A 72,089-nucleotide genomic window follows, 5' to 3' on the forward strand; every position below is an offset into this window, starting at 1 on the left:
CTCGTGCCCCTGCCAGCGCAAGTTGACCACGTGGTATCATCTCCAGAAAATGGCCTGACCGAACACTTTAAGAGGACACTCACCGAAATGCTGTCCACCTACGTCTCATCTGACCACAAAGACCGGGTCGCAGCGACTCCCTAAGTAACATTCGCTTGCAATTCTTAACGGTATAACACCAGCGGTCATTCTTCTTGATACTTTTTGAAAGGCCGGGAACCACCTATGGCCGTGGACACTCTACTTCCTGCTGCAGCTTCCTCGCCGACAGCGTACTAGCATGACGCCATCACGCGGGCTCCGCCAGCACGTGATATTGTTCGCGAGCTCCTCTGTGATTTCTAGGCGACCCAAAAGACCCTTTGTCACGATAACCACCGCACGGTGTCTTTTCTGCCTGGCTCTCTCATCCCCTTGTGGAGGCTTGTTCGTCGTGTTGGTCATAACTCAAAGTTGATGCTTCGTTACGCAGGACATTATTATGTGCACTCCGTCAGACGGCAGATGCCACATACGAAGTTTCTTCTCTACTGTCCCCACCAACTCAGGCGTCTCCTTCACCGGAGATCGTCCACGTGTCTAGCCTCAAGGCCTACTGAACGCCTGCCGAGAGAACCTCTTAGTCATCATTGGGGCCGTCGTGTCTCCGCCAGAAGTTGATATTACTTCACGCTTCCAGGTGCACGGGCAGACAACGAAGGCGCAGCATAACGGGACGCTGCTCAGACGCTAGTTCGAACGAGAAGAGGAAGACAGTGATCTGCGGGACTGGAATGGTCCGTCTATGTGCCCCGTGACAATATTCTTGGGGTCGTTGGCCCTTGCAAATTTTGTGACGCTCGCCCTCACAATCAATCAGAAAATCTAGTTGCACGCAACAAAGCCGGAATTTCTGGATGACGACAAGCCCAGGACCATAAGATGTCCTTTTATAATAAGATGACCGCATTACGCTGTTATGTTGTTTCTAACGTAACATTTACATCTCGCACTGCATTTGGCAAACAGTTTCCTAATGCGCAATTTGTATTCACCCCAGGGTTTTCGAAACTGTATTTATTTCAGGTAAGACTGCATAAACCAACTAAACTGAAAGAAAAAGCAATAGACAGGTTTGATGCAAAGGAAGTGCTCAACGTTAATAAATACCTTCTCCCCTTTGTGCTACCGAGCTGCAGCCTTGCAGTACCAGCGACTACTCAGCTGCTATCTTTACTGGAACCCAATCGCTGTAACCTGTCCCTGAAGTGTCATTTGCAATTACTATCACCGGTGTTTCTCTATAGTAATTAAGTTATTCTAGTCGTTCTTTTTTTTCTTCTAGCCCGTCTGTTAGCAGGTGAAATGTGGCTGAAATTCTGGACTTGACAAGTGGAGGTCAACGCCGACGCCAGACAGTTTTCGGCTTCTAGCACTACTAATCCTCCCGCGTTGAAGGCAAAACAGCTTTGAAGCAATAGGTACGTGAAAATTGTACCAGAGCAACCAGTTTTCTTTTCAATGCGAACGCATTACTTGCCTCATTGAGCGAAAATACGTGCTTGCGCGCGTGCGTGCATGCGTGCGTGTGTGCGTGTGTGTGCGTGTGTGCGTGTGCGTGTGCGTGCGTGCATGCGTGTGTGTGTGCGTGTGTACGTGTGTACGTGTGTGTGCGTGTGTGAGTGTGCATGCGGGCGTGCGTGCGGGCGCGTGCGCGTGGGCGCCTCGCGCGCGCGCTTGTTTGTGGGTGTGTGTGGGCGTGTGGGTTCGTGAGTGCGAGTGCGCGTGCGTGCGTGTATGTGTGTGTGCGCGTGTGTGTGTGCCTGTTCATGTGCATGCGTGCATGCGCTTGTGTGTGTGTGTTTGTGTGTGTGCGTGCGTGCTTGCGTGTGTGTGTGTACGTGTGTGTGTGCGTGCGTGTGCGTGTGCGCGTGTGTGTGTGCGTGTGTGTGCGAGCGCGTGTGTACGTGTGTGTGCGTGTATGTGCGTGTGCGCGTGCGTGTGTGAGTGTGTGCGCGTGTGTGTGCGTGTGCGTGTGCGGGCGTGTGTGTGTGGGGGGGGTTGGGTGTGTGTGTGCGTGTGCGTGTGCATGTGTGCGTGTGTGTGCGTATGTGTGTACGTTCGTGCGTGCGCATCAAGCCGGTCTCACATGCTCGGTGCACAAATCCGAACTCTTATACCTACACCCTCGGCGAACAAGATTCCCCGACAAACACATCTATATAACCATTATATTCACCCCACACCGCATGTAACTAACTATATGCATCTTAAGCATAATGATCCAAGCAAGTAGAATCAACCCTCGCACAACATGCGTGTCGAAATCATACTCTACAGACCATCGGCCTCATCAAACGAATAGCAAACACAAACCACGGAATATCAGAAATGGAACGCCTCAGACTTGTGCAAAGCTTCAAGATAAGCCTTTTTGGCTACCATCCACCTTACGCGAATCTACCGAAAGCCAACAAAAACGACTAGGACGCGCTACTCCGCAAAGTCTACAGAGCCGCACTGCTACTGCCCCCTCGCCCAGACTGCAAGATAACTCACCCTGGTTATCAATAACACCGTAGACGTAGGCCCGAACAACAGCTCAGATAAACACTGAAACAATTCCTCCCAGCACGAACGATCATCCAAAGAATGGAACTGAAATCAACAGTTCCCCTCGACCCACCTCAGGTCATTCCAAACGACCTACGTCAACTTCTCCGATCAGGCCAATTCCTCGAAACATGCATCCAACCGTTCTTTCGGCCAGACTACAAGCTAGGGGGAGACATGACAACACACACTACCCATCCTCGGAGCACATGCTGTACGTGTACGCAGCACAGTGCCATTCCAAGGAAGCGTTCACTGCAGTAGTGTTTACCTTACTCGCGGATGCACCAACCAATTGCTTAACTATCCTCCTTAACTACGATATGACAGCGGAGGAATCGTGAGTGGCCCTCACCTTGAGAGAAACCCCCACTCCCGTGAAACTTCTAACCGATTCCCAACAAGCACTTCGCAACTTTGGCAAGGGCACTATCTCTAACGTAGCAGTGCAAATCTTGCGGAAGAAACCCCGACCCAACCCTTGTTGCTGCTTTCCCACACCGGCATAGGCGGTAATGAGGCGGCCCACCATCAAGCTCGAGCCCTGACCACCCGAGCAGGTTTCCAACTAACAAGGGTGCCCCAACGGTTTCTCGGTATCCACTTTAACATATCGAGAAGCCGCCCAGCCCTACCGACTCCTCCGCAGGCACTATTCCCCACCGTACCCATTGCTAAAGCATGCTACCGCAAATATAGGGCGCATACTACAACCTTAGTGCTTCCCCCCTACAGAATCATGCTCACACACACGCACCCATACAAGATTCTGACACCACATTGCCGTCATTGCGGCCACCGTGATATTCAATTTAATTTTCTCTGTGAGCGTCCACACTACCCATTTCGTTCCTACCCCACACCCCAACAGGCCTTAGGGAGCTCGTACCTGGCGGTTTACGAAACTCTAACCGCTAGGGTCCTTGTGGTCGCTGAATCCATATGTCCCACGGCCATCCCTCCGCCCTAAATTCCAGTTGTAAAATAAAGTGGTTCTCTCTCTATCTCTCTCCTAGATGGCGCCACCATACTGCGCAAGGCAACTGTCGCCTTTGCTTTATTTCTGACCGTGTCTGCACGGCTTGTTCTTGCTACGGCAGGTAGTACTCGTTTCATAAAACATGGGGTAGGCTCGACAAACAGGGTCACGTAAGAAAATGTCGCCTTGGCTAATGGGCATGTGTCGTGTGAGACAACCCGAAAGCGACAGAACGCTGAGCAGCTATAAAAAAGCATAGTTCGCGCAGTACCAACAGCACGCACTGGTACTTCTATGTTTACGTGTGCTTTCGAAACTTGCATTGAGTACCATACCATTCTTACTGCTGTGAAATAAAGATGCATTACATGTAGGCGAAAATACCTCGTTCCTAAAGCTTATCAGGCCTGTCTAGCTTGCGTTTGCTTTTGCCGGCCTCAGCCAATCGCACAGCTGTCCATATTACCTTTTGATTACGGTTTGATTGCGGGAATTGAGTTTGTGCGTCACATTTTCATTCCGTTTTTCCTTCTTGAATATCTTATTTGAACGAAGTTTACATTAACAGTGGTGTCATTATAATTTTAACAAGACCTTCTTTCGAATGAGCGAAACGTTTTTTGTCTGAATGAGCTCTTTAAGTGTACCTGCGAACATTTTATTTCGCATCAGTTAGTGTTGTAATCGCTGGCCTCCCATGGAAACCTTTTCTAATTAAATTTAGAGTAAAGTTGCCCAAGTGAACATTTACAGAAAACCTACATAATGAATTTGCTGCTACAACAACGTGACAGACAACTGAAGAAACAAAACGCCTCCCTAATGACGGAAGCCAAAAAAACACTCCTCCTTTATTTCTCCACCCGTTTGAACAGTTCGCATCAGAATGGAATGGTGCTCTAGAACCAAACCCGGAACCCAAACCTAAGGTCTTGAACACGAACCTGAGCCGAACCCGACAACGTTCCGCATGGACATGCTGCTTACAACCAACATTACTTAAACACTGGGATACTAGGTGCTCGTACCACACAGTAACCACAGGAACGTTCTCCCTCTAGGCCTTCAGAAATGACACGTGGGTGCTCTTCCTTTCCTTTATAAGGATCTCCACCACAGAAGCCACAATTTCTAGTAGGTAGACCGCCGTTTACAATCTTTCAGCTTCCTGCACCAGGCTTGCCTGCGCAGTGTAGGACCTGGTGAGCGCCACCACCATAGCATTATTCGTTATGCCTCGCTTCACGAGATTGGAATGTGGCCTACTGGTAGGATAGGATGCCCTTTTGCTGCGAAGGGCATACTGTCAACTCCTTTGACGACCACCAAGAAGCAGGCGGATGCCTAGAAAGTGCAAAGCACCCAAATCCGGCACCTCGTTTGTGAACTTAAGGCCCTTTGCCCACTCTGTCAGAATGTGCAGCACATCCGCGACAATCTCGTCTCGGTCACGTTACATGACCTTTTCTATGACAACACGAAAATCATCCATAAGTCTGCAGACCTTGACAACACCGCTGCCGTTAAAGCGCACATATATTCTGTGGGTCCGGGTTTTATAAGAATAGGTCGCTCAGAACATTACGTCCAATAAATTAGTCCCTCAGGGCATTTTGCAAGAAAACATGTCGCTCCTAATGCTCTTACGGCAGTGCTAATTAGGTGTTTCCCACACCAAATGCAGACAAGCTTGCTGTGGCAATCTAAAAGCTTGCTGTTGAAATCTAAAAGATTGAAAATGGTGGGCTATCCACCAGATATGGTGGCTTGCGTCTTCAAGAGCCTTATCGAGGAGGTTAAGAGCACGCACGTGTGAGCTTTGGATGCCTAAAGAGGAAAGCTGCTGTGCTGGCTGCGTCACACGTGCAACAGGTGTCCCATCAGTGGAAAAGGTTGGTGATACGTGTGGAGTGCAGTTGGTATTCTGGGCTCCTGAGAAGCTTTCGAAAATGATTCGAGAGGTCAATGAATCATGCTGAGCCCTTGAGCCCTGCTACGTCCCCAAACATGCAGAAACGGTTGTGGACTGTGCAGCAGTTACAGTGTCCAGGATCTCTCTGGCTTGCAAACGGTGCCACGTTGGGTAAACTGGTAGGTCCATCAATGATAGATTGAGAAGACATCGCACAGCTGTGAGTGTGCCGATGGGGCTGCCGACCTCTCTGATTATTGCCGCAGGTGTAGGTGCACTGCCAAATTCCTGCAGACACGCATCCTCTATACATCATTTTCTCAAATGGACAGGGTGGCCTTCGAGGCCCTCGTCCCAAAAGGGAGGACGAAAACTGCTTCAGTTAAACGTCTTTGGCGCTTTCAGCCAAATGAATAAACGTTTTAAAGAGAGGTGCTGTCTCATGAGCATGGGCGATAACTCACCTGTGTGTACACGTGTAAACAACAGGCATGTTCTGTAAGACGGGCAGACACTGTGCGTGTGCTTCAGTGACGAAATTCTGCTAATAGCAGGTGTGAATATTTGGGGGTCTTGTTTACACAAACGGATGTTTCTGTTTATCTTTTCTCATTTCGTTTACATATATGAATGTTTCCTTGTTCCTTGTCGCAAAAACTTAGTTGCAGTCAAACGTGTCTTTCGTCCCCTCTGCCTTTGCCCAACGTTACGTTGCCAACAGCATGATTTCTTTCGTTAGAAACCAATTGGCTTAACTCTCCGTTTTCATCATTCTCCACGCACTCAATACTTTGTTATGACATCCACACCAGATTCGTGCTCATTGATTTACCTAGCTCACACTACAGAGCATGGGCGATAATTGCGCTGAGTGCTACGCTCTGAAAATTGAAGATGCAATATAGGTGTAATGAACAGGGCACTGCAAAACATGTTCAAGCCACAAGCGCTGCGCATGTTCCTGGCAAGATAGAATAGTAGCCTTGCTGCTGCAAACGACTACAACTTAGAAGTTTTTCAGCCCACCTCGCAGACAAAACCGTGTTTCATAGGACGAATGTTGATGTCCCTGAGCCCAATGCACACCTGGTGGAAATGGCGCAGGCAGCGCGAGCAGACTAACTGCGGCAGCTGCCCTCGTGCCTGTGGACACTCTACTGTGCAGTGCGGGCGTGGGGTCTCGGAACAGGTCCTGCACCAGGGAAATGCAAAACGGTAGAAATCATGAGGGGGCAGGTATTCGAACTACAACTTTAGTGCCCTGCAATATCACACTCACCTCTTGGTGGCCAGTGAATGGTACAGTTTGGGCCAGATTTCTGTGCTTTGTCAGCAATACAAACACATGGAATGCTTCCAAATTGCAAAAACAAGTAGCCCAGCTTCACTTAGGCAACGTCGTTAACGTTGCTCGTAACAGCGAAGCTGTCTGGCGCTCTCTAATCGCAATACTAAGCTTCGTAAACTTCTCAGACGCAGCAGATCGAATGCTGTTTCCGCAAAATTCATTTTTGCTTTCTTTCACTGATCGCGCCATCACCCGGAAACTTGTGTTACTGTTGAACATGGAACACAGCGACGGGGGCCTCAGGAGTGTTTTTTTTTTTTTTTGCTCAGCGTGTTTTTATAGCTGATCGCAAAAAACACGCAGCTAATATTTGCAATAAAAAAATTCTGCAGAAATTCAGACAATTATCTACTTACGCGTAGCATTCTTATGCCGCTTGTTTTGAGTGTGAGTTTTTACAGTCGAAATTTTTGGTTTTTTAAACCGTGCCTGAGCAATTATCTCTATTTACGCTATTATAACGATTACGCTATTATAACGCTAATATAACCTTATTGTGGAAATGGATGGCGTTATACGGATTGCCATTTTCTGTTATTGCTTGACATGTTTCTTATTTTTTTTATTTCAAAATTTCGTTCCACTAATTATGTACCTCTACGCTGTTATAACGACTACATTTGGAACTTTCGGGAAATCGGCAATATTGTGGAAATACAAGGCTTTGTACGGTTGTCCCTTTCCATACATTTACTTTCTTATTTTTTTGGTGTTTCAAAATTTCTTTGTACCAGTTATCTTAACTACGCTAATATAAATATTATAGCTGGAACTTCGGCAAAATCTGCATTATTATTCAAATGCAGGTCGTTATACTGTTTGCATTTTCCGTATTTTTTCGTAGTTTTATTTATTATTGTTTCAAAACTTCGTTCGGCCGATTATCTGCATTTACGCTATTATAACAACTTCAGGTGGAACTTTCTCCAATCTGAAATATCGCGAAAATGCGGGTCGCTACACGGGTCTCCATTTTCTGGAATTATTTTATATTGTTCCTAATTTTTTTTTCAAAATTTCGTTCGACCAATATTTTCTACTTACCTTATTATAAAGATTACAGGGGAAACTTTCTCAAAATCAGCATTATTGTGGAAATGCGTTATCCGTCTTGCTATTTCTCGTAATTTTTCAATATTTTTCTTGTTTTTTAGTTTCCTAAAATTTCGTCCGCCCAATCATCCGCATTTACATGATTGTAACGACAACGTTTGGAACTTCCCCTAAATCTGCATAATTGTGGAAATACGGAGCCAGTTTACGTAGTTGTGTTATATTTTTCTACTTTTAGTTTTTCAAAATTTTGTTCGACCAATAAAAGTCGAACACGGATGTATCGAACTCCATGGGGATCGCGAAATCGTTCGATATATCGATAATTTTAAATATAAAATATGCCTCTCTTAGGATTACCTCATAACTCAGCACGTCACGGAAAGCATTCCTAGATTGGGACAAGCAGTAGCTTACGGATTTATTCGTCACAGCGCGGAAAATCAGAGCCACCGCGCGACGACCACAAACTAACATAAAAAGAGCCCGTGAAAACGCTTGCTTCTTGTTCGGCGTCATAAAGTTCACGACACTGCCTTCAAGCTCAGGAACTCCGTCAAATGAGAAAATACGGCGTTTTACGCTGTGACACAATAGTGGCGAATCTGAACACTGATGCAAGCTAGGCTGCAGCAGGAGGTTAGGAACTTTGTCCGCTTCTTCGGAAGCAGTGATGTGCGCCACAGTCTGCACATCGTCATCGGCACTCACGAACTCGTGTCGTGTGCGTTGTGTGATTCGGAATGACGCGTGGGAATACTGCCAGCTCTCTAAATTCAGTCTCAAGCACTCAGCGCCGTCGACTTCGGTACCCGAACACCTCTCGTCTGTATCCGCGCAACAAAACCCCTTTGACACGGCACGCCCCGGGTCGTCAGGGTCATGGTCATGCTGCCTTCGCATTTGCATAAGGTTTGATGCGCAGTATCGTGCTCCAAAATGGCGCGAGAAATTGCGAATACTTGTGCAGCCGACATCTTTCCATCGGCCTGCACCCGCCGAATAATGTACGCTTTCGTCGCTAAATCTTAATTCTTCCGATTTTTTTTTTGTTTTTTGACCATGGCTCCTAAACGCGTGCAGCAGACAAAAACACGTACCACGCCACATCGGTTCCCCTCCGTGAACTATCACTGTTAACAGTTAAAGCACGCAAAAAGACCGCCACAATCCCAGCGTTTCCGGTCGGTTTCGTCTTTTCCTTTATTGCCATTTGCACCCAATCACTCCTGGCGTTCTGACTGCCATGCGCTTGAAACCCCTTGCTTGCGTGCGAGCAGCAGGTATTGAAGGCCATTGAAGCGACATGACAACACCTCCTGAGCGAGCGCGGCTGCGCCCGCAAGAAGTCATCATCATCGCATCGTTCCTGTCAGGGGAAGCGCACTTGCAGCGCAGCGTTCGATATATCGAATGTGCCTGTGATCGGGAGCTCGATACACGGCTACAACAGTGCTCTACTTTTGCATGGGATTTCCATAGGGGATGTTCAGACTGTTCGATATAGAAAATAATTCGATGTATCCATGTTCGCTATATCCGCGTTCAACTGCATCTCCATTTACTCTATTAAAACGATTACAGGTGCAATTTCTGCGATATATGCATTACTGCGAAGGAAAGTTTGACATCCACCTGAATGCAGCCATACGGCTACAAAGGAAAGCTATACAGCTTCCTCAGAAACTTCAAAGTTGAAGAAAAATTCGTCCTGGGCCAGGACGGTCTAACAACTTCCAGGCATGGCGCCGCCACTACGGTCATGCAGGCATGGAAACTCTCCTTGCATGGCTTCCACTTTAGGTATACAAGACTTGAGCTTACCGGCAATTGTGCACGCATGCTCACCACTCCCTCTTCTTTACTACACTTAGAATATCCGCTTGCCAGTGTGTTGCACCTGCACCTATGCCTCCTCCAATCACGTGATCAAAGGGCTATGAGAGGGCCATAGCTCGAACGATGTACCGGGAATTTGCAGTTATACCTTACACCCTATACAAAATGTTCAGAGTGAGTGTCATACTTGGTGTTAGCCGACGGCCCTATTATTTAATGCTACAAAATCGGGCATTCACAGGCTAAGAGTGCAGGGAAGCGGGCCTTTGACTCTGTTACTGGATCGTATGCATACAGTTCTGTTGTTTACGGCAAGCTCCTGACTGATCGTGACAGTAGAAATCATAAGATGTCACTCCTGATAACGAGAAGCATACCCTGCAGAGAAGGCACTAACCAGCTACTATTACGTTGACACCTAAGGGGAACGTGACAGCGCGTGGCTGTCGCTACTAGCAGGGCATCATAATCCCGTGCGGAAAAAACATACGGGACATTTACACTCATCATGCGCATCCCGTCATCCGGACGGCCGCGCATGGTCTGCTCCTTGCCTACTCGTGGCGTTGAGAAGCAGTCAAGCTTTGAGCTGAAACAAGTAGCGTTCGCACAGACTCCCGGGACCCAGCTCAGTCTCCGCCGCGGGAAGAAAATAAGCTGCGTGTTTGGAGAACAATATTATGGTATGTGCCCCCGGGTAACTTTTTATTTTCCTCTTTATTAGTAGGCCACTGGCCCCTCAATGAAGGAATTCTAATTCCGAAGCTTCTAGAGCGCGTTAATCTCCTGACGTGAATTTAAAAGCCAACTCAGAAAGCACGAACGCATTCGCGTTTGCACGTACTCCCGCGACCCAGTTTAGGATCCGCCGCGGGGAGAAAATATGCTGCGTGTTTAGGGAACAATGTTAGGGTATATGCCCCCGGGCAACTTTTGATTTTCCGCTGCACCGCCGTGTGGTGCAGCGGTGGCGTAGAGGTAGAGAGTAGAGGTATAGTATCCGCCTCGCGTGTAGAAAGACCGTGGTGCGACTCCCGGTGCGTACAATTCCCACCAAAAAAAACGCCCGATTATGGAATTGCAGTTGGGGCTTGGGGTGCGGCCTGACTCCGGCGACCATTGCCGGTAACGCATTCCCTCACCAGAGCAGGATTGGCCACCCTGGTGTAGTAACGGCCACACGCTCCCATCAATTCGCCAATTAACCCACGGCCCTTAGTCTCCAGTGGCTGCGAAGCAACTGACCACAGCGGCGGTCAGACCTGTGACGCAGCAGAGGGTGCTAAGGATACCTGGACCCGGACAGGCCGCCATTGGAATCTCAACCTGGCAACGTTTAACACAAGAACCTTATCTACTAAAGCGAGTCTAGAGGTGTTTTTCGAGGACTTAAAGGCGATCAAATAGGATGTCATTGGGCTTAGTGCGGTTAGGAGAACAGGTGAAGCCTTTGCGGTGCTGAAAAATGGACATGTTCTATGTTATCGTGGTCTAGAGGACAAAAGAGAACAGGGCGTGGAATTTCTAGTCAATAAAAGCATAGCTGGCAACATAGAAGAATACTATAGCATTAACGAAAGGGCAGCAGGTCTTGTAATTAGGCTCAATAGGAGGTACAAGCTCAAGTTGGTACAGGGCTATGCCCCCACAACCACCCATGACGACCGGGTACTGGAACACTTCTATGAAGATGAGGAATCGGCAATGGCCAAATTAAAAACACAGTATACCGTAGGAGATTTTAATGCTAAAGTAGTCAAGAATCAGGCTGGAGACAAGGCAGTTGGGAACTATGGTCTGGGGTGTAGAAATAGCAGCGGGGACGTACTAGTAACCTACGCATAATGAATACCTTCTTCTGTAAACGCGATAGCCGGAAGTGGACGTAGAGGAGCCCGAATGGGGACCATAAAAATGAAATAGACTTCATATTATGCGATAACCCTGGCGTCGTGAAGGATGTGGAAGTGCTCGGAAGGGTAAAGTGTAGTGACCACCGTATGCTAAGATCTCGAATTAGGGTAGATTTGAGGAGGGACCGTAACAAGCTAGTACGAAAGAAGCTGACTTATGAGCTAACAGTAAGGCGTAAAATAGAAGATTTCCGGATAGCGCTGCAGAACTGATATTCAGCTCTTACCGAGGAAGCGGAGCGTACGACACAGAAAGCCAGCGACAACCTTACACGCTATATCACGAAGTGTGCAGTAGACATCGGGGGCATGATGGCTAGACAGAATACCGGTAAGCTTTCCCAGGAGACGAAAGATCTAATCAGGAAACAGGAAACCATAACAATCTCCACCCCAGCTGACAGAATAGAACTAGCGGAGCTTTCGAAGTTACAAAATAGACGTAAGACAGCTGACCTACGGAAGTATAATATGGAGAGGAAAAAAAACGCTGTAATGAACTCAGGTAGCCTGAAAGCAGTGAAGAGGCGTCTTGGCGTGGGGAAAAATCAGATGTATGCACTTAAACATAGGCAAGGCAATGTCATCACAAATAAGGATAAAATAGTCACAGTGGCCGAGGAGCTCTATAGGGATCTGTACAGTAGGCGGGACATTCAGGATAATGCCGAACCAGAAAGTAGTTCAGAGGAGATAGACATCCCACCGGTAACGACCGAAGAAGTAAGGAAGGGTTTGGAAAAAATAAAAGGGGGCAAAGCACCTGGTGAAAATCAGATAACAGCAGACCTCTTGAAGGATGGCGGAGAAATTGTACATGAAAAACTGGCAAACCTGTATACGCAATGCCTAATTACCGCACGCGTACCGGAATCTTGGAAGAACGCGAACATCATCCTGATCCATAAGAAAGGTGACATGAAGGACCTGAAAAATTACAGGCCGATCAGCTTACTGTCAGTCGTCTACAAGGTACTTACCAAGGCAATGGCTAACAGAATTTCATCAACCTTATATTTCAGTCAATTTAAAGAACAAGCAGGGTTCCGTAAAGGTTATTCAACAATGGACCCCATTCACACGATCAATCAGGTGATAGAGAAGTGCGCTGAGTATACTGAACCCCTATATATAGCCTTCATAGATTATGAGAAAGCATTTGACTCGGTCGAAACCCTAGCAGTTATTCAGGCATTACGGAACCAGGGAGTAGATGAGCATTATGTAAAATACTAGAGAATACCTACAATGGGTCTACAGCTACCATCATCCTCCATAGGGAGAGCAGTAAAATACCTATAAGGAAGGGCGTACAAGAAGACACAATCTCTCCAAAGTTATGCACACCAGGTTTACAAGAAGTATTCAGAACTTTTGATTGGGAACAGGTGGGAGTAAGGGTTAATGGAGAATACCTCAGTAACATCAGATTTGCTGATGGCGTGGCCTTGCTAAGTAACTCGGGGGACGAATTGCAAAGCATGGTTTCCGCACTAGACGAACGGAGTAGAACCGTGGGGCTGAAAATTAATATGCAGAAAACTAAAGTAATGATCAATAACCTCGGGACAGCACAGCAGTTTGGGATAGGGGCGAGGTAGTGGAAGTGGTAAAAGAATATATCTACTTAGGCCAAGTTGTGACCCCGGATCCCAACCATGAGGCTGAGATAATTAGAAGGATCAGAATGGGGTGGAGCGGTGTACGGCAGACATTCTCAGATAATGAATAGCAGCCTACCATTGTCCCTGAAGAAGAAAGTGTATGACAGCTGCATCTTACCGGTACTCACATACGGGGCAGAAACTTGGAGGCTAAGAGGGTTCAACTTAAATTGAGAACGACTCAGCGGGCAATGGAGCGGAAAATGATGTGTAACATTAAGGGAGAAGAAGAGAGCGGAGTGGGTCAGGGAACAAACACGTGTTAAGGACATATTAGTAGAGATTAAGAAGAAGAAGAAATGAACGTGGGCAGGGCATGTAATGCGAAGGCAAGATAACCGTTGGTCATTAAGGGTAACAGAGTGGATCCCTGGAAAAGGCAAGCGTAGCAGGGGCGGCAGAAAGTTAGATGGGCGGATGAGATGAAGAATTTTGCAGGGATAAATTAGTCACAGTTGGCACAGGACCGGGGTAATTGTAGAATAATGGGAGAGCCCTTTGCCCTGCAATGGGCGTAGATAGGCTGGTGATGATGATCATGATGGTGATGGTGATGATGATGATGAAATAGTGTGCTTGTTTTTCAAGCTTCATTCACATACCAGGCCCTGCAACCGTAAGAGGCACCAAGGAACACTTTTAAAGCTAAGCTTTCTAGCTCTAGCAGCCAACGGTTCTTTCGTGGTGTGCGAAAGAACCGTTGTACTACCCCCCCCCCCCCACTGTAATGCCTCAGGCGCTGTGGGTACTGTGTAAATAAATAAATAAATAAACAAACCCCCAACGCAGCGGAAGCGGTGGCGTGAGGGGGAGAGAACGGAGGGTTTCATTCACGGAACTCGCTTTAGATGGCGCGGCGAATTTACCCACCGTTGCCAGTGGGGAAGTGCGTGCTCGCCGGCGGCGGCGCCGACTTATGGCACTGTCGTCGACTTTATTGACGGTTCTTTAGGGCCTGTTTTGCGCAGCTTCGCGTCCATTGTGCGCTGCCTCCGCACTGCTTGATTAACCTGTTCGACATCACCTCCAGGGTAACCCGCACCCGATGGAATTAAGTGGTCGTATGGCACACACATACGTTACGGATCGCTTTGCAGGGTGGGAAAAGAAATTGTAGAAACTACATGCAGACATCTGGCCGCTAGGGAAACCCTACCTTTCCTGCATTGCTTGCCACGAATAGGACTGCATTTTCTAAACTCGTGAATATCAGTTAAGTTGTGTTTTTAGGGGTAGCAACTGGCCCTGATAGATAGCGATTATAAAAGTTGCTTCAGCTATCTCGCAATTCTCAAACTTACTAATTTAACTAGTTTAAATCGGCATAAATGATAATCACTAAGCTCACATGCCGAATTGTTTCGGTGTCTGCACTTGTGTCACGCGGTGGTGTAGCCCCGAGCTAGCACATCAGGACGGCTAGGTTCCGCTGTCTCCCCTTTCAAAAGGCGCTCATCTCCGTTTTATTTCTCCGGACTCATAGCCGCGCTACAGCACCGGCTTCCGCCACTCTAGCCCGGACGTGGCCGACGCTGGTGCTGCGTCCTGGACGCCGCTCCCGCGAATTCCATGTAACGGCTGGCAGAATGTCTGGTTTCACTTTTTGTAGAACCACGTGTGTGAGTTTATGGCTTAGGGACCCCGGATGGCTTAGGTGCACCGAACTACAATTTGCTCTAGAAATCCCGCAAAGTTTACAAATTACTTCAGTGTCCCTTTAATCAGGAGCCCTCCGGTGCGTCGCTCCTCGAGCCCGGATGTAGAATTTCGCCCATAAAATCCCATAATGTGAATCTGATCCATTCTGATTTAGAGACAGTGTGGCTTGGCCTAATCTCCAACACTGAATAAATTATATGTATTGTTTTAAGGCGTCTATATATTGTTATGACCTCTGCATGCAAGTGCCAATGTCTTCATCCCTAAGAAATGTAAATGATTAGAAGAGCTTCTTTTCCCATGAGTCGTTAGGATTACTAACTGATGATACTAGTCATTATGAGACACAGCACAGTCACGTGCATTTTACAAGCCGCTGATGTCAAACTCTGCCGAAGTGGTCACTGAAGACCGAAGCCTTTTTTCAGGCTTCAAAAAGCACGCAAAGGAATATACAGCGCAGTGAACATAGAGCAACACATTCATTCTCTGAGCACGGGTAGGCTATCCCTAACCTTAAAAAGTATGCTTAGTACGCTACGTCCTTCTCTTACACAGTAAAATTCATTCCTATGTGTACATTTTAATGTATTTCGTATGTACATTGCGTTGAAAGTCAAACGTAAGAAAATTATATAAAAATGCGGATCCTGCAAACGCCGATGGTGCTTCTAGTGCTCTTGTCCTCCTATGCTAAGCATTCGAAGGAACAAATGGAAAGTATGAAATTACGCCGATCATGTCGGTGCCAACAATGATGCATAAGCATTTACCACAATAAAATTTGAAGTGAGAAGTACACGCAACCTAAAAGAAACCTCATACGATAATGGCGATGGTAATGGCACTTTGAGGAGTAACAAGGGAGCAGGGGTAAGCATACTCAGCGGGAGCTGTGCCCCATTTCCCTCCGAGGAACTCCAGAGGGGGCAAGTAGCCGAGCCCCCCCCCCCCCCCCCCCCTGTAGGTAGAGCCTATGTCTGCAGCCACGGGCTCCCACATTCCTTCTATGTGTGAACCCCGTGGTGCAAATGAGCAATGTCTCAACTGCGTACATACAATATATTATCATATGCAAGTGCAAGAAAGATGTCTTGACAAACTGTCTCTCCATTAGGCGTTTTTTGAGAAAGGATACCAAATCGTTCAAGATCCTCAGTCAAACTTATTCAACTAACGCAGCTAAAATTGTGTGTGCTTTTAGGGCTACATACGAGTTCTAAATTGTCACGTTTGTCTGCTAATCCAAAAGACTGGCATCTTAAATAAGCGGCGATGCGTTATTGTAAGCTTACAGACGATGGACGTTCGAGCAATCACATCAAGAACAAAATACACGCACGCCTTTACCCCGGACACTCAAATTCGCGCGGGTTGTGAAGGCTCGGGCCAACCAGTGTTCGTCATCGAAAGAAGTAGTGTATAGCAGCTCTTATTTTTAGGTCCGAAGTGCCACGGTGACCACGTTTGTTTGCCAACAACATGACATTGTTAGAAAAAACAGAGAGAGGTAAACACAAAGAGAGGGAAGAAAGACAACTCGAAGCGCTTCATGGTTACCATGGCGCGGAAACAAGCAAGGACAGAGAAAAAACCCCACGGCCGAGCGCACTCGTAGTTCCCTCCCATAGTTCCTCTACATCGCTGTGTTTTCGCGCTCTAATTTTTAAAACACGTGTGCCCAAACTTGTCCAAAAATGTGTTTTACTGAAGATTTCTATTCTTAAAAAAACGCTTGATAAAGGTCCTTTAAATTTCGCATTTTGAAGTGCACAACGGCCACCGTTTGCTTTTCTCATTTTTGTTCGTGAAGAGGAAAGAAAGAAAATCGATCTGGGCAAGAAAAATAGGTTTTTGTAATTTTCTTGCGGCTTGCTCGTCACATGCTCGCCGCAAGAGAGGTGTCAGGGTCAGAAAAACGTTTCGATTCATCTTTTTGCCTGTCAGGTAATGATATCAAGCCCAGAACACAGTTTTTGTGGTAACCCTTAAACCATTGCCGGGAAATGAGCCATTGCTACGAGCAGCAGCTTTGGTACAACCAAACAGTTGCGCAAGTGAAGACTTACAGGTTTGGTTCAGCTGTCACGGAAGGCCACCTCCCTGGGATCCTTCCGTGCACGCCAGAGTCGCTAGAGGGACTCTGCTGTTGTTGGCCGTCGCTCTCCACTTCTGCTGCCACTGGCAGGGGCTCCAAAATTGATGCACTCTCAGCAGCAGTGCTGGGACCTTCACATAAATCGATCACATGTTCATCTTCCTTATCTACGTCGGTAGAGTCCCGAGTGAGACTTTGCTTGTGTTGGGCGTCGCTTCCCACTTCCGCATCAGCTGACAGGACACTTGGCATGGATATACTCGCCTGAACAATTGCGTGACCTTCACATAGATCCATCGTACACCCATCTTTTGCATCTTTATTAGCAGGTTCGCAAGTGGGACTGTGTTCTTGCTGCGGGTCATTCCGCCCATCCATTTCAACTGAAAAGGAACCCAGCCGCGACATGCTCTCATCAGCAATGGTGGCACCCTCCATCCCAACTCCACCTTCTTCGTTTTCGTTGGCAAATTTGCCAGCGAAACTGTCGTCTCGCTGTGTGTCGGTCTCCACACCAGCTTCAGCTGACTGCGTCCACGCTGTTAACATGCTTTCCGCATGTATGGTTAGAGAATCCCACACATCGCTTGCAAGCCCATTTCTCTCATCTTCATTGCCTGTTTCCGCCCTTCCCAGCAGCCAAGGTGCCTCCAAAATTGTATCTGGCTGCACCGGTAAAGAGTCGCCCTCGTCATCCATTGAAGTAATAGAATTTTTCTGCAAACTGAAGTTGAAAAGCTTGCAACCCTCCCAGGCTACTGTACCCTGCCAAGGCTGCGAATGGTCTGGGAGCACTGCGGGGGCCGGGGGAACAGAGTTTCGCTCTAGCGATTCCTCCACCCTGCTGTCATTCCTCTCGAACAGACTCTCCAACGCCACACCTGCCCTGAAGACATCTTGCAGGAACACAAGGGCACGTTTTGGTGTCATATCTTGGGCATTGTCTCTACCCTCCAAGGTCAGAAACTCTTCCGCATTGTCCTCTGGCATATCCCGAATATCGTCGCGGGAATTTCTGGGCAAAGGAGACGAGGACATAGATCCCTGTTCTGATTCACTCACAACTGCTTCATCCAGTTCCCCACCGGGTTCAGCCAGCGTTTGACAATGGTCATTCATTACCAGAGGTGATAGACGATCCCTGGAATGCAAACCCTTTCGGTGTAACCTTCCTGTACACCGCAAAGTAGGTGGCGTGTCAGCGAGGGAACCCAAATTGTTTCGTGTCCCAATCTTGGCTTTAACAATTTTGGGGTCGTCTGGAAGGTCTGGGTCCTGGTCTGCAGAATCCACAGATCCTGCAGAAAATAAATGATACTGAACCCACTTTCATCGGTCAAGGTAGCTCGTGAATCCGCTAGTGAAACAAACTTTCGGGACGCGAAACATGCATCTCATACAAGCAGATTTATGCAACGAAAATGAAACTGCTTTGAAAGCGATAAATTTGCATATGTTCCTCACCATCAAGGCGCACTCAAACAGGAACACAAGCACAAGCAGCAGAGTCAATAATTTATAACCCTCACCACTGAGAACAAGTGATAAACGAAAGGGAACTCTTATAATATATATAAAGAGTCCATCGCCCTGTAAGTGATTAGGTATGTATGTTACGACGACAGTCACAACCGTTGTCTAGAACCAAAGTCAAGCCCACTGCTATCTTGGTTACTCACAAAACAAACAATATCTAACGTCACTGCAACCCTCCACGTTATTCATAATAATTTACCAAAAACTCACGGAATGCTAGTTGCTCACGCAAGCACCAACTGTGCTTCAACATCAAGCCTTTTCAGCATTTAAGAGTGGTCGTTCTCTCATGTGTGGCTCCCCGCCTCCTCCCGGTATAAATGGCTACATCTATCAACTAAACTCGTTTAAAATCTATAAACTTACACTGTAAAAATTAAAACCGGATACTATATACTCCAGCATTGTTATTGTTACAGAACTGCATAGACACTGAGTGAGTACTTTCATCTCTTTTGCTAACGCACTTGTATAATAGGGGGTTAGACGCCTGCGTTCAAAGCCAAAACACCCGAGTTTCAATTTCAGCGCCCACAAACATTTTACCAGCCGAGCTGTTTAATCTCTGGATTTAGCCGTCACTTAATAAAACAAATATTTAGAAAACGCCGATCGCATGTGGGCATGCGTCTCGTGACGTTGCTTGTAACATGTCACGCACCTATGTGACCGATTGGCTAGGAATCGGGCGTACTGAGGGCTACTCCGCCCACTAAACAAAACTGTAAATTCGAACTTAAGCATTTGAATGAAGAAAAAAAACATAATCACCAGCGAGGATCGGCTGCGCCTTCAATTACCAGAAACGCGCACCACCCGTCGTCTCCTCCTGACGTCACATGCCACACTAATTATGCTAAGTCTTCGCTAGTTGGTACCGCCGAAAAGCGCTTCTCTGTATTTAAAACGAGAATGGTTTGACCTTCTTATCTGTGTCGGCTCCTGATTGTTCCTTCTAGCTCCTCTACTTGCAGCTTCGCTTTTCATGACACTCCTTCAAGAGGAAAACGCCTTTTTCTTGTGACGTTTGGCGGTGACAGAACTCTGTCCGACGCTGTACCGGCACATAGGAAATAGGGCGACCAAAGAAGATCCGGACTTCCGCGAAAATGTGGCGGGCAGCGCGCCACTCTGTAAGGCGAGACTGTAATCGGTAACGACGAGCCGAGGACCCTGAACAGCCGCTTGCAAGTGTGCGTTTGAGAAAACACCATCGCCGACAAAACAACCCCGCCTACTGAGGACTACTGCGACAACTACTACTACGAGAACTACTACGGAGAACTACTAGGATCACGTCCGTAGATACCTGGCAGGTGTGAACGGAACCTTTCAGCAAGAATTCCTCGACATAGAGTTCTGGCACAGCTGCCGCGTCTGCGACTGGCTTTGGTTCGACGTGAATTTGTCTGCCATGAGCTCCGTGCGCTACACTGGGAAGAACGAGGCGGTCATGCAAGTTTCAAGCAAAGCCATCCCGTCCGTTGAGAATCACGGAGAGATGAAGATTTGCAAAACGTTCCGGGACTCTCTGCACGAGGTAAGCTGTACTGTTGTGTTAGACTGGGGGCTACGGCTCAGTGGGGGCCGCGTTGCTGTGGAACGATTGCTGTTTGCACGGCCGTTTGGTCACGAAACTTCTTTAAAACCGAGCGATACCGTCGATCTATGACCAAAAAGCTTGCATCCCTTTCGAAAACGAACAGGTACAATAGTGGGTTATTCGCCGATGACTGTGTTGTGTTATGGCAAACAACTTGTGACGATGACATAACCGCCTTGCCATCCGATCTTAACGCTATTTTTTTCTTGGTGCAACACGCGGCTTATAGAACTAAACCCTAACAAATGTAAACATTTATGGCCAACAGAAAAGCTCCTCAGTTACGTACCTACATTACGGACAACTCCGGTTTAGATCATGTGTCCTCTTATAAATACCTTGGTTTTCACATTTCAGCCGACCTCACATGGACCACTCGCACTGAGAACGTAATTGCGAATGCTCACTGCGCGTTAGGATACCTCGGACGCAACTTTTCAAAAACCCTTCACACACATAGTTTACAAACGTCATCATCATCAGCAGCAGCAGCAGCAGATGCCTACCTACGCCCACTGCAGGGCAAATGCCTCTCATATATCTCCAATTATCCCGGTCCCAAATTAACTGCCACCACTTTATCCGCGCAAACTTCTTGATCTCATCTGCCCACCTAACTATCTGCCTCCACCTGCCACGCTCGCCTTCCCTAGGTATCCGCTCTGTTACCCTAAATGGCCAACGGTTATCTTGACTTCCCATTGCATGCCCTGCCCATACCCATTTCTCGTTGTAAATATCCAATAATCTGTCCTTAACAAGCGCTTGTTCACTGACCCATTCCGCTCTCTGCTTCTCCCTTAATCTTACACCTACCATCCCCCGTTCCAATGATCGCTAAGTCGTCCTCAACTTAAGTTGAACACTTTCAGTAAGCCTCCAAGTTCCTGCACAGCAGTTATTCATTTACAAATTTACAAATCTACAAGACAGTAATTCGTTCTATGCTCGAGTATGCGGCATCAGAGTTGGACCCATCTCACAACACTATAAGTCATTCACTAGAAATGGTACAAAATAACTAAGTTCGAATCACTCTTTGTAACTTTATTCGCACTGCTAGCATTACTTCGATTAAATGTAGCCCTCATATACCTCCATTAACTTGTCTCCGAAAATTGTGCCCTCTCTGTCGGTTCCATAGAATATTTTTTCACCCAACACTACGTCGCAAGCTGATTTCGGTCCTCCCTTTTTCTCGAAGAGCTTGGATCATGCAAATAACGTTGTAATACCGTTGTCAAAAAAACTGCATTTTTCTAGTCTTTTCTACCCAAAATATCAGTCGAATCGAGCCCCCTCCTTGCATCAACCACTGCCATTATTAATCATGAGACATTTTAGAACACAATAGCTAACATTTTAATAACTACGATTTTTTTCTTTCCTGTCTTGTTGCTATGCACTCGCTAATATAATTAAAAGTCAACTTGTTATCTTTCTACTTGGCTAACTATGCGCCAGCTACGATTGTATATTTACATGCCATTTTGTAACCTTTTCTATTTTACTGCTTTATTATTCTATTACTTTAAGTGACCACTCCCCTATCCACTGTCTTAGGCATTGGAGGTACTGTAAATAAATAAATAAATAATAAATAAATAAATAAATAAATAAATAAATGACTTCCTTCAAACTCAAGATACGCGGATTTGAGTCCCAGTTCCTGAAAACTTCTTTTGTAAACGAGTGTTGTCTTTTACTACAGAAGTGTAACATAGTAAGTCTTACAGATGGGTTTTCTCATAAAGTCTGCACATAAAAATGCTTTCAATTTATAACCTGTACTTGATGAAGTACCTATGTACATCACAAATCTTTCTTTCAAGCAATCAGTACTTTATATGCTATAAAGACAAAACATTACAACATTTCTGTATATAATATTTCTCCCGAGGCCTACCTCATTCCATTGGGCATGGAGCTGCAGGCCATCATGGTCATAATTTACAGTGGGAGTAAACATGGGTGCCGAATGGCCTCTCAAGCTTTTTTTTGTGTGTGCCATTTTTATTGCTTTTTTCCCCTATCACCATAAAATACGAACATGCTTTGATTCCAATACCTGCTCTCCTGGGTCTTTTATCAGAAGGGGGTGAGCTCGTTGATGGTGTCCCACTGCTGAGGTCACTCTGTAGCCCCCCAGCAACAATGGGCGGCTCTTCTGTAGACCAGCGCATGCTCAGATCTTCCCCTTTGTCACAAGGAACCTCAGTGGCCGCCACTAGCTGCACAAGTGTTGAAAAAGAAACAGTTTCAATCAGCAACAGGGCTATGCGGGCATGTTCTGTGAGAGGTTGGGGTTCTGCTTTATTTATACAGGATGATATGCACTTCATTCGGAGCTAAGATCTGCCTGTTCGCACATATGTACTCTGCGACATCCTCAGTGCAATCACCATCATCATGACCTCTTTTCAACACTACAGGGAAATATATTAGTATTAGGTTGTTTAAACGGGCCCGAAAGGTGAAGCAAAAGGATCAGACAAAACCTTCATGGGTGCCGCATTTGTTACCCCTCCATATCATGATATAACTAGTGCAATACTATATTTAAAAACATCCGCAGTACAAAATCCTCGACGTAAACTAGTAAGAAGGTTTAAGTTACCTAATGAACACTCAGAACCATACATCTTTATTCTTATTATAATAACAAAGTTTCCCGACTTTAAGAAAATTGGCCAGGAAGGAAAATTGATTGATTGATTGTAGGGTTTAACGCGCCGACGCAACGCAGGTGATGAGGCGCGCCGTAATGGAGGGCTCCGGATTAATTTTGACAACCTGGGGATGTTTAACGTGCGCCGAAATCTCGAACACACGGGCGTTTTTGCTTTTCGCCTCCATCAGAAAAGCGGCCGCCGCGGCCGGGAATCAAACCCGTGACCTCGTGCTCAGCAGCGCAACGCCTTAGCCAATGAGCCACCAGGAAGGAAAATTCTGTGGCAGATTGATGGCTGAGTGAAAAGCGTTACCAGTGCGAATGAATGATTATCCCTGTTGTAACAGCAGACGCCATAAGAAAGAAGACACCAGCACGCAATCAGTTTTTCCTTCTGTGCCTGGGAAACACGGATGCAAGTCAACTGGCAGGTTTTGATGTGTCTAGATCTATATAGATTGCGCGAAGTAAGCGTACAAAAATACCGCAAGAAGACTTCCTAATTAAACTCAATGACATAGTTCCTTGGATGCATAAGCAATGAATTTGCGTTTGTGAATCATAATAACACGGTTAGACAAACAGCAATTGGCATGTCCTTATATTTAGCTTCCTACCGGGCCCTCAATAATGTGATACACAGCGACTATATACTAACTGCAATTATCTCTATATTTAAAGCCAAAGTTTTCTTAGCGGCACCAAGAGCGTGGTCTCAAAAACAAACAAATTTTCACATAGGCTGGTTGACGACAGAAATGCTCTGACCTTTGGACATACGACGTCTGCGGAAAACTGCCCCACCATCGAGTCAAAACGGTTACTTGAAAATCGCGAAACAGGAATGAGATAAGGCAACATCCGCATCGATAAGAAAGAATGACTAAAATCTTGTATGCCCGAATCCGCTTATCGGTATTCACTTGCGTCACTGTAGATGCGTTTGGGTATTGCGCGAACAATTGTCGCATGCTTCGTTCTTCGTTTACGATTTGGGCCCTTAGAAGTTTGACGATCGATTGCATGCACTTTCAGAAAAGAAGTGATGCAGTTTTAGCGAACGTTTTGACGCACTTTTCGCGCCGTTTTGATGTGCAAAATCTTTCGCACCTCTCTCTACTTTCCTTAGGAAGGAATGGCAAAGTTTTTAAAGCTCGATGGAACATGCCCCATTAAAAACAGAACAAGAATTAAAAAGTACTTCATTTTATAAAATATTTGTTCCGGGACACAAATCAGTCTATAGTACAGTTTTTTTAAGTTAGACTTGTCTTAGCTTGTTCTTGAGCTGCAGTAAAAAACGATTGTTAACGTTGCAGTGCCTGAAAAGAAACATGTTTCTTTTATCTTGCAACACTGATATCGGTTAGTTGCACCAGTGTAAACAAAGAGAGCAGGCAACCCTGCAAAGAGGGTCAGGGCAACCCTTACCTGTTGCCTAGAAAGGGCAAGCAATGAACTATGCCGAGAACGGGTGCCGTAACTTCGAGGCTCAGATAGCATTGAATCAGCCAATGACTTTAGTGGCAAAGCCGTCTCGCCACTGTTGGAGGGCTTCTCGGCCTGCAGGACAACTTCAGTTGGGGGCTGAGAAATGGCCGTCCGTAGAAAGGTGAAGTCGTTAGGAACGAGGGGAAGCCCAGACCACCGTCTCACTGCAACGGGAAAAAAGCTTGTTGCCATGTAAGTCTTCCCTTAGCTAATTCCGATGTTAAAGCACCGGAATGTGAGATCCTCCAAGCCATCCAACCATAATAACGAACTTACATGCCGGAGAAGTGCGTCAATATTATACTCATTTTCGCAGGCTTTGACAACATTGAAGGGGGTGTCCCATTTATATGTGCTTAGTAGATAACCGACAAAGCATTTTTGTAATAGCGTTTAGAGGGAAAATCAGAGAACCAAAGAGCTCTGATGCCCACAGACACACCGAAATAACTGATAGAAGTAGCCGGAACTGGTTTAACTTGTATTCTACTGATAATACTTGCACCAGCATCGTCTTTATTTAAATAAACTTCAGTTAGATCAGTTAATAACTGTTGGTTAGGTTACTGAACCCAAATTTCCAGGAATAGTTAACCTTGTTTTGTAACTTGTGCATGCTAACGTCGTTTTGACGTATTTGGAAAAACCACCAGGGCCCGCCACCCAACATGACTTCTCGGATCAGCATAAGTTAACCTCATGTATAAGCCAGTCTTTCAGCAAATGCTGGTTGATGCACTGGAGAGGTGTCCAAGCAGGACTCTGCCGCCTGGAGACAACCGTCCTACACACTATCAGTTTTCCTATTTACTTCAGATTCTTTTGGCCAAATTTAGATGCGTAATGAACAGGGAGACAAACACAGTTTCAAACGTAATCCGTTTCAATCATACAGACATAACCATTGTGGAAGTGGAGAGCAAGAAAGAAACGAACAAAATAGCGCTGAAGTTTGTGAAGGAACTGTAGCGAAAGAAGACCAGCGTCTGCTTGCAATGTGGTGATCGTGTAGATTAGCGAGGCAGTGAGCGCCTCCGATCATCTTCTTCCTCTTCTCCTACTGTCGCCCCCTGCCTGCGCATCTTTATTTCTTAACATACTCCCGCGGCCGCCAGGTTGGTTAGCGACTAGCAGACGGTTGCAGAGGTAGTGGCAAGGTCCGTGTCCCACTACGACCAGTTGTCCGACTTCCAGAGCGGTGCATGGTTCTACAGCAGCGATGCTTGTAAGCTGGCGGGGGGATCCAGTGGAGCATTTCGCAGGGTGTCTCGGCGCCATCGATCTCTGTAGACAGAGTTGTCAATTGAGCCAGGCAGTACAGGTCCATAGCCAGCATCATGGGCAACGAGCGCTTCCTTGGTTGCTTGACCAAAGTGACGTAGGGCTAAAAGACTGCGAGTGTTTATACGGTCACCCGGGGAATGCTCTTGGTTTTCGGACAGAAGGCAGCCGCCAGAATCGAATGGGAACAGCTGATTCGGACGGTCAAATTTGCAGAGATCATGCGGCGAGAGTAATGGCATCGCCGTTGCGTCAACGTCTGATTCGCCTTCCGTGAAGTAATTTTGCGTTCCAGCGGCGTGTCCGTTATCTCTGGGAACCATAGGACCTCGCTCTCGCCGGACCCAACACGGTACAAAGGCTCGTTCAGATTCGAGTTGCGCTTGCTGAAGTAGGGTCGTCACCATAGAAGCATTTGTTCTGCTTCTCCAGCAGGATGCCTCCCCACGAGGCCTGGACGAGCGCGGACGAAGCTAGCTTCCGGCGTCGAAGCACGCTCACGGAGCATCGGAGGAGCAGGCGCCTGGTTATCCCCTGACGCGAGTCCATCTTCTGCACGAACCGCATTTTTGTTGCTGAACCCAATGAAAATATATTTGACTCGAAACCGGGTTGCTGCACTGCTAGCGAAAGGAGAGGTACCTCACCGACAACCGACGTAAAGGTCGCAACAGGGAAGCTCGGAGGTTTCCAAAAGAGTCGCATCATCGACTCTAGGGCTGTGGCAGAACGGCTCAGAAGTCTCCAGAGCGGTAGTCAAGTCGTCGAAGCGAGGGATGCGAAAGGGCTGCAGTCACGTCTCCGAAGTGAGAATCGCGTCCGTGATACCAGCGTCCGCCTGGGGCCACTTCGACATCTCCAAAGCAGTAGTCTCTTTGACTAGGCTAGATTCACAGCAGGGCCACTCGGCCGTCTCAGAAACGATAGCTGCGTCACCGATGCCGAGGTCCCGGGAGTGTCCTTGAGGCTTCCCCGAAACTGCAGTCACGGAAGCTGCAGGACTGCGCAGTTGCTGGAGCCTCTCTCCCTGGCTGAGCACCTCGGTGTCCTGCTTGGCGTCCTGAAAGGCCGCAGCGCCTCCGTCGTCGTTGTCCATGTTCTTCTACCCGCACACCAGTCATTTCCCGGACAGGTGGCACGTTAACCGGGACCATTGTCCGCCGGGCATCCTTGGGGAGCGAGCAAATAGTCGAAGGTGCGATGCGGGTGGTGAACAGGGCCGCCTGAGGTTGAAGAACGGGGCTTGCAGAAGCGTACGCGCAGAAGCGTACGCGGGGCTTGCAGAAGCGTACGCGCAGAAGCGTACGCGGGGCTTGCAGAAGCGTACGCGCGTTCGCAGGGCGCAGATACGCTCGTCGTAATCGATCGCCTCCAAAACGTCAGTATCAAATTCTTCGTCATTCATGTTCTCCTGAACTTGGGCGTCGAGTCTGTGAAGGCTCACCTGGTCATGCAAGATGAGGTCGAGGACATTTTGTCTGTCAAGGGCCGTTGCTTCCTGCCTCCGTAATGGTCGCTCGCAGGACATCTCGGCGAATACTAGGATCGTCCATGGCACCCGTCGATGAAGCAAGACGCTGGGGTTTCAAATAGGGGTCAAGGGCGGGCTTGGGCACGAGCCGAAAGGGGTGGCGGCCGAGGTCAAGGCTCCCAGGATAAAGCAGTACCAGAGTCCGTCAATGCTTTTCATTGACGGACTCTGGCAGTACGATGGTATCCAAGCCTCGTGTGCCTCGGAGCCGCTGCGCCGTCGAACGTGGGTACGCTCGTGCCTCGTTTCCCGGGTTTCACGGCACCAGAAAATGTGTAGCGAAAGAAAACCAGCGTCTGCTTCCAATGTGGTGATTGAGTCGATTAGCGAGGCAGTCAGCGGCCCCGATCCTCCTCATCTTCTTCTCCTACTGTCGCCACCTGCCTGCGCATCTTTATGGTTCCCATATACTTGCAAACATAGGCTTCGTGCAGTAGGACACTTCCCAAAACAGTCCCAAAACAGAAGTTTCTCTTCAAGCTTCTGAATAAAAACAGCAATGAATCTATGCAGCAAAAGGGAAATTGGGCAACTTACGGTATTTTGCAACTTCCCGTTTCGACCGCTAGAAAAGATAAAATGCACTGTTACTCTAGGGAAGTGCTATAGGAAAGGCAGCACAAAACGCAATAAATAAAAAAATCCGATATAATACAAAATACACTTTGTTAGAAGTCAATACCATTACAAGCAGCTACCTGCTATAGGAATATGGACTCCTCATAAAGAATCACATCCAGCGTTACGCATAGTCATACTTATACCCACCTATCTGTGAGAGTGAACTGTTTTCAGCACCCAGAACGTTTCTTTTAGTGTCCATGGGAAAGCTGTCCTCCGTAAGACTGCCATTGAGCGAAGTGTTGGGCATCTGGTCATTCCGTAAACGAGCCTGGCGTGCGGCCAAAAATGTGCTGATTTTCATCAGAAAAACAAAAAGGGCAAGTGCCAATAAAAACTTCTATATACGCCTGCGGATGATAATCACCATAGTCGTCCTATCTTTTATTACCGTCAGTTATTTTAATGATCTGGCGCCGCAAGCTAGGTGTCTTTTCCAGGATAACCCGGTCAGCTTTATTAAGCCCGTTCTCTCTCCCTAAGTCCACAACATAATAAAACCAACTCAGGTTAAAAATTCGCAACACGTTTTTGCACCAGAGTTGCTTCTGAATCAGGCAGTGTAGTCCTGCAAAGTACCCAGTTGGCAGTAACAGATCGGTTAAGCACAAATATCACAAGTTTTCAAAGACACGAGAGTTAAATATAACTGGAATCGAAGACTCCCCTCTTGCATGCCCGGATCAGTTCATAGCGGGTAATCGCTTTTTGAGCGGGAAAGCGACAACGCCTATTCAAATTGTTAAAATCGCTAAGTCCGGGAATTGCAGTTATAGATACATTGTTCGCAGGGGACGGTGTTATTAGCAGGTCGAACACAGTGTTGCTTCTGGTAGGGCATGTTATCGTCATATTGAGGTTTCAATTGAACACTACACCCACGAAATGATCTCCTTGATTCGAATACCTATTTAAAGTTGAAATCAAAAGCCAGTTAACTCACACGCATTCAAGTCACCAATAATAAGCACATTCCGCTGGGAATTGTTAAGCTGAACTTCAACTATCGCCGAACAAGCTACAAAAAGCACAGACGATTACTATACTTACTAATGCCAAATTTATGCGCAACCCGAAGTGCAGTCTTCTCGGTCACGGAGCATATTTGCTGCATCTTAGGAAGTGATCACGAGATCAGCAACCACAGAGCGATTAATGATGTCAAACAGTGAAGGTTAGGAAGGGTATAAGGTCTCTCTAAAGATAGATAGCGACATCACTTTTTGGCTACAAATTGTGGGAAAGCGACAAAGTGGTTACTTTTTCTTAATGGACATACGAAGCAGATATTATTGCAATCAATACAAAACTGACTGGGCGATTTTATATTAATCAAAGCGTAAATTCAGGCAGTATTCGCACCATTGTAACGAGCACCTCATTTTCTAAATACGGTGTTCCAGCTTACATGCGCATTATTAGGCTTGAAACCAGGAATGAAACTAATCACGCACAAACAAGAAACTCAAAGCAAGGTGGTTGGCCCATCTACTATAAACTATTCGAAAATAAAAGTTCACAAATGTGATTCAATCTGATCCCATAACCTTCCACTGCTTTGCCCGGTTTTTGTAGTCTGTCCTTTTCCCATTTTTCCTAGTGTGTTGCGCGTGATTTGGCTTTTTCTACTGCACTGTCACATAAACCAACTGGCAATTTTATAATGAGGGCTTGTTTAAGCGCGAGCTTTCAACATAACAATGGAAAAAATGATGCATATTCGCATGCATTACATTTACAAGCTTAGGTCTCAGGAGAAGTAGCATACGTTTGTGGATACCTAGTCACAGAAAGCAATCATCGAACGCAGACGGCAAGTAACCTACAAGTTTACTATCATACTGAAAGCACGCACCAGCCAACCAGCGCCTCATCTGCATGCACAGATGAGTCACTGGTTCGACGGTTCTCGATATATTGTGGTGTATTCGCACTGATACCAGTTGGAAGTTCAGCGCACTACTAATCGTCCCTCTCTGACCTTGCCTTTTTTTGCACTGGGTTTTCTTCGTACAATTTTACTGTAACATGGAACATGGGAATGATTTTATTATCACTGCAAATTTACACGTCAGCCACAATTACACTGCAGATAGGCCGAGACAAACTACTCAAGTTGTACGAACTCTCGCAAGTTCAATATCCCGTTCTTCATGCTTCGAACTAGCATGACCAGTTAATTAAGTGTCACTGTCTCGCACCATGAAAATTGCGTGATGTTCTGAGTTCCGTAGCGGGGGGCATATATCTGCTACCGCTTAGTGCTCCAGGCTGCACGGGTAGGACGTTCTGCATTTTTTTAGAGCTACAATTATTTTCCAGGTATGAATAAGTGATTTTAGAAGTATGCATACATGAAATAATTTTTAATTTAAGGCAAAATAAGGAGTTTATTGCTTGAGGATGCTTTTTAAATGTACCACAGTTCTTATGAACTTATTTGTTTTTTTTGCCTAGTCGTTACATACATAACAGTGCTAAAGTAATTAACTGCTTCACAGCTTCGCACCGCTAAAAATAATCCAGATAAGACAACGTAATTTCCCAGAGCACTCATGTAGAAGTAAAACTCTGGCGTCGATACGGACAACCCTCACTTACCAACTTGAGCCCGTCCGGGGTGTGGTAACAGACATCCCACATGTGCTCTCCTAAGACACCAACATTGTCCCCTGCCACAACCTCCCGCGTGAAGCCTGCGATTTGACAAGAGAAAGGAGCAACACCAAAATAAACGTCATGAGAGCAATGCAGAAAAACCAAGTTTAGTTCAATCAGTCCATAATTCAAAATGTACTTGTTGACCTTGCACGGTGAAGGCTTTCTGTGACAGGCGGTGGTGGCATCATACCGTTTTATTTGAAAATTTCTTTTGAAGTCGAACAGGAAATACAAAATTAGCTCGAAGGCGTAATTTTTAACTGCATCACTCTGCGAAAAATCACTGTTGTAATTTTCCTGCCAACAAAACTGCCGCTGGAGTAAATAGTAAAAAACCCCGTTCTTTCTTGATGACAATCGATAGCATAAAAATAAAGTTGTTGCCATTGTTGCTCCATTTTCGTGGCACATACACAGTTCCAGCATTGGGCAGCATGTCGGGGTTTTTTGAGACGACGTACCCGCCAGCTTCACAAAATTCATAAAGTTATTAACTGGAAACGTAAAAGTTGTAGAATTACCCGCCGCGGTGGCTCAATTGCTAAGGCGTCGCGCTGCTGAGCACGAGGTCGCGGGTTCGATTCCCGGCCGCGGCGGCCGCTTTTCTGATGGAGGCGAAAAGCAAAAACGCCCGTGTGTACGAGATTTCGGCGCACGTTAAAGAACCCCAGGTGGTCAAAATTAATCCGGAGCCCTCCACTACGGCGCGCCTCATCGCCTGCGTTGCGTCGGTGCGTTAAACCTTACAATCAATCAATCAAAAGGTGTAGAATAAGGCATGCTGAGTTACATCTGAAAGTGATGATGGCACTTGAGTAGAATAGGTGCGCACCAACCGTGCTGAACACTGGTTCCAGGGAAGCTGTCGAGTGTGCCACTGTTCTTTCTGGCGTATTTTGCGCTCTGAGGCGAAGAAACGAAAGCGAAGAAAAAGACGCATGCACGGTGAAGCATAAAATTCCCCCACATTTCCCCGAAGGGGAGCATGAGGAAGTGCGAATGCACGGGTGATGCTATGAGGGGGAGTTTGTTGAAATTTGGTGGCATTTGCCCCTTAGTTACATTAACACCCCCGCGTGATCACGTTCGGGCCGCGACAGCCTCGCCTTTAAACCCTCGCGCAGCGCGACGGCAGGCGAACGAAGCGGGAGAGAAGGCGAGAGCGCGCAATGGCAGGCGAGTGAAAGGGGAGACGGAGGCGAGAGCGCGCAAACGGCAGGCGAGCGAAGGGGAGAGGAGGCGAGAGCGCGTGACGTCACGGCGAGCGAAAGGGGAGAGGAGGCGAGAGCGCGCGACGTCACGTGGCGTTCTACGTCATGGCGCCGTTGCTACGCACGCTCTCCCCTCCGCTCCGCGCCGTTGCTAAGGGAGAGGAGGCGCGCGCGCGATAACACCTGCGGCTGAAGACGGACGGCGGCAGAAGCGTGACTCAGGGTAGCGTAAGAAGTGCATTCGCACTTAAAAAGTCGAGTCGAAGTAATTCGCATCAAAAGCCGAAGAAATCAAAGCGACTAAAGCGATGTAGATCTATTGCAGCAGCGAAAAATTTCTAATATATATTGACAGCCTTTTACCTTCGAAACGAATATGCAGACGTTCGCGCCCAGGGGAGTTTTCGAAAGACGCCTCTCCCCCAATATGAATGATCCTAGTAGGAACAAAATCTTTGTAGTTTTGACCAGGTAATAAGGAAAACTTAGAGGACACATTGCCCACTCTCCGGCCGCTTTCTCATCCAGCCTTTGTTTCTGTGATCACAATTTTGTGTGTGTCTTGCGACCATCAACCGAAGCCACTGCCAAAAAATATGACTGTGCGATGGTACTTGTGCCACTTTTAAAGCAAAGCTTTCTACCTTTACAAGAAAGCGCTTTCGTCCTGGCGTGCGCGACAAGAAACATTTAACCCGGGTAAATAAATAAACTGGATGAATAAATAAACTGGGCCCGAAAAGAAGCAAACCGAGCTCCCGTCATCGTAGCAACGAAGCTACGCAAATACTGTCGCAGACGGGAGGGAGGATTCTGGTTTTGATTCAGCGGCTCAGGGGGGAGGGCACTGTTTGGAGGCGACCACTGAGTAAGATAAAAAGGACCGCCGACTTCGCTCTTTCCGACGGGTCCTTAATTTCCCTCACTCAGGGAGCACAGTGTAGATGGCGCGGTGAATTGGCGCTATTACCCAGCGTTCCTCGCACGCCAGAGCCTGCTCACCTCGGTGGGCGCGAGGCCGGACCCATTCTTTGGGCTTTGTCGCTTGCTTTAGCGATGGTTGTTTTGGGCCTGCTTTGGCGCAGCCTGTTTTGGCGCAGAGGCCTGTTTTGGCGCAGAAGCCCGGATCAAATTAATTATATTAAAGAACAAAACCATCAAAACACATCATAAACCAATGCCGGAATGTACCAAAGTGGTCAGGTAACAATTGTCGCAGTGGACTTCACTGGCAATCTTTGTGACTACATCACGCTTCCCCCCCCCCCCCCAGGAACAGACGAAGCGGAAATTGGAGCATCCTCCTCGCAATCGAACTAACACAACTGTCAAATAAAAGCACAAGCATCATTAAAGACTGACTCTATACTGACGGAATACCTAAAGACTTCGGAAAGATTTTCGAATCCACAGTGATGGCAGTCCAAATTACAAGGACACCTGCACACAAGGATCTAGATGGTATCGAGACTGCTGATGACTGAGCAAGCAATTTCCCATAGCGTGCTTCATGCGACCACAGAGCAAGAATATCGTCCGACCATGACTGCCACATTCCCCTCCCCGAAAAATATGAAGAACGTCTCCTTTTTCCGTGCATGCGAACCCGATCGTTCGCGTGTCACAAGGGGCTGTCAAGGCTGAAGAATTGCAAACTTTGCGTAGTATACAAACCAATCTTTATAATCTAAATATTCACAATTACAGATGTTCGGAGATGTTTCGTAAGAAACATTCGACTTTACAGGCAAATTGCGCTAAATACGTAAGACATGCCTGATCCACATAACCTAGCCATGTCCAAAGGTATGTATGCTCACGGGAGACAACCTCAAACATTGCATATTCCACTTCTGTAAAAACGGGAGTCGGCTGTAACCACCTCATCACCCCAAGATCATTGTGCGCGGATTGAGAGGGTAGGTAACAAGCTCTTGCATCCGGAGCTCTGGACTTCACGCCCCCCTCTGCCAAACTCCTTCACTTTCTTAGTGACCAAAGGTAACCTTTCTACCTATAAGTGACCTTTCTAGCTATAAAGTGACCTTTCTATCTATAAGCAAAAACAAAAACGTCCAGAACAGCAACGATGTGAGGCAGTAAACACTTTGAAATACTAAGTATCGCCTCCCTAAAGCGGTTTACACCAAGCAAACTTCCACGCCCACAGCTTAACGGAGCCATAAACACAAAATACAAGTAGTTTTTTTCGAAAGATTTTGTGTTTTATAGTGCCCCCAGCGCTTGTCCGGATAGAAGCGATTAGAAGCGATGATTTATTCACTGAGAATTTTATTGATGCAAGTTAAAATTTTGATTTTCCCATTATTCGTGTGTTTTCGTGGACTGCAATGACATCACAAGAACCGACCGCTTGGCAGCCTACAGTGCCTTGATTCACGCGTCCGTCGTACAGGGTGGTGCACGTATACGCTGACACCGCCATTTTGGGTCACTCGCTCGCCGCCGAAGCAAGTCATTGTATCAAAACTGCGCTAGAATTATCGCCGCAACGCAGTTTACTGGCGAAGGTAGAATCATCTAATCTGTTTCGCGTTGCTGGGTCTCGTGGGAAATGAAAAGAACAATGAGTTGAGCACGCTGACCCAATTTCAGCGGCACGGGACCGTTCAAAGGTTGCCTCCACCCTGTACGGCGGCGATGGCATCGATGGACCCTACGCGGCGTTCGCGCGTTTGTTTACGGTACTGAACCTAGATGGCGCCACCATACCATGGCAATCCGTTTTCTGCCTTTGGTTTGTTTTTTAACGTATTTAAACTTGGCTTCTTTTTGTTCTGCGAGAAAATAATTGTTTCCGGAAACATAGTGCTCGCTCGACAAATATGATCACGCAAGACACTATTGCTTGCGTCAATCGGTCAGTGTCGTCTGAGACAACCCCAAAGCCCCGCAGTGGTGCGCAGCAAAACCAAGCATAGTGCGCAAAGTACCAACGGCAGTAGGCCTCAATACTTCTATGTTTACATGTGCTTTCGTAACTTACACTGTTTTTCCCACCATTCTTATTGCTTTAAAAAGAATGTGCACTAAATTTAAGCACAAAAAGCTCGTTCTGCAAGCTTTTAAGCTCAGCCTAATTTGCGTTTGCTTTTGCCGGCCTCCGCCAATCGTAGAGCAGGCTGGTATGACATCATAGGTTCTGTTGCGGGAAATGAGCGAGTGCGTCGCATGGCCATTCTCTTTTTTCCTAATTATATAGCTTATTCGAGCGAAGTTTACGTTAAAAGTGTTGTCAGTAAGATTCTAACGAGACCGTCTTTTGAAGGAACCAAACTGCCCAAAACCGTACATGGCGTATTCTTTTCCAGTGCCGCGGTGATTTAAAGCCATTGAGGCTAGTCTGGCACTTTTGGATTACTTTCAGTGCTTGGGAACCATTCCAAACGCAGCAACTCAGTTCCGCAACACTCCTTCGGCGTCAACGTAACGCTATCGCATCGTCCATATTAGGAAGAAACGTAGATGTCACTACAACTTTTTATCGTGATTTCTGCAGCATGCTGTTCGGGAAAAGTATAGTGTAGCAAATTTTCAAAAAAGAGTTGCTCTGAATAACAGAAAATCGTAGGTTATCTTACTGGTCTTTTAAAGGGAGTGAAAAAAATTCCGCATGTGCACCGATTATTTTACCCGGTTAAAGTTCTCGAAGCCTACACAACGTTCCGAGTTTTTTTACCGGTTTAGAAACCTTTTCGCCGAAACGTGGCTTCAAAAGTGGTATTTCCTCTACGTTGATGATGGTGTGGTTTAATGGCGCAAGGGTTACTACGCCAAAGAGCGCCAACAGGAGCGATGCTATTTCAGTTAGAGGTGCTTGTCCAAACATTGGTGTACCGGGCCAATGATTAGTGATGAAAAGTGGATATAAAAGAGTTCAGCAAGCACGAGTACGTGAGGCCTTCAAAAACAGGGTGCCTCGAAGAGCGTCACGTTAGAAGCCTTTAGCACTGTCCTCCTCATTTAAGGGAAGGCTGCCGTTACACACAGTATGTGATTGCCTTTAAAAAATCAACATCCGACAGGTGAGCTAACACATTTTTGAGCTTCACAATTGCCTCGTCTGACAGGAAGTGCGCAATGTGTTGATGTGTTTTGTGTATAAATCTGACAGTGTCTGCGTCTTTCTGGTTCAAGGTTTCTACATGCAATTCGCACATGGTGTGCACAAAGAGCCCCTCCGCATCTTGCACGCTTTGGGCGTGGTGTACCATTTAAAAGATGTCCGTGTGTGCCATTTGTGTGCCCAATACTTATTCGACAAAGTGCGACCTCAACGGATCTGTGTAGATTTCCTGGAGTATGTTTGCCTATTGTTGGTTTGATTGAATGGAGCTTGTTTTCTGCTTGCTTATCCCAACGATTCTGCCAGATTTTACGGAGTTTTCTTTTGATGAGTGGTGTGAGGTAGAGATGTAATGTCTACATCATCCCGAAGAACTGCAGCAGCTGCTTCCCTGTCATCAGCCTCATTTTGAGCTATTCCGCAATGTCCAGCTACCCAGCAGATTGTGATTTCCAGGCCCATAGCGTAGGCTGACATGATGGCATTTAAAAGAAAGTTAAGTACTGCATTTTTCTGACGCATTGCAGAATGCAGGGCTGTCACTACACTCGAGGAATCTTTATGTATGACTGAGCGGTGTATTTGGTGTTGTAATATGTGTTCTACAGCCATTCAAATACCATGGGCTTCAGCTGTGAATGTGCTAATGTTAGTATTGAGTGTCTTGGAGGCAGAGTAATGGGGTCCACATACATCACAAGAAACAGCAGGGTTGGTCTTAGATGCGTCTGTGTAAAATTCTGTGCATTGGTATTTGCGTTGAAGGCTTAAAAAGTGTCGATGTATTAAGGCACAGGGGGCTTTGTTCTTGTCTATGTTGGTAAATGACATGTCGCATGCAACCGGCAACCATTTCCATGGTGCAAGAACATCAGTAAAGGTGGTTTTGTTTTTCTCTTTAAACGGAATTCCCATTTCGGATGCCAAAGTGTTTACGGACATTACATAGGGTTGCGCAAGAGAGGGTCGTTTTAGGAACAAACCTGCAGTGTATGTATGATGTATTAAGATGTCTGAGGGGTGTTTTTGGAATGAACTTGTTTTGACTGCGTATAGCAAGGCTGTGTAGCCACGCTGACTTTCCAGGGACCGCATATCCGATTCTACATACAGGCTTTCTATCGGGCTTGGTCGGAAAGCACCAGTCCCCAATCGAAGGCGGTGGTACACCGGGTCAAGGAGTTTGAGAGCGGTCAATGAGGATGATTGAGAAATAACACTGCCATAGTCAAGCCTCGATCTGACGAGGCTATTGAAATTTTTCAATAAGAAACCTTTGTCAGTTTCGTATGACTGGCGTTCGGGAACCTTTTGATTGTTAAGTGCCTTAATGCATTTTATTCTTAGTCTTTTGATGTGGGGTATGAAGCTGAACTTGACATCCAGCAGAATGCCCAAGAACGTCTGTTCCTTTTTCACTGGAATTTGTTTTCCCTCTAGGGTTACAAATGGATCTGATCGCATGCCTCGTAGTTTTGAAAAGAGGATGCAGGAGGTATTGTCTCCATTGAATTTAAAACCGTTTTATCCGTCCACTTTGAGAGACTGTAAACTCCCAGTTGGATCTGTCTCTCGCAAATGGACCTATTGGAAGACTTGAAACTTATCTGCACGTCGTCCACATAGACAGAATGAAAAAGTGAGCGGGGTAAAACATTAGCTAAACTATTCGTTTTAATAATAAAAATTTTAATAATAAAAAAGGACCTCCCTACGGCACACCACTTTCTTGGGTGAACACTCTTGATAAAACTGTACCAAGCCATACTCGAAATGTTTTATGAGTAAGGTAATCCTCCAGGATATTGAACATATGCCGCAGATACCAAACACGGTAACGTCAAGTAAATTGGCATAACGCCGTGCGGTATCATAGGCTTTCTCTAGATCAAAAAAAGATACAGAGTGCTGTTTATGTACAAATGTGTCTCTTATATAAGCTTCCAGCGCTACACCGCTGTCGGTTGTGGACCTACCTGGCCGGAAGCCGGACTGACAACTATCTAAAATTCCATTATATTCTAGAAAATAAATTAAACACCTGGTTATCATCTTTTCTAAAAGCTTACACAAACAGCTCGCTAATGAAATCAGCCTATAGCTGCCAGCTAAAGAAGAGTCCTTTCGTTCTTTTAATATCGGATGAACAATGGCCTCTTTTCAGGATTTGGGAAGACTTCCAGCTTGCCATACTTTGTTGCATACGGAGGGTATTGTTTCCTGTGTATCTTCATGGACATGCTCCACCATTTCGTATGTAACTTTGTCAGCCCCTGGTGAACTTTTACCACAAGTAGAAAGCGCTATAGCTAATTCGTGCTTAGTGAATGGGGTGTTCCAGCCCTTCCGTTCTGCTTTCCTCTTTCGTAGTGGCTGCCGTTCAATGATTTTTCGTATTGTAACAATTGTGTGTTGTAGTGTGCGGAACTGGAGACGCCTTCAAAGTGCTCACCAAGACCATTGGATTGATCACCAAGCGTGTCTCCAGCAGTACTCACAAGAGGGAGGGTGTTTGTGTTACGTTCTTGTATTGCGCTAATTCTCTTCCAGACTTTGTGTGTTACAGTGTACGAGTTAGATGTAAGAAATCTCTTCGGACTGTCAGTCTGGCCGCCCGTCTAATCTGCCTACCCTTCGCTTTTGCACGTTTAAAAGGAAGCAGATTTTCAGTTGTTGGGTACCTTCTAAGGGCCGCCCACACTTCGTTTTGCTCTTTCCGGGCTATCTTACACTCCTCATTCCACCAAGGCCTTAGTTTGGTCTTGTTTGTACCGGACGTTTGGAGAAAAGAGGACTGGCAGCATCAATTAGGTGTGCAGTAATTATATCCATTCCTTGGTCGATACCTAAATGTTGTATAGATGCATACGACAGCTGACATATTTCTTTAAATTTTTGCAATCTATACCCTCTGCACAAAAACATTTTGTGTGTTGTGAAATTGAAGTGGTTTCTGTTGCAATTAACGTTACAGGGAAATGGTCGCGGCCATAGGGATTCGCGTCTACGCTCCTCTGTACCAAAGGGAAGGCAGAAGGCGAGCCCATTGCCAGGTCGATAGCCGAGTATGTGTTGTGTGTTCTGGTTTAATAAGTGGGGTGTTTTTTATTTTAAAAAATTACGCCCATCTTCCCGCGAGGGAACCCTGATGTGATGCGACGCATCGGGGGTTTCAATTGGTCGTAACTTTGCCTTGAGCATTTGCGCTGACGCTGGTATTGGATTGCGTCAGCCCACTCGCTGAAGGGACCGCCGCTTCCATCACGTCTTCATCGGAAGAATCAAGTCAAGCACGGAGTCGTCAAGCAAAGTCACGCGGAGTCGAACGAGAGCGAGCGCTGACTGAACCGCCGCAGCGCGCTACCCGCTTTATATTCACAGCGCCTGAAGGAGAGGAGACAGCGGAGGAGAGTCGCGCATGCGCGCACTTGCGCACCGGAGCAGACGCGAGCGGAGCGAAGCGCGCGCGCAGCTGATGTTATGCTAATGCGACGGAGTGAGAGTGTTGCACACAGCTGTCGGAGAGAAGAACGGGGGAGAGTTGCACATGCGCAAGTGGTGTGCGAAAGCCGACGCCGACAACGACGCAGGAGGGACATGCCCCAGAGCAAGAGATGCGTCGCATCTAAAAGGCAGGTGCCTGATGACAACAATAATTTCTCTAATAGTCTTCCACGTGCATCTGCACGTTCAGAACCCCAAAGCTCATTATGGGCATTAAAATCCCCTGCTAGTATGGAAGGGGGTGGCAGCTGATTTAATAAACTTTCAAACTCAGCAGCTCCGAGATAGTAATGCGGAAGGATACATAAAGAGCCGGCTGTTGTCAACCCACCAAAAATAATTGCTCTCACAGCGATGGCCTCAAGGTTAGTTGTACGCTTACTTGATGACATGCAATTGATTTCTTTATAACTATAGCAACACCTCCAGGAGAGTGGGTGCAGCCATCCCTGTAATTACCAAGAACGGTATGTTCTGTAAAAAAGTTTGTTTTGAATTTAGGTGAATGTCTTGAAGAGGCATTATATCTGGAATGCGTTCTGATAGTATATCATAAATGTCATCCAGATTTTTTATCAGGCCCCTACAATTTCATTGTATTATGCTTTGAGTCATAGATTTCATTTGAGAAAGGGGTACTTGTGTATAGGTGTTTTGTTTAGTTATTTCTTGCTTAGTGGGCCTGTAATCCTAGGCGTTTTTTTTTTCGCGCTCAAAGGACAGGCGCCGTTCCTGGGCACCTCAAGTGGTAGAGGAGACGGGACAACGACCATTGCTTCAACATTGCCCCTCGAGCAGCTCAACATTGCCCCTCGAGTCGGGCTCTGTGGGGCGTGCACCAAGACGATTGGTGCCTCGGCCGGCCGCACGCGCTTGGGTCGTGGATCCCGGCACGTCAGACATGGCAGAGGAAGCCGGCCCTCCATCATCCATGCTCACCCCACAATCAGGGATATGAGAGATGGGTGATGGAACAGGAGGCGCGGCATGGCTTCCGGTTGTGTTAGCGATTGCCACAATTGCGGTACCCGTGGACGTTATGGCGACTTGGGCTACCAAATGCAGCTCAGGAGGAGGAGGATCCTCTGCGGGCATTGCAGGAGTGATTGAAAGCCGCTCAGTAGAAGGAAGAGACGGCGGCGCAGTAGCAAGGCTACACTGCGTCTCTGTACTAACCAGACGCCGCCCCAAACCCCGGCGGGTGGCATCTGCATAGGAGGCTGCCGAAAACAACCTCTGTTTCCAGTGCGCTTCAACGAAGCTGATGTTCTCACTAACCTTAATTTATTTCCTTTTCTTTTTTGAACGTCGGACATGCAGGGTTCGATCGGAAACTTCGATCAGGGTTCAATCGGACTGCAATTCGGACAATTGGTTGTGGTGCTCTGGCAACTATTGGAAGAGTGATCAGTGTCGCCACACTTGGCGCATGTCAACTTGCCCCGGCATGCTTGAATGCCATGGCCGTACTTTTGGCACTTGAAGCACCGTCTCGGGTTCGGAATGTACAACCGCACCTGGCACCTGATGAAAGCGGCTTTCACCGTCTCAGGCAGGGTGGGGCGGGCAAAAGTTAAGGTTATGTGTTTTGTCGTGATTTCTTCTCCGTCTCTTGGTATAGTTATTTTTCGAACAGCGACTACACCTTGGTCTTTCAGCCCCTCAAGGAGGTCAGCTTCGGTCTCGTTTATTAGGTCTCTCTCAGATAGAACACCTTGAATGGTGTTCAGCGTGCGGTGTGGAGTTACAGTGACTGGCAGGTTAGCGATTTTCTCCTGTTTAAGCAGATTCTCGCTTTTTTTTCGTTACCTCAACAAGGAGGTCGCCGGATGCGAGCTTCTTAGCGTCAAACTCTTTGCCGACAATGTTCTCGATGCCTTTCGCCATGAGAAACACTGACTGTTTGGTCATTGTTTTGGTGTAATCAGTAGAATGTACTACTACGAATTTTGCGAAACTAGTACTTGGTCTTTGTCGTTGCAGTGCTTGGTTGCGGCCCCTTTTTGAGGGCCGATCAGTTCTTTGGGGGGGGGGGGGTGAGAAAACGAAGCCATAAAACATGGAAAATATTCGGCGGCAAGGCCAGTCGCCCACCACCGAGCCCCAAAAGGGAACGTGGCTTTGGAGCACACGCTAACTGTACATTGCCGCTATAACCCTATGCTCGGAATCTGGGGTGATGTCTTTGCGCAGGGTTAAACCCTTGCCGCCTAGAAAAAAAAACAGAAAAATGAGGAAGACAAAAGATGACAGGACAGGGTTAGGAAACAACATAGGAAAGGGAAATAATGGAAAAGAGGAGATGAAAAGGCGACTGGCTGATTTCCCCCAGGTCGGGTCAGACTGGGGGCGCCGTCTACGGGCGGGAAGCGGGAGCCGAAGTGATGTGTTGCCTCTGCCAGGAGGCCATGAAGGTCCAAAACAACCCTCGCTTTGGCCCAACCACCAGGATGCCCTTTTCCCCGGACACGGCAAAGCCATGCACAGCCGAGGGCATGGCTGGGTCAACCCACATGGGCTTGGGGTCCGCTGTGTCGCCACTACCGTCACCTTGAAACGCAAGGTGCCCTTGCGGGGTGGTATTCCTGTACGACTTCCCCTTTCCAGGTCTGGTGTCGTCGACTGTGAGAGCTTCCAGGTTCACAAAGTGTAATTCCGTAAATTGCATGCATTCTAACCTCTATAATTAGTTTGTTAACAAAGTTGATGCCAAAATTAAAACGTGAGGACACCCGAATTCAGTCGACTGAAAAGCATGAAACTGCAATAACAACCAGAGTCCCATCGCCGCAGTGAGACAGTCATCAATGGCACCATCATAGATGTCAATGAAATCATTTATGCTCTTAGATATTTTAGTAAATAAATCTGCTAACACAACTATGCATTTCCGTAAAGGTAAGTTAAATGCTTGTTCACAGAAGTACTTCACACAAGCAGCTTTGACACTTTCACCCCTCAGAGTTGAAGAGACAACAAAAAAAAATGGGCCACCTTCACTAACGTGAAACCTGGGGACGGGTGAAGCATGCAGTGCATGCAGTGTATAAGTCTACTGAAGGATTGTAGGTCTCTCTTGCCACACGGCGGGCATTGATTTGTCGTCGGAGGCCGGCGCAATCGCGCGCTAGCTGAGGTGGTGGCGCCTTCTCTTGCGATGAACCCTATTTAGGCAATTTTCATGTCCCATCTCCCCAGTTTGGGGCAGTGGCAGGGGTCAACTCCAGCGCACTGCAATTCCCGCGGCTCGCCCTAGGGGCTCGTTCTCGGTGATCAATGAGGCCCCGGCACTAGGTAAGAATGCCCTATCTTTCTTCGACCGACCACCCCACCCCAACAGGCCTAGAGTCGAGAGCCAGGGGGTATTCGGTGTAACAAGCCGTCTACAAACAGTTTCTGCTTGTGGTTAACGATTGCTGAAGCGAACAGGGAGCGTTGCACCAGTATTTAAATCATGTTTTTTTTTTGCACCGGCCTTATTTTTTTAAACACTTACCTTTTAGTACGCGGTACGTTCTCGCGCGAGGCGTTAGAACACGAGTGCCCCGCTGTTTTCCTACCGTGACTACAGGAAACCACGACAGGAGGCGCTGACAGCCAGAGCCCCTAAGGTTCTGCGCCCCTAATAAGGCGTGTTGTGTCCGGCCCAGCAGACTTACCATATTCAAATGGCTTGTCGTGTCCCGAATTGGTTGCTGCAAGCCTTGCACAAGCGGGTGACTTGCCTGTGCAAAAAAATGGTAACTATAGGCGCAACAAGGATTTCAAAAGTGAAATAAGCTTTTTCTTTTGTGTCAATAACTGGTTAAGGTGTGATATGTTAGAAAGTAAAACCAGTGCATTATTTACGGCATTGTTAAACTAGATTGCACTGTACTTTAACTGTACTGTACATTTTCATATATACTCCCAATCGGTCAAGTTTACCGATTATTTAAATGCCCCATTATGTTGCGGTAGAGCCATTTCGAAGAAAAGTAGTGTCACCAGGTGGTCTCCTCCGAAAACGACTTCATAAATAAGATTATTTCAGTGAACAAAAAACTGGATTTTCCGTTCCAAACTGAATTACCTCAGAGCAAAAATTATACCTGGATCTGTAGTTGGTTCAGTAGTACTTCGTAGTAAACTGAATAGGAGTAGACAACTTCATAGTAAACAACTTCTTAGTAAACAGGATAGCTCGGAATCATAGGCAACAGATGGCACACCGTAGCCACAGAAGGGCAGTAAAAGAAGAGCAGTAAAAAATGACTAAACTTACAGAAATGTAGTAATTAGTATTTCAGTAAAATTAAAGTAGTGAGTGGAAAAATTTATTAAATTTGGGCCTGGCGGTAATAAGGCCCAGCTAAAGAGCCTGTATTTGCCGCTGATATTTTGCGGATGATGTACGTGTGTTCACAGCATTGTAGCTGCCAAATTATCCCGCATTAAATATTTTGTGTAGCAGTTGTTTAAAGGAGTACTGACACCAAATTTTGACGCCTAACAATTGATATAATTGGCTTCAGCAGTTTGTACAGATGCCTCACAGAAATGTTTGCGGCGATCCGAGGCCGGAATCACATCGAAAATTAAGTTTGATTGTCCCGGCCGCCAGCTTCCACAAATCGGCAGCACTAGGTAAATCGCTTTCGGCATGACGACACTTTGGCCGGCGTGTCCGCCCGGTTCAAGGTGACGTCATATAGTCGTTTTCCGAACCGGAAACGATAGCCTGCGCTGCTGTTGTCGGTGGTATTCGTTTGGGCAGGAGACGTGGGTGTAACTCTGTGAGCAATGCTTGTAAACTTTGTGCACTTTGTGTGTTCGACGTCTTTGCTCTTCAGTTCGTGGCCGTCGCATGGTGTTCCTTTGCACTGGTGCCGAAAACTGCGTAGTGTCTTATCTGAGCGGCCTGTGCGCGTCGTCGAGCTCGCCCAAGTTGTGCTAGGGCAAGCTCGCGGAATGCGAAGTACTGCTCGGTGGAAGCCTGTCCGAGCAAATCGACGACGCCGCCAAGATGCATTAATTTCCACGCGACGACATGCAGCTCGAAACGTGGACTGAGTTCGTGCGCGGCGGCGGCCGCAAAAACTGTCGCCCAAGCCAGCGGGCTCGGCTTTGCTCGGGACAGCATGGGTGTTGGGAATTTTAGGCTTAGTATCGTGCAAATATTTGATCGCCGCTATCTGTACAACTGTGAATGACCATCCCTTACACAACTTTTCACTATACTTTATCCCCTTTTTCGCATGTGCAGCTTTATTTTGGCAATAATTGCCGTTTGAGCAATCGGTGACTAAGACATCTGCCGTGGCCAGTTTAGATGCTACCGCGCAGGTGGCGCCATCTTTCGGCCGCTCACAGCATCGCGGTGCCGGCAGTGCTGGCTCGGAGCGCCGAACCTCCGCTTCCGGTCAGTGTAGGCTTACCATCGCGGCAAATATCTGAACGCCGCTTTTAAATTCAGCGCTGATACAACCCCTATCACAATTTTTCACTACACTAACATATAGGGTCTATTCGATTCAGCCTGCACCTCTTGAACCAGTTCACAGCGGTGCAAAGTGGGTTCCGCTGGCGGAACCAGCCCTGCACTTTTGTCGTCTGCTTCTGCACCTCCTCGGCAGGGAGTGCAGGCAAAGCCGTGAACTCGTCCTGCACCCGTCGGCACCACTGGTGAATCAAACAGCGCGGTTCAGGTGCCGCGAGCTGCACCACTGAAACAAACGGCGAAGTGCTGCACCGCCTGAACTGGTTCACGTGGTGCAGGTGAAACGAATAGACCCATACTTTTTCGCATGTGGAACTTCTTTTTCGCGATCAAATTGATTAGAAGAGTGGCGACAAGCTGTTGCTATGACAGCCTGGGCCGGTTCGAGCAGGAGTGATATTAAAAACGGACGACGGCGAAGACGTGGCCGGCCTAATCGCTGGCCAAATAAAGTTGTGCTCTCTGTCTGTCTGTCTGTCTGTCTGTCTGTCTGTCTGTCTGTCTGTCTGTCTGTCTGTCTGTCTGTCTGCGGGTTGGGCTTTTGAATTGAATTGAATTGAATTGAATTTGAATTTTATTGGCGCAGCAGCCAAATTTGGCTATAATGCGCCAGACTCAAGGTAATATATTTTGAACTCACTACGGCAAAAGTCTCATGTAAAAATTATGTAAAGTGATAAAATCAAAGTTTCTGTAAAGGCTTGAATGCACTGAAAAATTTCAAAACCGCTTATGTAAAAATGACGTAACATGGTAAAATCAGTTTCTCTAAAAGCTTGATGGCACTCAAAAATTTAAAAACCTTTTCCAAGGGAACCAGGGGTTCATCGCCTAGCAGTAAAACAGGGTGCAGTGGAATATGAAATTTATAAAAGTGAGAAAAAAATTCACGACGCTTGTCTTCATAACTAGGACACTCGATAAGTATGTGTATTACTGTAGGGCGCTTCCCACATTGCTCACATTCTGGAGGGTCTTCTCCCAGCAATAGGAAGTTGTGGGTCAAGCGCGTGTGCCCAATTCTTAGGCGACATAACACCACCTCTACAAATCTTTCTTTGTGTCTGCAGCTCTGCCACTCTCTCAGGTGCGGCTTCACAAGGTGGAGCTTGTTTTCATTGAGTTCTGTCTATTCAGACTGCCACTTCTCCGTTATTGATAATTTCAGTCTCCGTCTGTAATCCTGGTAGGGTAAACGAGTTTCCGTCACCTCGAGCTCTTTTGTCTGGACTGCGAGGGCATCTGCCTTTTCATTGCCGACAATTCCTACATGACTCGGTACCCAACAGAAACTCACGTCTAAGTGATTTTTGCTACAGTCCATTCGTTGGTTAAGCACTTGCTGGACAAGCGGATTTTTGGTTTTGTTTCCTGAACACAGGGCTGCTAGCGCGCTGAGAGAGTCAGAGAAGATGATTGACTGCGGTGTCCTTTCAGTGCATACTTTGTTTAAAACGAACTGTATGGCATGCAGTTCGGCAGTGAAGATACTAGCGTCAGGTCTGAGCCGTTGGCATTCTTCATAATAAGGTCCAATTGCAGCTGCTCCCACGTGTCTTTCTCCTTTATTTTATTCTATAGCCCTTTACCTTTGTTGTCTGTCTGTCTGTCTGTCGGGTGGCAGCGACTTATCCGCGTCTGACGATTCAGACATGTCGACTGCGCGGGCGAGTGCGGACCAACGTTTCTAGTTCTAGTAACGTTGGTGCGGACCATGTGCAATCGTAGCACACGATGCGGCAAACGTCCCTGACGTCACGGAAACAGTGACGTCAGATTCGCCGTCCTGCATTTGAACGGCCGCTTGGCGCGCTACGGCCGAAGAATTTGAAACTGATTGGAATGAATGTGTTCTAATTCTACGCTGTCGACTGACCGCTTTTGGTTCGATTTTTGTAATTACTGGGTCACTAGTATTCTTTATAGCATAAAAACCGAAAGCGAGAAATTTGGCGTCAGTACTCCTTTAAGTAGGGATGGCCAAATGTATATTTTGTCATTAGTTTTTCCCAAGCACTGTTTACGACAAAAATTCAATGACATCTTGGGGAAGCAAATCCTCTACTATATCCTGCACTATCCTGCACTATATTCGAATACCACAGTTTAGGAACGAATGTTTTCTAACACTGCTAAAAAGTGGTGAATTTCTCCACTGAAGTAAAAAGTATATTTAAAATGTAAAATAAGTGAAATCACCCCGCTCAGGCTAAAGTTCAGTAAGAGTAATTTTCGGGAAAATTCGACAATTATTATCTTCTTTCCAGTCATTATTACTTCAAGCACAGTATATAAACGGTAATAAATCAAACCCAGTACCACAACTTGACTACAAGTCTTAAAACTGAGAGATTCGGGAGGTTACCCAAATAAAGGCTGAACGTGTCATGAGTCATTCTTCTTTATTTTTATTTTTTTAACCTGGCACAATTTCGCTGGGGATAACAAGTACTCGGGATAACAAGTACCTCCAATCACTGCAAAAAACTGACGAAATAGGACGGATGTCATCATTTTTAAAGATAAGCATAGGCAAAAGCAAACGATTTGCAGGAGACACATTTAGTCAACCTGATAACAATTATAGCAATTATAACCTCAACAGGATAACAGCGATTGTTGTTAAGCTTTTAAGGTTTGCATCAACTGTTTAAAAACGCCTGAGGAAGCAAAATGCGGTAGTAAGACTAATTATCAATAACCCGCAAACCGCGGACTACACAGCACAACCAGGGTTCAGGTTCAGTGTGATTTAAAATAACTATTGCTCTAAAACAGCCATAACTGCTACATAACTTCTGTGTCACTAATTGTATAGGTGTGTTTTATTTTAAGAGTTGCATGATTTGGTTCAGCCATTTTTCAGATCCACTCGTTGGAGATGCCCAGCTGCGATGACTTCCCTCAAATCTTGATAGACCCCAACTATAATTGGAAGAGCTAAGTAGATGGACTCACGTTGCTGGTCGTTGTCTCCAGTGTCAGATGATGACCCCGCTGCAGGGTCTCCAAGAGGAAGGCGCCGGCGGCGGGCTCGCTCCGACATCTCCCGAAGACTCTTCGGTGACTGCGGACACGCAGACACCGAACACAGTGATTGTGCACAGTGATTGTGCCGGTTAACCCAATTACAGTAATCAGCATAAATATCAAACAAGCTTGACATTACTAAAGCATCGAGTGGCAGCAGCGCAGTGTGTCACGGTTTCTTGTCCAGTCTTTTTGCGCTGTTTTGAATTTCAGTTAGTCATTCGTTTCCTTTCGTCGTTGTAAATTTCTGACACGAATTTTTCGTACTGACACAAACTTTTCGTGTTACTTTTATTTCGCTGTTATGTGTGCCTACCAGCCCATTAATTATAGAATGGCACATAACGGTCGCTCGAAGCGTAAGTATTTAGTTGCAGCCTTGTTTATTTGTGTCAGGTTCTGTTTCTCCAAAACAAACGCCGAGGCGGCCGCCTTGACAGGAGGACGCTCGTGGTGTCACCGTTCTTGTGGCACCACTCCAGTCAGGACGCGCGTGCGCGTCCAGAGCGGTTGTGGTTACCACCATCTCCACGCGCCCGGCCACCATGACGTCAATCAAAAAACCATGACGTGTTACACACGCTGGAGCAGCAGGTGCCAAACGCAGCTAGCGGATGGCCATATCACGGGGGAACTCACGTTGGCAATTTGAGGCCGGGAGTAGCAGATGGTGTCACGCTGCCGATTAGTAGTGTAACGTGGCACCAGTTTGGGCGCCCTCCCGGTGACCTCCATGACAGAGCAAGAGGCTACGTCACCTCTTACATCAAAGCAGTCATCACTGGGGATCCTCGATTTACCAGTCCTGGACGGTCCGCGGGCAGTCCGAGGACTGCCTTCAAACCGGAAGTCTCATAAGAATACATGGAAAAATCGAGCGCCGGAGCGCGTCTCGGGCAGTCCGAGGACGATCCGGGACTGATAATCGAGGAGGCTCACTATCGACTCCGCGCACCTCGTGCCGGGACGTGCGACCGAAATTTAAAACCAAGGCGGGGCCACGTGACGTCGTGACGTAGCTGTGATGTAGCTTCCGCTACATTACAGCAGTCATCGTCACCGAATTCGCCCGCGCTGCATGTCGGAACGCGTGCGATAAATTTGAAACCGAGGTCGCGCGCGCCGCATGCCGGGACGTGCGCAAAGAAATCGAAACCAAGGTCACACGTGCTCAATGACGCGACGTGCGCAAAAAATTAAAACGAAGGTTGCGCGTGGTGCATGCCGGTGCATGCGCGGGAACTTTCAAATCGGGGCGTGGCCAATCAGCATCACCATTTTCACGTGCCGTCATCTATGAATGAGTGGTAGAGGCTCACCAACCGAATTGCCCTCTTTGGGTGAAGTGGCGCCATCTGTCAAAGTGCCGCCGAGGTTCAGATTTCGAATAACACCATCGTAACTAATTTATTACTTACCCGTTCTGGTGACCGATGACGTAGACCATCTACTCAGCGTAAGCAGTGTCTTTAGAAAGAAAATAGCGTCCCCGATGGGCCGGAATTGAACGGGTTTTTTTTAATTACTAGTCTGGCGTCTGTACCGGTTCGCCACAGATGGAGGTTTTTGTAACTAAAACGGGTTTATTAGTTTAATAAATATTCAGTATACAGAAATGGGCGAGTCGGACCGCCGAGCTTCACGCCGGAGATCTCGGCAGCGGCTCGGCAGCGTGGGGACTCCGCAGGTGTCCGTCATCTGGCCACTGCTCTTCAAACTGGTGATGATTGGGGTGGCCGAGCGGCTAGAAAAGATCGAGGGCATCAGGCACACCATTTACCCCGACGACATTACGCTGTGGGTCCCAGCAGGCAGTGACAGTCACATCGAGGGCAAACTACAGGAAGCAGTGATTGCGATCGAGGACCACCTCGACAATACCGGCCTGAAGTCGGCGCTAATGGTGATACCACCAAAAAGGGCGAACGAAAGCAATTAAAAGCCCAGGGAGTACGAGAAGATCAATGTCGTGCCGAGGAGCGGCCAAGTGATCCCCGGAGTCGGTAAGATTTGGGTCCTGGGCATGTTGGTAGAAGAGCAGCGGAGCAACAGCGAAACCATCGCCCGACTGATTGCCAACGTGGCCAACCCGATGCGACTCATCAAGAGGGTCGCCAACCGCAAGGCGGGGATGAGTGAGGAGAGTCTGATCAGGCTGGTCCCATCCTTCCTGATCAGTGACATCGCGTGCATCGCAGCATAACACAACTGGCTGCGGAGCGAACGCAACAAGATCAACGCCATCAGACGGCGCGCTTATAAGACAGCGCTCGGCCTGTTGGAGGGCATGAGCACGACCACGTTTCTGGACCTGGGTAGACACAACACGCTCGAGGAGATCGCTGAAGCACAACGGACCGCCCAGATGGAGCACCTATCAACGACCGAGGCAGGCAGGATGATACTGCGAGACCTGGGGCACGAGACAGCGACAGGGAAAGCGAGCAGCAGAGTCCCTGTCCTTGACGAGACCCGGTGCCGGATAAGGGTAGACCCTCTACCGAAGAATGTAAATCTGGAGTACAACAGGGGTAGAAAAACTGCGAGGGCCAAGGCCCTCATCGATCTCCAAGCAAGCGACGAGCACGCGAGGTACATAGACGCGGCCGAGTATCAAGGAGAACGAGAAGTGTTCGCGGCGGTCGTCGTCGAGGCATCGACCGGTGCCACGAGGGCGGCGGCGAGCGTTCCAGTCAAGGAGGCATCGCAGGCCGAGGAAGGAGCAATCGCTTTGGCAATTGCCGACGCCGGGTACCAAACTCTAGGAATGCGGTGAGAAATTTCGCAAGGGGCCGAGAATGTAAGGAAGCCAAGGGCGTGCTGCGGACGAGGAGGTTACAACAGGAAAACAGATACATACGTCTCAAATGATTTACGGCGCACGCAGGCGAACACGCGTAGGAAATGAACGACAATCGCAACGAGCGGGCACGCGCGGCGGCGCGAGCACTAACCAACCGCGTCGCCGCAGCCGACCGTCCGGAGTGGTACGGGGTCAAGGACCGCATGACAGACTACAACGAGGCCACAAAGTTCCACCACCTGGCTCGAAGAACCCTTCCGCCCACACACCAGGAGAGTTACAAGAGGCAGGAGTGTTACGACAGCTGTAAACCGGGTCGCTACCCACCATGGTCCAGATAAAACACGTATATCTAGAACCATACCCGACGGTCATGTGCTGGGTATGCCATCGGGGAAGTGCCGACAGCGGACATCGTGCACGTGTTGTGGAACTGCATCAAGGTTCCAGAGCGCACGTCAACAAGAGGAGGAAGACTGCCGTCGAGGCTAGCAGCAGCGATGGCGGGTTCCGACAAAGAAGAGCAATTCTGGGGCGTCCAGCAGGTTCTCGGGGCTCTCGAAAGTAAGGGACCGAGCGAAAACAACGGGTGCCTTCACGGGCAACGAACGCGGAAGTAGCACAAGCCGACGTCGAGGACGTACGTCATCCCACCGGGATGACGTAGAGGCCGGCGTCGCGGCGCTCTAAGGCGTCGATCTGCAGGCTATCACTAAAGTTGTTTCCATGCATCCATGTGCACTTCTTGGGATGGAGAATTTGGCGGGCCTCGGTGGATTTTGTTGAACTCGGTAAACTCGGTAAACTGTCCGCCTCGGTAAACTTTGAAGTAAAACTCAGTACTGGGACTTAATGGCTTCGTATTGAGTTTTTCAGTGCATCCTAGCGAGTGGTGTTCGTACATTTGGCGCTGATGTAGCAAAAGCGAATCCAGCTTTTATTAAACAGATTGAGTGAGGTTTGGTATTGTGGAAATTGAAATCATCTTTCCGGTAATAATTCCTCGCAGCTTTTACGAAGCCAAAGGCAGTTTCTGTAGTTACTCATTAAATTGTTTGTATCTGTGGAATGCAACTTTATGTTGTCTGAAATTATTTATGAAATGCGCTTTTGTTTTCCATGGAACATCCGAATTATCACCCTACCAGAATCATTACGGAATGAATGCGACTGAGGATTGATGGTGGGGTAAAATCTGAATCCGGGACGTTCTTTTGCAAGCTTGGTTTTAGTTGCTTCATGAACTTAGCGACATCCACGCTGCATTCGTATTAGAGCTTTTTTTTCAAACATGCTGCATAAAAGTACTTAGGTGCTGATTACTGAGCTGCACACGCCGGAAGCAATGTCTCAGTTGAAAACGTTGGCAATGAAGGGAGTGTATTCCATGTTTTATACAAAAACGATATAAAAACACATTTCCTTCTTCGTTTACTCGGCAAGTAAAGAAAAAAAATCAGTTTATTCATTTATTGTCTATGAGTTAACGCCATGCTTTCACAAGAAGAAATAATTTCCTGCAGCCTTTCTACAGCCTAACAAAATTCGAAAGCAGCAGATCATAATGGAACCTTTCAAGCAATACACTTTCAGAAGTACAAAGCATACACTTCCCCCTTTCTTGGGCATATAATTTATGTTCAACTAGCTCCATGACCGGTCCAAATGTTCCTTCTTCACGTGACACCGTCTAGAAGGTATTCTTCGCTGGCGTAGAAAGCTGTTACCACAATCTTAGAAAACCAAGTGCTTGTCATGTTTCCCAACAATGTGTTTAATATCAACTAAACTGATGAAGAAATGAACTTCAGAGCAAATTTAGTATGGATGTCCAAATCTAAGTTTTCCTCGATAAACGTCACCTAAAACCTCCCCTTTGATGGCAGAGGTGGCGTTTACTACAACACAATCCTTGAAAACCAAATGCTGGCTTTAATTCGCCGTCGCGACGTAATCTTTGAAAAAAATAGACCGTGCAGGTAGGAACGATAGAAAATGCAACTTTTGAGGAGGCCAAGATGTAAAATATTCCGTGTTAGTGTCTGAGATTGCTTTATCGACATTAGTTGAAATTATCATTCATGCATTCAAGTGCAAGAGATTTTTTAGGGCCGTGTTGGTTTCTTTTATTGATGATGTGAACAAAGAGACTGAAAAGTTTCGCACAATGTACTTGGACTAAAAAAGGCAAATTTTAAAAACCAGCTTAGCTACTTCAGTGATCCCCGTGTAAGAACATGCAAGATTCGTACTCGCCAAAGACTTCAGAAATCATAGTCAGCGCAATGTAGGAAATGCTCGTCTTGTCTTATTTCTTCTTTGTCTTCGTCTGTCCGCGCTGCTACTTTAAGTCAATGTAGCAACAGAAAGGTGAACACGTTTTTTTTTTAAGTTATTCGGTCAAACCGACATTCGCAATCGAGACTTATTTATATGTCGCCGTTGAAACCCACGCATTTTTCCGATGTTTTTGAGAAAGTTTAGTCTAGGGGTGTGCTAGATTGATAAACTTGGGCCGGCGTCAAAGTAAGTGCTTTTTTACGTTGCTCGTTGGAACATAAAAATTGAGAAGCTCTTACTACGATGACACAAGGCTATAAAAATAGATTCCGAGACGTCATCCTAAAAATTAAGAAATCAATGTAGTGCTTCTAAAATATCTGAGAATTCTTAGATGTTTGAGGCTGTCGTAATACAATGCAATAATTTAAGCATGGAGATATCATTTGTTTCTGCTTCCTCCGGCAACCTGTTGCGCGTGGGTATTGTATATGAAGTGGTCAGGAGAGTTTGACATCATTTCAAAAAGCCGGGAAATGAAACGGGCAAGTTAGCACAGTCTGCTACAACACGGCCGCATGAGTAACTAAAACTACGCGCGGATAGCTATACTTGTTACGCACTCCTTTTCCAGAAGCGTACACATAGCGCATTACGCTTGTAAAGAATAAAGGTCTCATTCCGTGCTCAATGGCAGGCCGTACCCAAGGCTACGTAGCATGAATTGTTTGCTGCAGAAACCAGCTTGCAGAATGCCTCCCTCACTGAGGCTTTCCTGGACCACTTCCTTGTTACAAACATAAGGCCTCTAACACCAATTCTAACTACCACACACTGTTCGTTTTCAAAATACTGTCTAGTGGCTAGCATACCCAGTATCGCCTTAATGATTGTAAAGACTCGCCTGTGTATCAACTCCAGTATGTCTCGCATCTTCAGAAAACAGTTGCGACTCCACAGGCTTCCGCCGAAAAGATTTGCACTAGCCCCAAACGCAGGCCCACGAGCCAATACTTGTGTTGCGAGTACGTGTCATAACCAGCAAAACGGAATATGCCGAGTTTTTTCAGGAGAGTGATTATTTCACTACCGAGTGTACTGACGTGTCAGCGTTTTCACCTGTAAGATCAACTGCGGTATAGTACACTTCTAGGTGAGCATCCAGCGACAATGTTTAACTTTGAGACAGCTGTGTCCAGCATGGTCTGTAATTCTTGAAAAAAATCACTCTTCACTAGCAAGTCTTTGGTAATCCAAGTCATCCTATGTCAACAAACTGTGCCCAGGCAAACAAACCGCATGCTGTAGAGCCATACGAAAAACCCCAAGTACACCTATGCAGACCTACCCGGATGGCCCGCAATTCAGCAAGCTGCGGCAACATATTGCGGCCTGAAGGCACCGGTAAGTTCAGCACAGCTTCTCGCCGCTCGTCAGGATAAAACGCAAGGCAAAACCAAATTAACACGCGCAAGAAAGAAGATGACACTGTGTGGGGAAATGCGCTCAGGATCGTCATCAGGGCAAGCAACGATCAAATATCTGCCGCAGTGTAAGTCAACGTTTTTATGGGAACCGGCCACGGACGCAGCTAGCTCATCGGGGTACTTTTATTTCTGGACTCGCATCATTTCTAATCGTGTGGTGAAAAAAAGAACCAGAAATATTTCAAACCCATAATGTAAAAAGTTACGGGGGGCAAATGCATTAAGAAGCTTTTGGCCGTTTATTTTTGATCCTTATAGAAATATGGGTGGTTAACGTGGCTTGTGGACCGACAGTCATGACATTTTACATGTGGTAAGCAATTGTCGCATGGTGATTTTTGTTGATTTATTATCATTCTCAGCACAACATGAAGCTCAGTTTAGAGTGCACCTGTTTCCTATTTCCTCGAGTTGTGCTTGGCACTCAAACAAAAGAAGAACCAACTAGCTCCGATAGACACCTCAATGCAGTGCACATATTTAATTAGGGTCAGGTGTTCTGCGTGTTGCCAGGCGGTACAAGGCGGTACCAGACAGGCGGTACCAGACCAGTGCAACAGTGAGTAAAAGCTGGGAACATCCGCACTTACAAAAGTGCGCGGTGTAATGCACCGAATTTACACTCGCGCTATCTGGTGTGTCCTATTGGACGGCCTTAATTATATTCGAGCACCTGGGAATCTTTCATATGGGGCGAAATATATCGCCTGAATGTCAAGCGAAATATATCGCCTGAATGTCAAAAGCAGCCACATCTGCCCAAAACTAACGCGCGTCCTTGGGCTCCGCAGCACAACGCCTTAGCCGCTGAGCCGTCGCTGCGGGGAACTCAGCAAAGGTGGTGCAGCCTGTTAGAAAACCGTTTCTGCGCTCCAACACACAGTTTCTTCTATCTCATTACAAGACTGGAGACAACTGCTATGCTTCTTTTCTGCTGCATCAAATAACAAGACCAGCCAGCTCACAATTAACTTAATTATTTTCGCTCCAGAAATAACGGCAATGCTTTTAGGTTCGCGGACGCAGGAGAATGAATTTAGCGGCTGAATGTTTCGGCGTTCGGGAAAGGCGACCTCCGCAGACAGCGTCGCCCGAGACTCAAATCACTGAAACGCACGCCCACACGCACAACAAAGACAAACACGCATACACGCACACTCACATTCACACGTCCACAAACACAACCAAACATCGCCATCTCTGCACGGACGCGAACGCAGCAACACGCATGTCATGAGCACGACGTGCTGAGTTCCATATCCCCGTACTGGAAGCCATTCCGCGATTGGCAAAAACCGTTTTCAGGAAACGCAAGCAAGGCGCGTTCCACAACCTGCCCACAAGTACGGGTGACAAGAGAACTCGATCGGATCGCGTAAGCTTGATCCATATGCTCGACCCGTAAGCTCCTGCCTGTCGCGTTTATTTTGCTCACCAATTGGACGACTTGCAGCTGCTCCAAGGTGGTCCTTTTCAGCCAGCTAGAACGTTTAGACAGTCCATTTAAGCACGGTGTAACTTTGGAACGCCGATCCACACGCGGTTCTTACTGAAGCTTATGTGCGCATGTTAGGGCGTGAGCGGCTCTCTTTGCAACGTCTTTACAAACACTGATAGTGATAATGATGCTCATACTCTACGAAACGTAGCGACCTCAACTACTTCTCAAAATGCAAGCTTACGCGTGATAGGCGCGTTTTATAAAATCATAAAATGCCCGGCTACAACTCGCAGTAAATAGAAATGCTGTGAGGAGGCGCTTTTAGTCGAGCCAGCAGTCTCGGAGCCATAGAAGTGAGACGGACGAAGTGCGCGTGCCGATGGCTGGGAAGCAGCACGTGGCAATAGAAAAACAGCGTGGAAAGAAGAGAGAAACAAGAAACGAACAACGGGAGGGGGGTGACGGGAAGAGGACATGAGAAAAGGCAAGACAAAGCCGTGGGCTCCATGTGTAGAGTGCACGCAACTAGAAAGGCTGTAGAACGTACTCAGCTTCTACGCCCCGCGCCCGCCACGCGGTGCCGAGATGTGAGCTCTACAGAGCTACAATGTGCTGGAAGAGGGCAGTGGGCTTACTCCCCGGCGAACGCCATGGATTGCGCCGGCGTCTGAAACGTCGACGACAGTAGCTTCTCCGATTAACTGCGTGGCGGTGCTCGCGTCCCATTCAACGTAGAGCAGTGACTCGAGATCACTTGGAATGGCTACTGCACTCACGTAGTGTCAGCGTCGTGTACATCGTGTATGGAGCACACCGCAAGTTTCGATTCGTTTGTGTGCTTTTTCGCCTAGTTTCTATACTCCTCCGTTGTATGAGGAATGCCGCGGCACTAACAGAACCACTGTTAGGCACCCGGATGCCCGACAGGCTACGTTTTCGTCGAGGGCGCACCGAACAACTCTTTCTGTTGCGTCCAGAAGGATGAAGCGCGCCGTGCGCTCTGGGGAAAGAACCTGCACAGAGCCCACTAGCCCCTCGACAAAACCAGTGCAGTGTGCGAGTTGCGTTTTGAACCACGTTGTATGAGCAAGGACTGCGTGCACATTATCGAAGGGAAAGAAGTTTGGACACCGCGCGGGAAACTCATTCTCAGTGCTGATGCGGCGCCGAAGTTCTTGTCAAATCTGCCGGCGTATTTCTTGCCTCACAGCCAAAATAACCATCTTTTACGTAACTACGTGGCTTGACTTTCATGTTAAAGGCGTAAACAGTGACAATGCTTGAAAGCTTCGCAGGGCGAAAGACCTCGAGCTGAGCCGCTGCTCTTAATCTGACTTGTACAGGAAAGCGTCAGAAGGTGAAAAACCTCGAACTGTAGCTGCTGATCTTGACCTGAACTGTACTACGGCCGGTCTGGACGCGTTCGCTAGCGCGTCACGACTGGCCGTGTTTACACTTATGAATTTACTTTCTTGTAATAAAAGCTTTACGTATACTCTCTTTGCAAGAGCCCTGTGTTTTCTTCAATAATAAACCGTGTTTTACAAGGCGCATGTTTATTAAAAAACATTTTACGCCTGAAACCCCCCAAAATAATGAAAAGGCATAATTTCGGATCGTACGTTTCATTCTTTCACCTCAGCGAAGACAAAACGTCACTAAGCTTCGCTCTTCACATTTAAGCTAGAGGGCAGCCCACGTCCTGTCGATATTGTTGTGCGTTGGAAGGGGGTTTCTATCCCACAGCTATTGTAAACATTTTTTCCGAAACGTTTACAATTAAGGCCATCTTCCGTGCGTCTTGTTCTTATACGTACCCGGTCCTTCATCCAATATCTTGGCGTGGTTATGCCGGCAGAAGGGCATATTTGCCGATCAGGACAGGTAGGTAAGTCCACTTATTAACACAGCTAGTAGAATTGCTACCTAATATGCCATCAAAGGTAAACTTCATTGCACAACGGCGGTCTGCTGGCGTGGCGACAAACTCTACAGTGCGTGGACAGTAGCAATGTCAGGTGGCTAGCTCAGAACTGCAACGTTTCAGCATTACAAGCAACAGCACCCCACATTAGAGTCACAACGCACTGACCACAGCCCCCGATGTTGTTGTGCACGTTCCTGTAGATACACGCATCGCCCCTGGTATAAAGTACATGTGCTAGAATAGCCGCCGAACAAAAAGCTTACACACTATCTGACAATTCAAACTCGGGAATTTCATACACATTTTTTTTGTCTCGGAATAAATATTTTAGCTTACTTCTGCTACTCTTGCTTTTCCTGTAGGACGTAGCTGGGTAGTAGAGTACTTCTGCAGCATGTGAGTGATACACAGAGCAACACCTAGCAAATCTGCTATTCACTACATGTCTACAATTGGGCTCATCTTATTACTGCTCTCGTTTTGGCTCAATAAAAAAAATGATGGAAGCTAGCACTAACGCGTAAGAGTTAAGGTAGCGAAGCTGTACGAAACCTTCACGATCATCACGAATGGTTAAGTCCCCGATGGCAGCCGCTTTGCTTCTTTTTCGCCGCCGCAACGACTTTTACTCTATCATTGTGGCTATAAGTGTGAGCTTCTGTCATTTTTTTTGGAAGTGATAATCATTGATCATGCCTTTGAAGGAGCAAACGCTATGACGTGTGCTTCTCGTTCCGAGCAACCGTTGCCATGATTCTGGGGAATGGTGGAGGAGAGGGGGAGCTGGAGAAAGAGAAGGAGGAGGAATAAATTTTATTTTTTAATAGTTCTGGAGTCGTGGCCATGGGGGTCTTCTCAATCCTGGAGTCCCTGGGCGGTCGCTGCAGGCGGGCCCTTTCAACCAGCCGAAGCTGATCGCCGGGGTCCGCGCTGGCTTGCATGCTTTCCCTCTGCTCATTCTTGGGGGAGGGGATGGTGCGTGGGAGCACACCCAGATATGGTAGAGTGTGCAGGGTTGGGGACAGTACTTGCAGGTGGCGGAGTAGGAGGTGGGGTGGATGACGTGGAGGAGGGTGACGTGCGAGTAAGTGCTAGTTTTAAGGCTGCGGTAGGTTGTTGCTTCTTCCTTAGTCAACTTGTCGCGGGGCGGAAGTAAATGCTGAGGTTTTGTAGCGTAAGCTACACTAGCCGTGGTTGAGCAGTTTCGCGTGGGCCGTGAAGGGCCGTTCTGCGCAATCGTGAGAAGCATTGGATTGGTTTGGATCCGATCGGATTGGATTTGGCTTGGCTTGGATTGGATTGTATTGCATTGGATTTGTATTGTATGGGATTTGATTGGATTAAACTGTATTGTGTTCGATTGAAATCCACTGCACATTCGCCGGTCTGCGCATTCCAGAAGAGTGACCTCATAGCCGCGGCAGACGCACTGGCGCCGGCGCGTGCCTAGCCGTGCGCCTCCGTTGCGCAGTAGCCAAGTCTCACGCTGCGCCGGAGACGCTTGATAGCCGTTTCGCGTGGCTCCTGAAGAGCCGTGCTGCGGGAGGAGCCATGCGCGAGGAGCGGTGACTGGACTGGACTGGACTCGACTGGATTGGATTGGATTGGAAATCGTTTTAGCAACAGTAAGCATGATAATCGGGTAATCCTAGTCAACCAGGAAACCTAAGAATAACCAGCTGAACCTTAGCTCACGATACGTATATCCTAGAATAGCCGAGCTAATCCACTGCTAATTTTTTTGTCCAATATTGGGCAATCTCCTTAAGTGGGTATTCTTGGCGTGGAAATGTGCGCCGGGGACGCTTGGCGGTTGCCGCCAGGCACGCACACATGACTGCTCAGCAATTTCTTGGTATTTTCAACTGCGGCCACGAAAAAATTGCGACTTGATGCAGAGATTCGCTGCTAAAAAGGCTAGCCCTGATTCTTTACAAGTGGTGCACTTCACGGCGTATTAAACAGCGTGCACGATAACTTATCTACGAGGATTCCTTATGGTGACTACAGACATCAGGATACCTTGCAGCGGACAAAAAAACATGGCCACGTAAAAAACGGAGATTAGTTTTAAAAAACAACTCACCTTGCAGCGGACAAAAAACATGGCCACGTACAAAACGGAGATTAGTTTTAAAAAGCAACTCCATGAAAATACTCACAGGACACCTAAGCACCTCCTGGAGCAGTGAATGCGAAAAAATCAATGTCATGCCCCGAGGGTTTGGCAGTGTTCTGAGCGCCCTCATAGCTGGCACGAACTTCCTCAAGGACTCAGTGTGCGCGAGTGCAGTGAGAATGTTACAGTGCAGTGCGGGGTCCTCGGCCCCGAAGACCGTCACGACAGTTCGCTGGTTCCCGGCACACGCGGGTGCGGGGGCGAGCGGAAGCGGCTTCCCAAACCGCAACGAGACTGCGGACGCCGTCGCGCGCGAACTCACGGGCCGCGCGGCGCCTCCCCGCGACTCGCAGGCGGCAGAGGGACGGCCGGAGGAACTAGAGATGGGACCCTTGGTGGCTTACGGAGACATCCTGCAGTGGCACCGTGCGGGGCGCCGGCTTCGGCCGCCCCCACATCCCCGCCTCAGCAGGGAAGACGCGGTACTGTACCGGCAGCTCCAGACGAACTCGGTGCTGACGCCGATGCTGGCGCGGTACGTGTGTCCGGAAGTGTACGAGTCGGTGTTGTGCAGTGTGTGCAACGTGTCATGTGCGACTTTGGCCCACCTACTGTGGGACTGTGAACTCAACCCGGTGGAGGCGAGTGCCTCGAAGGACTTGCCCGCTCGAACCACTAGTGCCATGAACACTTATGACCCCGACGTGCAAGCACAAGAGATCCAGCGGCTCAAGGCCGCCCTTGCTCGGCAGAGGCGCAGGGAGGTCCCGGCGCGCGCTCTTGGGGCTTCCACCCCGAGAGCCCGCGGGAACCCACCGCGCGGAAGCCAGCGGGCCCTTGCTTTGAGGACGACCTAAGTCGCGGGGGGAGGAAGGCTCTGCATGGCCCTTACCTCTCCTCGTTCGCAGGACACCAATAAAGTCTTTCTCTCTCTCTCTCTCTCAGTGCGGCGATACACCGCGCACGGCCCCCGCACGAGATTCCGTTCCCTCGCAGGTGCAAGCCCGCCACTTTTTGTACGCCCCCAGCACCACGTATTACTCCGCTTCGAAAGCTTCTTCTATTCTTTTATGCGACTCCTAAAAGAGCTCCCCAGCCATGCATTTTAGTCCAAGACCTGTGATTTGCTTAATTTTAGAATATTCTCTTCGCTGAATTCTTCGAATTCTTTTCGTAAAAAAAAAGGTTAGGTATCTTTAGGTCAGTGTAGAGGTAAGACGCGGCTTATGAACGGGAGAGAGAGAGAGAAGGCTCTTTATTAGAAAAGAAGGCCGAGATGTTTGCCGGAATTGCGACACCGACATGCTACTCGGCGGGGGAAGGGGGAGGGGGAAAAAAAGGCCCCATAGATTACAGGGCAGAAGAAAGAGGAAGAAAAAGAAGAAATAAAAGAAGACAGAAAAATAACAAAAAAATCACACTCAGTTTGTGAGTAGTAAGATTACAAAGTCTGTCTTTTAAGCTCTAAATACTTAATGTGTTACATCGCGCAGCAAGTAATGGGCTTAATTGTACCTACCTTGGAAGGGAATGTCGAGCGCGACAGTAATTCCGTAACTTGCGCACAGCACTCACGTCCAGGCTGCAGCGGCAGAAGAGGTGGCCACCATGGCGATGGCTTCCACGAAAGCTACATTTATTGTCAGCTACTCAAAAACCGCAATTCGTAATTATGCAAGGGACGGATCTCGTCTGAGGCACGAGAATCCTGGTCGGCTTGCAAGACCGGAGAAAAGTCAAAATCCTGTGGAAGTCCGCACACTCTTCTCTTCCCGGTAACGAGAACGGTGACGACGCTGCTCAAGGTTTCGCTAAACGAGCCGATCACGTCGCGGAAACACGTGAGCCCTTCTCGCGTGCTGCGATGAAGAGCATGTGGATGGTCTCGTACAGGTAGACAAGAAGAACAAGAAGAAGAAGAAGAAGAAGAAGAGGAAGAAACTTTATTGAGCAAAAACAAATTCTGGGGTGGCTTCCTTGCCTGGAAGCCCATGGGCCATCCTGGCGCTCGCCACTCGGTCAACCAAGATAATCTGCTCGTCGAGGCTCGAGCTGAATAACATGCTCTCCCACTGCTCACGGGAAGGGTTGGGAACGGGGGAAGGTCGGGGTTTCGGTCGCACTCCCAGACGACGTGACAGAGTTTGCCTGAATTGCCGCAAAACGCACACTTCGGGGATTGTCATTACAGATTGGAACGGGTTAAATATCCCCCCTCACTGTGTTCTAAACAAATGGCAGTCTCGCATGGCGCCTGTTACAGACAAATACATGCCCCAACCCAATATGTGCAGACATTGTTAACCCGGGCTCTACACGCACCATTAAAAGCTACGTATGGGCTGGACAAACCTATGCCATATCATTTGGGAATGTGCCCGGAAGAAGAATCTGTTAGGTGATTTTTTTTATTAATTAAGACCTAGGAGCAGTGGTAGGCCGTTCGGTGCACCCGACCCGGACGTTCAGAACCGGATTGTCCAAATGTCCGAAGAGGACGCCGGAGCCCAAGAGCGTCTGGCCGCCTTCTAAGGCGGGTGAAGAAGTTCCGCCCCCTCTAACCTCAAAGGCCGCGTCTAGAGTGCCGTCCGACGGCATTACAAGCACTCCATTATATCGACGTCCACCAGCGTTTGGTGGCAAAATGGCCGCGTCTGGCAGCCCATCGCTGTAGATAACGTGAAGCTAGGCAACCTAACCTAAACATAACATAAGATAACCTAACGCACACAAACAAATCACTTAAAACACCAAAACTCACCTAAGGCATAAAAATTACACCTCAATTACATAATGAAAAAAAAGCAACGGAGGCAATAACCGGTCTCGAACCAGCGACTTTGGGATGAAGAAGCTAAGACGATCCCATACACTACAACTTTTTTTTCTTTAATGCATGGAAATTTTAGAAAACTTCAAAAGACAACACACTTAACTCACAATGTAAACACTAACAGACAGCAAAGGGCAAGAACATCAGTCGAGCAAAGATCAAAACTCAGGCAAGCAAACGCACACATCCAAAAGAGGCAGCCACTCTGGTGGACCACTCTGCGCAGCACAAACGCTCCGCACCAACGCCGCCTGTTCCCGAAAAATGCACTTGGTCGGCCTAGGGAGTTCCGCATGCCGATCAGTCATGCGGCACTTCCACAAGCTAAACAATCCTAGGAGAACGAAACGTCATATGGCACCCGGTTCACATCTTCAAATGGCAGGAAGCAAATGGTGCACGGTGATGTCAATGTCCTTTTTTAGTGTCCGCTGTAAAACGTCGCAGAAGAACACAGCGTCCCGGCACAACACAAAACAACGATCAATTGTCTCTGGTTGATTACAGAGGCGACAATTGTCCGACCACGGAATAGACATTCCTTTTTCGAGCAGCCATGTCTTAACTGGGAGAGTGGAATAATGAAGCTTGAAGAAAAATGTTTTTGCATTTGGCGGGATACACATGCTCATTACGCGTTTTAAAACATCGCTTTTCTGGTGGCTTAAGTAAGGCTGGCGATAAACAGACATCGGGAATAGACTTTCAATAAGAGTGTTCGTCATAGTTTTGCTTGACATGCTGAACAGATATTCCAAGAAAAACCGCGTGGTAAAAAAGTTAAATGACTCCACGACCTCTTTGAGAAATCCCCATGGAGGCTTCGTATTGACTTCGCCCGTACATACAGGCAAAAAAGGCAAATGGAAACTTATGCGCTGCTGAAGTACAGTTAGTAAAAGCGGGTGATCAACCAATTTGTAGAAGAAAAAACGAGTTACAAGTTGGTGCACAAACAAATGCATGAGCCCAACACCCCCTGCCTTTAAAGAAAGAAACAAGTCCCTGTGCATAGGTTCCCATTGAGAGCCCCACACAAATGTTGCAAAAACTCTATGTAGGGCCTGAACTTTTTCTCGCGCACAGTGAAGCACTTGAAGCACATAAAGGAGCTTTGTGGCAAGGAAGACGTTAAACACTCTTGCACGTGCAAACACAGAGAGGTCTCGCCCGTTCCATGCCTGCGATGCACACTTAACTTGCGTGAGCGCTGATGATCAATGAGGTCCTGTGTTCCGTATTTGATGTAACGGTACGCCGAGGTACTGAAGTGGGGCAATATCCCAAATAATACCAGCGAATATGGATGGTTTTGGTCCCCATTGTCCGATCCAAAATCCCTTAGTTTTTTCCATATTAACATCCGCTCCAGACACATCGAAGAACTACTTAGTCACTGTAAGGGCTTCCTGGAAACTTCTTTTGTCAGCGCAAAAATACGCTATATCATCTGCATAAGCAAGCACCTTAACTTCGCACGATTGTGAGCAAAAACCTTTCACTCTTTGACTCTGCTGAATCCTGAGACAAAGAGGCTCGAGGTACAATGCAAACAGCAACGGTGACAGGGGGCAGCCTTGTCTGACAGACGACTTGATCGCAATCGGCTCAGACAGAATGCGATTGACGATAAGCTGTGTACCACACCGATCATAGCACAGCTTGATGCCCTTATATAACAAATCATCTAAGTTGACTGCTGCCAGAAGTGCGAATAAGACATCATGAGAAACCCGATCAAACGCTTTTGCATGCTCAATTTGTATTAGGGCCACCTGATCTACCGAATCGGACACGTACTCCAAGACAGAACGAGCGATATGAATATTTGTGTGAATACTCCTGCCCCGAATACCTCAAGTTTGGTGGGACCCCACTAAACTAGTGATTACAAATTGAAGGCGCCTAGATAAAATTTTTGCAAAAATTTTGTAGTCAACGTTGCAGAGGGAGATTGTTCAGTAACCCTCTACATACCTTAGTATTTCTGCATCCGCAGTTTTAGGTATTAGCACCGTGTGTCCTGAATAAAAGGTTGGCGGCAAGATAGTATGATCACAGGCAGCCGTAAATACGTCCAAGAGAACTGGAGCACGGATACCAGAAAACTTTTGATAGAACTCCCCACCAAGGCCATCTGGCCCTGGGGTCTTGTTAGTCTTAAGCGCGGAGATGGCATCCTTAACTTCCTCCAGTGTAATAAGCCCTGACACCATCATGCACTCGTCCTCTGCAAGCCTGGGAAGTAAGCATAGGCGTGCGCAGAGTTCTGGATTAGGGGGGGCGAAGTCTTACCGCTGCGCCCCCCCCCCCTTACAGCAACTTCCGACCTCTTCTCACTGAAGGCCTAGCGGTCCGAACACAGTGCAAAGAGGGATGGTTATAAAAAATGGCACGTAGCTTACCCACTTTAAAGTTTCCCATCCAGTCGTCGCCCGCGTCGACGCATTATGCAAACATCCCCCTCGCGAGGGGCACGATCAAATGCAGAGCATTTCCGCGGGGTGCGCGCCTGCAAGTCGTATGGATTACGTATTGGTTGTTGTTGTTGTTGTAATTGTTGTCTTCCAGCGTAGACATTGTCGATAAAGTCGATGGTGAAACGTGAAACGTGCCGTGAACCCCATGCCGTGGCTATGACGCAACGTGGAGCGGCTATGACGCAACACAATCCAACACAATCCACTTTAATCCAATCCAAATCCAAACCAATCCAAGCCAAGCCAATCGAATCCAATCCAATGCCCCTCGCGAGAGAGTGTTATAGCGCCGAAATCGCGCCACCACACGAACGCGTGATGTTGACGTCACGATCACGCCACCGATGTTAGCGACCGGAGAGCGCACGAACGACATATGTGATTTAAGCGCGAACCGACCGCGGCGAGAGAGGGTGTTGCGAGCGCAGAGAAGGCGAGGAGGACGCGGGGGAGAGGGCGCAACTGTGGCCGACGGTTGAATGAGTCAGGGATATAAGGCGCGTTCGTAACCTTCTACTCTGTGTCGGCTTTGTGGCGCAGTGGTTAGAGCGACGTGCACCTTGCGTTCCGCCCGTAGAGTCGTGGGATCGAAACCTGGCGCCGGTAAGTATTATTTCTTTATATAGTGTAGGGGGAGCGATGCGGACTACGGACGCCAACGCGGGTGACATCGTGAGTTACTGAAATGCTCTGCATTTAAAATTTTATTTCAATGCGATGGAATTGCAACACATACAAAATATTTCTGAGCATAAATTTTTACTTTCATGTGTTACATCGGCAAGGTATGGGGCAAATTTGGCGCCCCCCTTCTGATGATTAGGGGGGGCGGCCGCCCCCCCTGTGCGCACGCCTATGGAAGTAAGTCAATGAGGGAATGGAACTTTAATTGCCGAGTATTAATTTTGGACCCCCCAAATAACGTGCTGTATTGTGTGTGGAAAGCACTGACTATTTCATTAGCTTCAATATAACTAACACCGTTATAATAAATTTCAATTATCTCCTTTGCAAGTGCGAATTGGCGCTCATCACTAAGACACCGGCGAGAAGGATAACTATCAAAGAAACTTTCAGTTCTGGACCGAATTAAGGCACCATGATACATTTCAGTTACATATTTTTGCAATTGTTCTTTAACAATCCCAATTTCTTCCAAAATTGATCTCGCATTGACTGCTTCCAGTTCGTGAAGCGCAACGAATGTACGCGAAAGTTCACGTACATGAAAGCGTTTTAAAAACGAAAGCCGAGCTGACTCCTCTATTGCGTCATTCCTAATTTTCTGTTTAGAGATCCCATTTCTGATAAAGAGATAGTTCGGGAGTTGTTAGAATATGGTGTAAGCAATCAGATACCCTTTTGCAAAAAATTTCGTTAGCCAGTAGAGAGGTATTAAGTTTCCACAGATCACATTGAGTCGGTTTGTTACGTGGTCTTAACTTACCGAAGTAGATTGAGACCATACAATGGTCAGTAAAAATTATTGGACGTACAATATAGTCCGAAACGCCAGAACCTTCCTCTGCTGATTTATATATATATATATATATATATATATATATATATATATATATATATATATATATATATATATATATATATATATATATCGAAAGGCGTGGGTTCGGTCCCCACTCTGGGCGCGTGTTTTTCTTTCTTTCTTTCTCACGTAATTAATAAAAATTAATAATAATGTAACGTCACTAACGGTAAAAAAATAGTCTAACCTTCCCCTATGCCTTCTTTGGCGTTGTAGACTGCCGGCATTTCTTTCTGTATTTCCTAACGAGCCCCTCATTTCCAAACCCTATATATATATATATATATATATATATATATATATATATATATATATATATATATATATATATATATATATATATATATATATATATATATATATATATATATTGTTACGAATGGGCCAGCGCCGCAGTACTTCCCCGCATCACTCCTCGGCTGTGCGGCGAAGCCACTCGTGCGCCTTCGAAAACAGGCGCAATCATGTCGGCAACAAGTTGCGACAAAGCCTCGTCAGACGCTTCGCTCTCTGCGCATTCGGCGGCTGCCTACGGCGGCTGAACTTCGGCGGCTGCCTGCGTGGCTCGTCTCCACGCTCTTCAAGGACAGAGGCCCCGGTGATCGCAACGGAGTCCTCCTCTCTCCCCTCTCTCGGACTCAACGTGCCCGAGGCTATGAACGGCTTACGAACTCTGGAAAGAGTGTTGTGCTTGTTCCCACTTGTTTCGATTGACCGTTGTCGCTCTTGGGTATAAATAGAGCTGCCGAAGCGTTGTAAACCATTCCTGTTAGAGCAGCGAATCGACGTTGTCGCTCTGTTCGAGTCCTGTATTGTAACCTCGCCCGTCGGGGCATTGTTCTTTGGCTTCGGCTCACCTCTCGCTATGAAGTAAACAGTTACGTTCGCCTGTCAGCTCCGGACATCTTCCCGGCTGCAGTCGGCCTTCACGGTCGCAACAACTGGTTGGCAGCGGTGGGATGGCAACTTCGTAACACCTGAGGCCAGCGGTGCGAGACCCAACACCACGGACGTCAAGGCGGCTTCGGACTTCGCAGAATTCACGGCGGTCAATGGTGAGTGCGGGACTTGTCTTCACTGAGTTTTACCAGGCTTCTGAGGATAGCTGGTAGGGCGTGTGTTTTTGCCGCGTGGGTTATTCGCGCAAAACATTTTTGGAGCAGTGGGAAAGCAGTACTCTAGACCGGCCATGAATTTGAAAACGTTGAACAAACCGCAGTTGTTGGAGCTTGCAAAAGAGTTGCGCTTGGATGTTACGGACGCGCAGAGAGAGCCAGAGCTGATACAGGCTATACTCGCTGTTGGCGCTGACGATGACGAGCTGTCGGAGTGCATTGAGCTTTTCAATGACAGGGAGACCGCTAAGCGTCAGGCTGCAGAGGCAGAGGCTGAGCGCAAGCGTGGGGAGCTCGAGAGACGGAAACAGGCACGCGAGGAACGGAAGCGAGAACATGAGAAATTTTTACGAGAACACGAGGAAAAGATGCGATGGTACGCCCTCGATATCGAGCGCTTTGAACAGGAAAGAAGGGAGTTCGAGAGAGAGAGGCTCCAACGAGAGAACAAGAACCTAGAGCACAAAATTCAACTCGAGCAGGAAGAAGCGAAGCCCGAGTTAGATTTGTTGCTCGAGAAAGACCTCGTTGTCGAGGAAAGCACCGTGCCAGCGCTGCCAGTAGCAGACGCTCGGGAGCGCGAGTCGGAGGTGACCGTTGCTGCCCCGCAGCGCGTCAAGGTTGCTGAGAGAGATAACGACGGCACATTAGCTCAGACTGTCGGCAGAGGGCAGTGCGTGTCCACTGAGCGCGATAATGTGTCGGCGTTTGCTTTGGAGATCTCGGCGGAGTGTTCGGACGGTTCAAATTCGCGGGAAGTCTTAGGAACGGCAGCTGACGTGAACGTGAACACTTCGCGAGATAGCGACGTTTCGCAGGAATGCGTAAACGATGTTGTTTCCGATACGCCGCACGAGTCCGCTGAAACGGAGGTTGTTCCTTCGGACGGTAGTGCAGAAACGAGCGACGTGGTGGCAAAGCCTGCAGTCGAAGCAGCGAGCGGTTTGCACAGCTCAGCTGGGAGTCATGACGATCTCGCCACTGAGCAAGCCGATTCCGTCCTGCCAACAGCTCAGGTAGCTGACCTCGAGCAACAGCCAGCCGAGCTCGTAGAGATTCAGGTGTCGCGGGCGGCTGAGCCGTCTGTTGAGACAGGGCAGCTTGGATCTAGCGTAGCCTTGACAGCCGCAAAACAGAACGAAAACACCCTTCGGTGTTCGCTTGCTGAGGCTGTCGCCGAAAGCGCTAGGGACAACGAGGTAGTGACTGCTCAAAGCTACCAGGTGCCTAATGAGCACGTCGTGCCCTTTTCACTCCAAGCTGATGCTCCCGATGATAGGCCAACATCGGCGGAGCCAGTTGAGGTTGCGGTGTCGACTGCGGCTGAGCCGAAGTCGGGAACCGATCAGCCCAGAGGAGAGAACGTAAACACGTTCCGATGTTTGCTTGCCGAACGCGTTCGTAAGAAGGCGAGCCACGAGGAGATAGCGAAAACTTCCGCGGGTACTTGCGGCGCGTGTTTCAGTGCAGGCACGCGAAGGGGCAAAGCCGTGAGCTCGCACCGCGCCAGGGGGACGCCGCCTCCAAAAAGGAGTGCGCGCCTCTCGTTTGAACGTTGGAAAATCTCGTTCGCTCCTCCGCGCGCTCGGCCTTTGTCGAACAAGACGACAGGTGTGATTTCACGCGGTCGCAGCAGTCTCTTTCAGAGAACTGGCGCACCTAAAGTGCGATACAACAAGGGGAAAACTCGGAGCAATGATGAGAGCTCAAATCGCAGCTCTCAGCGCGAGAAGTGGCTTGTAGACGCCTGACTTTCTCAATTTCATTGTTTTTCCTGGAGCAGGTTTCGCCCTTTACGATTGCAATTTTTTTTTGTATGGGACATTTCCAATCACGCGAAATGTCACCTTTCAGGTTTGTCACTTGTCTAAAGTACTGCTGGGCAAAAATATAACTAGAGTAGTTAGTTATTCGCGTACTTTTCGCAACTAAAAGCCTGGTAGAGCTTCAGTGTGGATTTGTCTTCGCACTTGCCGGCGATGCGGTTGTGTCTTCCTGTGTTGTTCTGTGGCTTGCCTGACCAAGCCAGAGACGTTCTTGGGGAGCCACTACTCGTCCAGTGACCCGCCCGGTGAAGCTCCAGCACGGTGTCGTACAGCCAAGGCCTGGAGTCGAGCGTCTGCCGAACACTTCACTTCGACAGCATCCCTCCGGACAACGGTTGCAGACCCTTATCCATCGGGATCTCGGACCCCCGGCGGAGAAGCTGTTACGAATGGGCCAGCGCCGCAGTACTTCCCCGCATCACTCCTCGGCTGTGCGGCGAAGCCACTCGTGCGCCTTCGAAAACAGGCGCAATCATGTCGGCAACAAGTTGCGACAAAGCCTCGTCAGACGCTTCGCTCTCTGCGCATTCGGCGGCTGCCTACGGCGGCTGAACTTCGGCGGCTGCCTGCGTGGCTCGTCTCCACGCTCTTCAAGGACAGAGGCCCCGGTGATCGCAACGGAGTCCTCCTCTCTCCCCTCTCTCGGACTCAACGTGCCCGAGGCTATGAACGGCTTACGAACTCTGGAAAGAGTGTTGTGCTTGTTCCCACTTGTTTCGATTGACCGTTGTCGCTCTTGGGTATAAATAGAGCTGCCGAAGCGTTGTAAACCATTCCTGTTAGAGCAGCGAATCGATGTTGTCGCTCTGTTCGAGTCCTGTATTGTAACCTCGCCCGTCGGGGCATTGTTCTTTGGCTCCGGCTCACCTCTCGCTATGAAGTAAACAGTTACGTTAGCCTACGGCTTCTGGACTTCTTCACGGCTGCAACAGCGGCTGGCCGTTCGCATCATACACGCTACCACTCGTATGTCGGAGGCCACGGAGCTCGGATCGGGTGCCCCCGCCCGGTCGCAACAATATATATATATATATATATATATATATATATATATATATATATATATATATATATATATATATATATATATATATATATCCTGTCAAGGCGGGCCTTTGAACTGCACTGAAAATGAGTAAAGTGCACTGCACTTCCTTTCATCTGACCGACATCAACAAGACCATGCTCGTGCACTAAATCGGCCAGTGTGGCTGCACTGCGGTCATAGCGCGCAGCTGGCCTAGAACGATCATGCTCACTGCAGATACAGTTAAAATCGCCCATAAAGAGAAGCTTTCGTTTTGTTCGGAGGAACTGCCCCAGCGACAAGATAAAGGTATCACGGTCTCGACAATTAACTGGTGCATAGAGGCAAATGATACGCCATTTAACACCCCCAAGAACAAGGTCACAGCAAATCAAACGCCCTGAAGTATCTACAGTGCAGGAGAGACAAGAAAACCCTACTTGCTTGCTGATGAAGAGGAAAGATCCGCCAGACAAGCCTGAGGAATGAGTGACGCACGCATTATAATGTTCTAAAAAGGGCTCTAATGCGGCCGCTGTGTCCTCATCACCGCAAAGCTTTGTCTCCTGAATAGCGGTGATGCTTACGTCCATCCGTTTTAGGAGACGTAAGAGCTGATACTGTCGTCTCCTGTTCCTGAGTCCTCTCACATTAAGTGTGGCAGCATGCAATGCCGTGACACTTGCCATCCCGTTGGAACAGCTTACGTAATTCCTCCTCCAGCTGAGAGAGAGAGAGAGAGAAATGACCTGTATTGATTCGTCCTGCGAGAAAGGTGCGGGTCAGGCCACGCAGGGCTTCGCCGCACCTCGTCTAACTACCTGCGCTAGGTAGCGGGCGGAGCCCAAGGCGTCGTGCCCGGCCGGCCGCGCGGGTTACTCGGATCGCCCGCGCCGTCGCCGTCCGCTCGACCCCCGCGGGGGCCGGGAGGCGAGGGGCGCTGGCTTTCCTTTCGCCGTTGCAGCGCTAGAGCTTCCTCGAGCCGCTGGACGGCCCTGAGCTGGTTGCCGTGCTCCGGGGAGCCGATCAACTCGCAAATGTCCGGCGGGAGGCGGTCGCCTCCGTCGCGCGCGCACTGTTCGTCGCAGCCCCACATGATGTGGGCCAGGTCCGCGGGCACTCGCGCACACACACAGCACTCGGTCCGCTCGTAGAGTTCCGGGTACACGTGGCGCGCCAGCGCCGGCGTGAGCACGGTCTCGGTCTGTAACTGCCGCAGGAGCACCGCCTCCTCCCGGGACAGGCCGGGGTGTGGAGGCGGAAAAGTCCCTCTTTCGCGTCTGTACCACCGGAGCACTTCGCCGTAGGCGACGAGGGGCTCCCCTGCGTCTTCGTCGTGGTCGTCGTCTGCTTCCTCCCCGGAGTCTTCCGGGGTTCGGTCGAGGCGGGGGGGCGCGGTCCGGCACGTGGCGAGGACTCGGGCCGCGGCGTCCGCCTCTTCGTTC

General features: G+C 47.9%; 1 long non-coding RNA gene across 1 annotated transcript; it reads right to left on the minus strand.

The window, feature by feature from the left end:
- Positions 1 to 6,572: 6,572 nt before the first annotated feature.
- On the minus strand, positions 6,573 to 22,410 carry LOC144145457 (uncharacterized). Its single transcript, XR_013317501.1, has 3 exons — positions 22,265 to 22,410; positions 17,029 to 18,355; positions 6,573 to 6,675 (listed from the first exon to the last, which is right to left on the minus strand). It is a non-coding gene; the product is annotated as an uncharacterized LOC144145457 (long non-coding RNA).
- Between the last annotated feature and the right edge of the window lie 49,679 nt (positions 22,411 to 72,089).

Source organism: Haemaphysalis longicornis, unplaced genomic scaffold (assembly GCF_048455015.1).
Source record: "Haemaphysalis longicornis isolate Haplotype H1 unplaced genomic scaffold, Haemaphysalis longicornis Haplotype H1 scaffold_7, whole genome shotgun sequence".
In the NCBI taxonomy this organism is placed as follows: Eukaryota; Metazoa; Arthropoda; class Arachnida; order Ixodida; family Ixodidae; genus Haemaphysalis; species Haemaphysalis longicornis.